This window comes from Pinus tabuliformis, chromosome 6 (assembly GCF_031772625.1).
Source record: "Pinus tabuliformis cultivar Carrire ecotype Pingquan chromosome 6, CPIR1, whole genome shotgun sequence".
NCBI classification, from domain to species: domain Eukaryota; kingdom Viridiplantae; phylum Streptophyta; class Pinopsida; order Pinales; family Pinaceae; genus Pinus; species Pinus tabuliformis.
Window position 1 is genome coordinate 1,500,203,200 of NC_142292.1, and position 72,089 is coordinate 1,500,275,288.

The 72,089-nt window shown below is 36.5% G+C and overlaps 1 non-coding gene and 1 pseudogene across 1 annotated transcript; both read right to left on the reverse strand.

Moving 5' to 3' along the window:
- Positions 1–27,365: 27,365 nt before the first annotated feature.
- Positions 27,366–49,470, reverse strand: LOC149264351 (uncharacterized; annotated as a pseudogene).
- On the reverse strand, positions 43,395–43,481 carry LOC149264352 (small nucleolar RNA U31b). The gene has a single exon (XR_016261427.1). It is a non-coding gene; the product is annotated as a small nucleolar RNA U31b (small nucleolar RNA).
- Positions 49,471–72,089: the final 22,619 nt, after the last annotated feature.

A 72,089-nucleotide genomic window follows, 5' to 3' on the forward strand; every position in this document is an offset into this window, starting at 1 on the left:
GAGACCCACATGTAAATCTAAAGAGTCATGTAAGTCAAATAGTCACAAGGGCTAGTTTTACCCTTGGCTATAAATACCCCTCATTTGTACATGCAAAAGAATTTTCACCATGGCTTTTCCCACATAGCATTAGCAATGTGTAATCTTTTATTTGAGGAGCGAGCAATGGCTCCAACGCCCCGCTATCACGGTTAGTGATGTAATGGTGTATGAATATGTCTTGGAACTTTGGCTTAATTCAAAAACATGTTAATAAGCCAACATGTTTTCACACATATATTTTAAAAGCATATCCATGAACCTTATTCAAAATATATTTATTAACTGCGATCCATTAAAAAAATACATTTTTTTACATAATTAATTTAACTCATTTCCAATATAGATTTATTTTTTAAATCTTTAAAAACTCATTAAAATAGCACAATAATAGTTTCAAGTAACTTATTCAAAATTATATACAATCCACCTTTTTGAAGTAATATGACCAACTTGATTCTCCTCGTAATCACCTTGATTTTAGTGACAATAGTTATTATTTCGAAACATATGCAATGCATCATAGAAATGACGACCGAATGGCTCTTTGTCGTAGAAGTCTATGTAAGTGACATTCTTGTAATGCTCCTAGACAAAACCACCCTGCCCATGATGAGATTAACATCACTCTTCATCAGATCCGGTGGACAAAATACTTTTGTTTGTAGTCGAACCAGAAATAAACGGCAGTATCTTTGTTATAAAGTCGTAGATACCTTGGATTATTGTGAAAATTTTCAATTTGCAGTGTAATGACGAATTACGATTATACTGTGGGTTGTAATGACGAATTTCGATTTTAGTGTGGGTTATAATGACAGATTTCGATTTACAAATGGATTAAGAGATTACAGCTTTGTTTTCTCAAGTTATAATCTTGAGTTTTTGGGAAATAGGGAAGGAAATAATACTGCTCGATACTTATAGTAAAAGTTTACAACAATATACAATATACAATAGAATTGCGGTTCTCTCAATTAAATTCACTAAATTCCTTTAGAATAGAAAAATAAATAGATTTAAAAATTCACTGAGAATTTTCTTGTAAAATCTTTATGTTATTTTTTATACAGGCATGTATAACTAAATTAACTGTTTTGAAATATATTCATAAAGTGCAAACTACGAACTAATTAAAGTAGAGCAAGAATTTTGAATCTGCAAATGAAATTTGAATATCTAATATTGAATTATAATATGGATTACAACAGGAGCTTTGAATCCACATATGAATTAAGGGATTTTGACGATTTTGTATTTACCAAATGTCAAAATCTCACTTTGGAAAAACTGGGGTCATATGAGTTTTCAAATAAAAAAAGAAATCGTGGGATTTTCAATGGCCATCATTGAAAATAAAACTTGGCATACTCGAAAATGGCCATTATTAAAAATATAACTCACATTTTCATCATGGCCATCATGCACGTCCATGAAACATTAATTTTGTCAGATATTGATGGGCATATTGCAAACAACAGTTTAATCCAAAAGTTCTCTTTACCAAAGAAAACTAGTAGTGGTAAGCAGGGTTTGAACTAATGAGGAATAATGAAATACAACCCAATTTCAAAACAAAAAATTATATTCTCAATCCCCATAAACAAATGAAATTCAACTAATAGGATTGAATAGGGTTTCAACTAAAATTAGGAATAATTGAACATGACCCCAATGGACAAGTGAACTCAAGCCATCAATAAAAAATAAAAAAATAAATAAGATTTTGACAACTTGAATGCAAAATATGTTGGAAAATCTAAGGAGTTGGTAGCTAAATGATTTCCGTTCTTAATAACATTATCTTGTGGTGATCCCATTATTATTATTAGTTCTTTCAATTTATCATTTCTTATCATGAAGACTAACTCCAAGCAACAAATAAAAGAGTACACAAGATGTAGGCACATCGTGAAGGCCAAACCCCACTCTTTGGGGAAAAATCGGTCAAAATTCTTCCTTCAATAGATTTAAGATGAGACGATCTAGACCCTTACAATATAGACCCAAGACATCCTCCATCAATTCATCCTTGTAAGTATGATAGCATCAAGTTCTTATGACTATGATAGCAATGAAACCATCTCACCGTGAGACCTTGTCACGTTGGCAGCACTAAAACCTTCTTTACTGCATCTAGACCTTGTAGTAACACCCAAACCATCTAGTAATAGCACAAAACTTTGGTTACCGAGATCATCCCTGTGCCTAATATGATCTTTATTGTGACACTAAAACATCCTCTCTGTAACCCAAATTGCTCACTATGATGTCACCGAAACTGTGAAAAGAACAAGCCTTCTCACTGTTGTTAGATTGAATCGTTCTCAGTGTATTTGCACCAAAATCTGGACTACCATACTATGATATCCAAACTGCAATTTCAGAGATAATCTCAATCTTTTTTTGAGATATATGCGAGCTTATTTTATGGGCTATGGAGCAAGGTATAGGCTAGTATATATAGTAGTTGTTCCATAATAAAAGAGCTGACATTACTTCATGAACATCAGTGTCTACATTTATGATGAGACCCACTTGAGTTCATTTAGATGTAGTTGAATTGATGATGATCTTATTCAAGTCAATAGAACGAGACTTGATGGAGGAGTATTTAACCATTAAACAAATTGAATGACCTATTATAGAGTTTTGTGAACCCAATGTTTCGGACTACCAAGTGAGTCCATCATCACGGGGTGCGTCAATAGATATTGACCATATTTTAATGATTTATCCAAGAGGAGCTCTGTTTAGGGTATATATAGGTTTTTAAAGAAAAGATATATGAAATTTGGTCAGCCATTATCTTATTAATTTTTTCTTCTATTATTATTATTATTATTATTTAATTCATTTATTAATTTGTTTAATTAATTAGTTAATTAATAAGATTGAAGGGATAAATTAATTCATTAATTTGTTTAAATGATTAATTAACTTATCTTATTAATTAGTTAAAAGAATAGATTAATTAACTAATTTTATTATTAATTATTAATTAGTATGTTTATTAATTATTAATTTATTATTTTGATTTATTAACTAATTAATTAATGAGATAAGGGGATAAATTAATTGATAAATTTTTATTATTTATTGATCTAATTATTATTCTTATTATTATTATTATTTTAATGTAAAATTAATTTTTAATTAATTTGCTTAAAAGATTCATTGATTTGTTTGATTAATTAATTAAAAAAATTGATTAATTTTATTATATTATTTATTAATATGTTTATTAATTTAGTTTTATGTAATTATTTCTTTGATTAATTGTTTATATATTTTATTTGATTAATTTATTTTATTGATTAATTAATTTAATTAATTAATTAATTAATTAATTGTTATTTAATAAATTAATTAATTGATGACTTAATTAATAAATTGATAACCTAATAATGAGTTATTTATTGATTTTTTAGGATTTCAAGTCAAGGTTTCCACGTGTTGCTTAGCTTTAATCCATCGTCCCGGTTCAGGTTATTCTTCCTTTTTTCTATTTCAATGGCTTCTTTGATTTTCGTTTTAAGATAGTAGTCTTCTCCTCTAACCAGTTTGACTTCTTCCATGTAGATGTCATGAGAGGAAGAATAAACATGTTCTGCTACGGCTGATTTTGAGGTCCTTTCTCTTCTTAAGTCAGCAGTGTGTTCTTTAATTCTAATATTAAGAGACCTACCCGTTTCACCTATTTATTCCTTACCACATGAGCAAAGGAATCACATAAACACCTTTTTGAAGGTTAGGGTTTATGGGATCCTTGACTGAGTTGACTAATTGTCTAATGGTGTTAACAGGGGTGAAGGCTACAATAATGTTATGTTTATTAAGAATTTTAGTAATTTTATCAATGGTGCCTTTTATATATGGAAGGGAGACCTTAGGAGTTGATAAATTTTGGTCTTTGATATCCTCGTTATTCTTGTTTAGGGATAGGTGCATGGCTTTCTTGATGGTATTTCTATTATAGCCATTTAGTTCAAACACTTTGTGAAGATGGTTGAGCTCATCATTTAAATGGTCAGGATCAGATATTCTGGCTGCCCTAGTGGTTAAGTTCTAATGATGCCAATCTTCTTCTTAGGGTGTTGATGGGAATTTGCATGAAGATATCGTTCTGTATGGGTTTTCTTTCTATAGACTTGGAAACCAAGGGACCCATCTCTTTTAGTTAGAAGGATATCAAGAAAGGGAAGCTGGTTGTTATTTTCAATTTCAATAGTGAATTTTATATGGTGAGAGAGACTATTTAAGTGATTGAGGAATAGGTCAAGTTTTTCTTTTCCATGACTCCACTTGGCAAATATGTCGTCTACAAACCTTTTCCATTCTTCAGGGGTGTATGAAAATTGGCAACAAGAAATTGCTAAAAATAGAAGTGCTAAAAATATCACTGCTAAAAATAGCAGTTTGGGCATCAGTGCTAGATTGGGCAATAGGGAATGAAAAATGTAAGTGCTAAAAATAGAAGTTCTATTTTTAGCAGTTTTGGTTGGATTCCTATTTTTACGCAGTCCCTGGTCTAAAATAGGAAGTAAAATTCAAATTCGGTCTTACTAGTAGTTTGAATATTAATTAATTAATTCTCCATGAGTTAATTAGTTAAGGAAAATCAAACTTGAAGTCTTTGTGAGAACATGCAATAATTTCTCCACTGATTGGGTTATGTGTCCTTGATTTGCTCCACTGATTGAGGAATTAAGAATGAGTTCTATATTGAGAGAATTAGTTGACTTAGTTTAACTTAGTCTGAGTATTCTCTCATGGATAACTGATGCATGGCAGTTCAGATAGAGACCTAGTTGAGATCAGAGAAGGGACAATGTACTATCAATTAGATGAGTATTTTTCCTATAAAAGAAGCTCATCCATGATGAGGATTTATCTCCTTTAGGTTTGTGTAGTTAGATCAGAGGTTAGTGAGTGTGTGAAGAGGCCAATTCACACAAGTGGCAGCACTAGACCCCAAGGAAAATTGCACGAAGAAATAGGACGCTTGGAGGGTAGAGGAGAAGGTTTGTGAGAAGACTGTCTATCAGCAGCAGAGGAATTGTACTGAGAGCTAGATAGCTTATGAGCTAAGCCTTTGTGTAATCCAGACTATATTTCCATTTGTATGATAACATAGAGATGGGGTTCTAGGTAGGTGCTTTCCCCGGGTAAATTCTTCTGTGTTATGTGTGATTGATTCCTTCTTATCAGTTATATGTGTTCTTATTGATGTTGCTCATTGTTGATTAAGCTTCCGCTAAATTGTTTGTAGAAGTAGATCAAGTGTTTTTATTTAGTACATTGCATTACCAGGTTGATCTACAGGTGGGAAAGTTCTACATGGTATCAGAGCTAGCTGATTTGTAGAAAAATTCTACAGACCCTACTAAAATTCAATTAAGAAAATAATATGTAACATTTTCTACCATCTCCTCATGCTCTAGATGTAGTAGAGACGTAGATATGCTTCTCAGAAGAAATATATTTGGGGCATATTCGCCCCAAATTTATTCTCGCTCATCCAAATTTTTTATGAAAAAAGTCAATGAATCTCCTTCCACCTTGAAATAGGAAGTCTTTGGCTAATAATAATGTATTTCTTTTAATTGGTTTGTTGTAAACAATGTCAATGGATAGGAAAGTCTGCCACCTTGTTACTTCCCATTGCATTTAGGAGAGAAATGGCATGGCTATCTCACCCCATGCACTCGCACATGTAAATTGTCTTCACATCCCTTTTCATTAAGATGACGTCTCTCATTCATATTGTGAACTGTTGACCCTTTTGTCATAGCTCAATGTTTTTCTGCAACTTCAATGGTGTTTACCAACCGTGGGTGGAATATTTTCACCGTGACACTTGCTTTGTGGACATTCTAGTGCATGGAGGTACTAGTCCCCTAGAGGTTGGCCTTCATGGTACACTCTATGACAACAATTCCAGCTTGGAGTTGGGAGATAATTATAGTCATAGTGAGCCCTTGGATTTTGGAATTTGTTGTAGCGGGATTCTAATGTAGAATGGGTGGTATTTGGAGAAGAATCATGTGTTTCCTATAGTAGCTCAATGCTTGGTGAGCTGACATTATGCTATAAATCTTTGTATTTCCAATCTTTGAAGAATTTTTAGCATGTTTATATTTGCATGGTGGAATTTGGTTTTCAGTTTGCAAATCATCTCGATGGTGAGGAAACTAATTGGCATGCCCAAGGTTTTATGGTTGATTGACCCTTCTTAGAGCTATCCTTTGTAAGCCCCTCCTTTTCCATTGTTAGCTAATACCATTCCTCGGCTAGCCTTGAAGTAAGCCATGAAGTTTCCTATGACTTTGTCCTAATTTGTTTCCATTTTCCTCACTGGTCTTCCCCTATTCAAAGGGTTTCTTTCATTGTGCTTACCTTTCCTTTGAGTGTTATGCCCCATCAGCGTAGGCACCTTCACCAATGGTTTGGAGGTCGAGGCCCTGAAGGAAGACCTTGGGCTCAAACACAAGTTCAAATAGCTATGGCTATCTTCCATTCCTCCACTCTGCCTAAAATCTAAGAGGAAATTCACAAGTTAGAAGCTTTAACCACTAATGATTACCAAGCCCACTCTGACTCTGAAATCTAAATTGAATTAGCTAGTCGTGTCCTTAACCCTAGCCATACCAGGGTAAGGCAGAGCTAATACCTCAATTTCATAAACTTCTGTTGGAAAATGAAGATGGTCCTTGATAGGGTAATTAAAGAAAAGTGTGAGGAAGAAAATGAAATCATAGCATGCCTTAATGAAATGTGACGAGTCTAATGCCACCACTGCTCTTTCTTAGCCAACTTCATTGCTCACATGGCACACATAGAAGGTCATCTACAATGCAGCCTCAAGCCTACAACTCCAACAGGCACAACTACTTAGGATTCAACACAGGTAACATCCTATGATGATTGATATTTATGTGACCTTTTGTCTTATGTTTTTTACGTTTAGTAAATTAGTTTCTTCTGTTATCAGGAAATATAGTGTCTATGCAGAGCTGCTAGTCCCACTCAGACAGGTAGCTATCTTAGAAACAAACAGATTAAAGTTACTTTCATTTTCCTTTATGAGAAGTAGATAGGTGAAGATAAAAGAATACCAAACTCGATCTTTCGCTTGGTTCTCTGCTTGTTCCTTCTCCCCTTTGATAGATCTTTGTCGTTCCTCCTTTGACCACTCCACTTCAAAGAGTACCTGTGTTGGGTCCCTATAATACTAGTGATTACCCCATTACTATTGTAGTTATACCCCTTATTTATATTGTTGTGCCCCTATTACCCCCATGTTCTTATTTCTGTGCCCCATAGAACCCCTCTATTGTTATTTTTGTGGCTTTATATTATTATTGTTAGGTCGGCTGGATTTTAGTGTGACTCCTTAGACTCCTATATATAGAAAGGAGGTTTTGTCATTTGTATCATCCAATAATTGTTCATTTATGTGATGTAAAGGAGGTTGCCCCCTCGAAGAGGCTAAATTATAAGGTGTTGATCTATCTTTTCTATCTTTTCTTGAGCTGGTTTCATAACATTTGGTATCAGAGCTTTGGATTCTAGGGTTTCGCTTCTCCAAACAGGTCATCGTGGCATATTTGCTATAACTTTTTTTCTATGACGTTTCAGAAGTCGTAAAAAGAACCCATTTGAGAAGAAATCACGCTGAACGTTGGGTTCAAATTTCAGAGCTTTTCGCGAGATATTTGTGGAGATATGATCTGAGGAAGCTGGTCTTTTTTGCAGAATCCAGAATTACATTCAAAACATGTGACCTAGGGAAAATCGTCATAACTTTCTCTCTAGGGATTGGATTGAAATTTCATAAGAAGGTACAGAAAGAGGATGGAATTTAGTTTCTTGTATTCATGTTTGAGATCCAAAGGTTGAAACAGTGACTCGTCGCACGTTGTACAAGTTCGCTCCACTGAATTAGTCTAGAAGCAAGTCACTGTGGGAGATTTCACATAACGCTTCCTTGGAAAATCAAATTTGGGTCAGAATTGTGGCATTGGAAAGAGGATGCAAAAGGCTACTACAGGTCATAATTTTAGAACTGGATGATCTGAAATTACAGAGATATATCAGATTCAATATCAGGCTTCTACAAAATGAAAAAAGGTGTGTAGTTTTTTTTTAATTTTTGCGTAAGCTTGGTTTAACAGAATTCAAAGGGCATAGTAAAGTATTATTATCGGTAACTGATGCCCCGAGGAAAGAAAATGCAAACACCTAGTAAGGAACCTGAAAGCTCTAGCATGACTCATGAAGAAGAGGAAGAAATGCTACATGATATATCAAAATTACAAGAACAAGTGCAACAAATGTCACGCTCACAAAAGCTAACAGAAGCTAAGATAAATGGCGTGGAATCTAAGATAAATGACGTGGAATCGAAGATAAATGGCGTGGAATCTAAGATAAAGGGCATGTAAGCTAAGATGGATGATTTGAAGACAGATTTGAAGAGAGACATGGCAGATTTGAAGATAGACATGGCAGATTTGAAGACAGATTTGACAAATTTTCTACAAGAAATACTTACTAATGGTGAAAAGGTTGTAAAGGAAACTCATGATGTGAAAAAAAGTAATGTTAATCATGATTCCATAGACTCTAATGTTGGATCGAAGACCCACCATATTCCAAAAATTGATATGAGGAAGTTTGATGGCAAGGATCCCGCCACATGGATATTACAGATGGAGCAGTTCTTTGATCTCAATAATGTGCAAAACACACAAAAGGTACGTATGGAAACTGTATATTTGGAACCAAATCAGTTTGTATGGTATCAATGGCTTTGCTCTCGTAAACAATTTATCACTTGGGCAATTTTTACGGAAGAATTGATAGCACATTATGAAGATACAAAAAGCAACACTTTTTTTAGCCAATTGATAAGTCTCAAACAAAAGGGTTCAATAATGGAGCACATTGAGGAGTTCCAAAAATTGAACATAAGGGTAAAAGATATTCCAGAGGAGCATAGGATTGATGTGTTCATAGGGTCTTTAAAGGATAATATCCAACATGATGTTCGCCTTTGGGAACCTGATTCATTAGAGAAGGCATTCAGGTTAGCAAGAAAAATGGAAAGCAAAATTATGGCAACTAGGAAGCATACCACTCACAACTATAAAGACGGAAGTGTTGTTGCCCCTAGTCTTCCACAACCTATAAGGTTGACACCACAACAATTGGAAGAAAAAAGAGCAAAAGGGCTTTGTTACAGTTGTGATAGCAAATACACTAAAGGTCATAAGTGTGCTGAGAAGAAATTATTCTACATAGATTGTGAAGAGGAAGAAGAAAAGGAGCAAGAAAGGTCAAAAGAAGAAGATATACTCCAGGAAAAAAGCCTAGATGAAGAACAAATAAATCCGACCATATCTTGTAATGCATTGGTGGGAATTACCACTCCTCAAACCATCAAGATAGAAGGACAAATCAAGAAGAAAAAGGTAATAGTGTTGATTGATTCAGGAAGCACCCACAATTTTATTCATTGTAGGGTAGCAAAAGAATTGAATTGCTTCCTATATCCAGCACCAGAGTGTCAAGTGATGATTGCAAATGGAGGAACAATAAATTGCTCTGGAAGGTGCCATAATATCAAGCTATCCATGGGAGAATATGTATTGACTAGCCCAATGCTTTCCATTCCAATGGGAGGTGCTGATGTTGTACTAGGAGTCCAATGGCTACAATCCTTGGGTACAATAGCTTTTAATTTTCAAGAACTTTTCATCAAATTTTCTACAGAAGGAAAGGAAGTTGAATTAAGGGGTATTGCAGGGAAACCAGGAAAGATAATCAGCTCTAATGGTATGACAAAGCTTCTAAAAAAGGAGCAAAGAGGTGTAATTGCACAATTATGTTCGCTAGATGTTTCCACATCGGAATCATCTATTTCTCCAGATCTCCAAAAAGTCATGGACAATCATTCCAAGGTATTTGAGACTCCCAAAGGTCTCCCACCTATGCGTGATCATGATCATGCTATTCATCTGATTCCAGGAAGTGTTCCTCCAAACATCAGGCCGTACAGATATCCCTATGTCCAAAAAAGTGAAATTGAACGTATGGTTGCAGAAATGCTAGAGGCTGGTATAATTCAACCAAGTCAAAGTTCTTTCTCTCCTCCAGTAGTATTGGTGCACAAGAAGGATGGATCATGGCGCATGTGTCCAGATTATAGGGAGCTCAACAAGCTCACTATTAAAGATAAGTTCCCCATTCCTGTCATTGATGAATTACTGGATGAATTGCATGGATCAATTTACTTCACCAAGTTGGATCTTCGTTCGGGATATCATCAAATCAGAATGAAGATTGAAGACATTCCAAAAACAGCATTTAGAACTCATGAGGGTCATTATGAATTTTTGGTCATGCCTTTTGGCCTTACCAATGCACCTTCAACATTTCAAGGTTTGATGAATTCAATTTTCAAACCATTCCTTAGAAAATTTGTGTTAGTATTTTTTGATGATATACTAATCTACATCAAGTCTTGGAAGGATCATGTTGAACATGTTGACAAGGTGCTTCAACTATTGGAGGAGAAACAATTATATGCAAAAAGATCCAAATGTTTCTTTGGAGTCCAGGAGGTGGAATATTTGGGTCATATTGTATCTCATGAAGGAGTTAAGGTAGACCCTAGCAAAATTAAAGCCATTAAGGAATGGAAAATCCCCACATCCATAAAGCATCTGCGAGGATTTCTTGGGTTGACAGGGTATTATCACAAGTTTGTTAAGAATTATGGGAGAATAGCAGCACCTCTAACAACATTATTGAAGAAAGATGCATTTTCATGGACTCTGGAAGCAACAAAGGCCTTTGAACATCTTAAAGAGGCAATGTGCCAAGCACCGGTCTTAGCTACACCGGACTTCACAAAAACCTTTATTGTGGAATGTGATGCTTCAGGAAATGGAATTGGTGTTGTTCTAATGCAAGATGAAAGACCCATTGCTTTTGAAAGTCGTCCAATCAAGGAAAAGTTTTTAAGAAAAGCTATTTATGAGAAGGAAATGTTGGCAATACTCCATGCACTTAAGAAATGGCGACCCTACCTAATGGGAAGACACTTCAAGGTAAAAACAGATCATGATAGCCTTAAATACTTTTTAGAACAAAGATTATCCTCTGAAGAGCAACAAAAGTGGGTCACAAAGATGTTGGGTTATGACTTTGAAATCATCTACAAAAAAGGGAAGCAAAATGTGGTGGCAGATGCACTCTCAAGAAAGGATGAGGATGTGGAAGCATTGTTGTGTGCCATTTCTATTATCCAACTAGATTGAATAAACAAAGCAAGGGAGGAATGGAAGAATGACGAAGAAGTGTGGGCACTTATTCAAAAGCTACAACAAGATTCCAGTACGTCTGATACATTTAGCTGGCAAAATGATTCGTTATGGTACAAAGATCGCTTATACCTCTGTAAGAATTCCCAGCTAAAACAAAAGATCCTTATGGAATTGCACACTTCTCCCTTAGGAGAGCACTCAGGATTTTTAAAAACTTACCACAGGGTTAAGAAGGGATGGCCTTAAATCAGATATTCAAAAGTTTGTGGCGGAATGTTTGGTTTGCCAACAAAAGAAAGTTGAAACAATTAAGACACCAGGTCTATTACAACCTTTATCCATTCCAAGCCAACGTTGGGAGGAGGTTTCAATGGATTTTATCACAGGTTTACCCAAGTCTAAGGGAAAGAGTGTCATCATGGTGGTAGTTGACAGACTTACCAAGTATGCACACTTTTGTGCATTATCACATCCATTAAAAGCCAATACAGTTTCTACTGCATTTATGGAAACAATTCAAAAGCTACATGGAAACCCAAAGATTATTGTAAGTGACAGAGATCCCATTTTCACTGGAAATTTTTGGACAGAATTATTTTCTTGTCTTGGTACTTAGTTAGCTCATAGCTCATCTTATCATCCTCAATCTGATGGGCAAACTGAGATAGTAAACAAATGTTTGGAAGGATATCTTTGTTGCTTTGTATCTGATAAACAGACACAATGGGTCAAATGGTTTCCTCTGGCTGAATGCTGGTATAACACTTCCTTCCATACAGCAACAAAAATGACCCCATTTATGGCACTTTATGGGTATCAACCACCATCCATCACATCATATTTAAGAGAAAATTCTAAGGTTCAGGCAGTGGAACATCACATCGAACATCAACAACAAGTCCTCCAACTCTTAAGGGATAACCTCGTGTTGGCACAAAATAGAATGAAACAACAGGCAGATCAACATCACAGTGAAAGAAGTTTTGATGTAGGTGATTGGGTATTCCTATGGCTACAACCATATAAGAAAATGTCCCTAAATCAAGCTAAGAAGGATAATAAATTATCACCAAAGTATTATGGTCCATACAAGGTGTTGCAAAAGATTGGCACTATGGCATACAAATTGGAGCTTCCTGCAGCTTCTCGATTTAACCCAGTTTTCCATGTTTCATGTTTAAAGAAGGTTATAGGCGACAAGCTCCCAGTTCAAACACTATTGCCAGAACTTGACGAGGAAGGAAAAATTATATTGGAACTGGAAGCAGTCACAGAAACAAGAACTCGACAGCTACGAAATCGATCAATTTCAGAGTATCTTATTAAGTGGAAGAACTTATCCGCTGAAGATTCCACATGGGAGGATGAGAATTTTATGCAGAAGTATCTAGAACTACTCAAGCGTTGAGGACAACACTTTTCTGAAGGAGAGGGGCATGTTGGGTCCCTATAATACTAGTGATTACCCCATTACTATTGTAGTTATACCCCTTATTTATATTGTTGTGCCCCTATTACCCCCATGTTGTTATTTCTGTGCCCCATAGAACCCCTCGGTTGTTATTTTTGTGGCTTTATATTATTATTGTTAGGTCGGCTGGATTATATTGTGACTCCTTAGACTCCTATATATAGAAAGGAGGTTTCGTCATTTGTATCATCCAAGAATTGTTCATTTATGTAATGTAAAGGAGGGTCCCCCCTCGAAGAGGCTGGATTCTAAGGCGTTGATCTATCTTTTCTATCTTTTCCTGAGTTGGTTTCATAACAACCTGTAAAGTCAAAGCAACATAATACCTTCAAAGTGCAGAGATCTATAGTCATAAACAATATAAGACTAGATATATATTGACCACATACATGCATATATTAGCAAACATACAAGAATGTGGAGGAAAACTTGAATAACTTTATTGATATAGAGATTAGAAGATAGGATTACAACCCATTGATCTGACGCAGCGTCATCCTCCCGGCATGAAAGCCCTTCTTCACCTCATGAAAAGCTTAGATCACCCAACACTATGATATTCCACTAGGAAACCAACAACACTTCCTTACAAGATACAATATTCCAGCCTCTAGATATCTGGGATGAGGGATCCATATATAGATGATTGCAGGGGGGTGAGTCATCTTCTAGGATTTTGATTAGTGTCTTCTCTTTGATAGTCCTTGATTCCACTTGGAGATTGATGATCTCTTACTCATCCCTGGGCGAATTCAGAGAGGAAAGTGTCACAGGAGAAGTTTCTGGAAGATTCCATGATCATCCACCTTGCAAATTATCTCTACCATTTGTCTACTCTCGCCCATCACACCCTACAAAAGGGCTTTCTAGTATGCATTGCACTTTTTACACTGAGAAGGTGAGATGCATCGCACCCTTAGCACTGGGCAATCTGTATGGTCTAGTTTTGACCAGTTCTGAGCAGTTTTCTGTGGAGAAGTTCTGGGAGATGATGTAATCAGCTGACCTTGTTCCTTTAGGGCATGAAACAACACTTTTAGGGACTCAGAAGCCCTTGTTTTATGGACATATGTGACTGGGTTTGTAGTGCCCAAATATGTCTATAACAGCTGCCCCTAAAGCATGAGGTTGAAAATCTTTTGATGTCGGGTGAAATGCTTTATCATGAGGATCCGAGGTTCTTTCGAATTGGAAGGCGACCTATAATAAGATACAATACAATGCATTATCTTCATAACATTTTCTTGATCTAGCTGAGGCGGGCATTCCCATGCTCAGCTTTATAAATTCATTTTCATGTACATAGGACAGACAACCGTCTATGTGGCAGACTGATGATTTTGGTAGAGCCATCATCCTTTGATTTGGATGATCATCTGTGCAGCAATGATGTACATTTTATGTCTTTATTTTCCTGAATATATTGCAGTCTGAATGGATGAAACTAGATCCGGGGTCTTCAAACGCGTCCAATCTTCGCCCGAAGTACAATTCGATCCACGTGAAAAATGTTCTGGAGTGGAACATGGAAAGACATTGCCTGATTACCAGCCAATGATGTAAGCTGTTAATAGGCATGAGAGGAATCAGTAATAATGATTATGACCCTCAAGGTACTATAGTATAATTTACATGGTGTGAAAAAGGGACTTGGCATCAAACACCACGCAAAATCTTTTGGTCGAAGGCCATTGATGTAAACGTGTCGCCGAAAGTGAGAAACTTGCCATTGAGGCATGCAAGCTTCAAAGTACTGAAAGGGTTGTTCCCAGGCCGACTTCTTGGATAATGAGTTGTCGTCGACAAGGAGTGACCCGTCATAGGAGGGCCTTAATGAATCCCACATCTACGACATGAAATGTAGCAAATGATTTTTTGGAGGTGAAATGATATGATGATACAGGGTTCAGGGTGGCAGTCATGAAAGAATGAAGCGTGAAGCTATTGCAACGGGTGAGACACAAGCTAGGTTGGTGAATTCTCTGATCGACTTCTCTTGAATATATCGGCGACACTGAAATGGATTGGTAGTGTTAACCCCAAAAATGGATGGTACGGTGGACCAGTGGTATGACCGGTGAACGGAGTAACCCAACCCGACTCAATCATGGTGATGGAGTGAAAGTGTCATGTTCAAGAGCGACTCGCTACCAATAACGTTTCTTCAAGTTTTCTTCCCAATTTTCCCCTGTCATTGCTGACCAGTACCTCTTTATTTTTATCAAGCTTGAGAAAGATAACATATGCTTTTTCTATAATTTGCCCTTTGGGGAAACCCGTTGCTATGTTTTAATGAGTCTAGCGACAATGAAACTCGTTCTTGTCTGCATGGACACGTTTGTCGCTATTGGTTTTAACGAGTTTAACGACAAAGATAACTCGGTCCTTTTTCAATTTTAAAGAGTCTGAAAAGGGACAGAAAGGAAACTCCAGTAATCCCTTTTCGTCATATAATCCCTTAAGTCCGAAAAAGTATAAAATAATACGAAAGGGATGAATTTTTGATAGTTTTAATGAGCCGAACAAGACAAGTGCTCGATCCTTTTGTGTAATAATCCTTGAGGTCCAAAAAGATTAAAATATAGAGGAGGGATAACACTCCCAGTAGCTTTAATGAGCTGGAGAGGCCAATTGCTCAGAAATCTTTTCATATTTTACGAGTCAGGTGAAAATATCTTAAAGGAGACTCGTCTTTGAGGAATGAGTGATATTTTCGGGTAGCTGCTGATTCGAGGTAAGGTTTCGAATTTCCCAATCACGATAGTGTCACAAGGATGGCTAACTGAATCACTCTTTGCAGCTATTCCTCAAAAGGGTAAACAATCAAATGGAGGCGTATGATCGGCTAAAACAGAGTGGAGGTGATGGAAAGAACATGACCAGGGCTCAGAAGTTGATGATAATGCATTCACAAAGGTTATTTACGAGAGGTTGGCTCATTTTTTAATGAGCTTAAACTCTGGGGGACCATTTGCTCATTACTTAGGTTTAATTTTTAACGAGCTTGAATTTCGCATAAAAACTGCTCGTGCCAGTTGTACAATAAGGATATCTCATCGAGAGGTTCAATTTTTAAGGAGCTTGCACCATTCGAAACTATGCTCCGCATCCTTTCATTATGCAAGCTAGGAACAACCAATCCTACAAGTTTAAAGGGTTTGAGGATCTAAAAATTAAGAAAATAAATGGTCGCTCTTCACTTGCATGCAAAAAGGTTTGCATGCCCCTAGGTATAGTGAAGTAGAGTTTCAAGGTTACCCTTCAATTTGAGACAAAATATTTGTTCTGTCAGGAAAAGCCTACCTTTTCCAGGTTACCCTTCAATTTGCAGACAAAACATTTGTTCTATCGGGAAAGGCCTACCTTCTAATGGAGGTATCTTATTCCAGTCTAATCACATTTTCCTAAATGGATGGGTCTATCAGACTAGTCATATATCCTCTGCGGAAACCTACCCTATACCTGAAGTTTTCCTACCAAAGCAGACCAAGGTGCATGCCCCCTAGGTTTCAGTCATGGCCACCGAATTACTCGTGTTATTCAGGCAGATGGACTGGAGATTGATGAGACATTCCTTGCATGAAAAGACTAGTTAGGGATGGTACTTGACTATTAGTTATGTGTGAGATGGGGAATGAGAGCTGGTCTACGAGCTGGACCATTCGGCCTTCATGTGAAAAACAAATTACTCGAAAGAGTGAGGAGACAATGGCTCCCATGCAATAAATATAGTCACGCCCAAGCAGTAGATTGTAATCTAAAGGTCCTTGGACTACCATTACATTCAGATATAAGGTTTTCCTTCTCAAAATTACAGGTAAATTCGGAAGGATCCCTAACGGTCGACTGGTTCCTTTGTCGAAGCCTGTCATATTTCTCATCTCAGGCATAAGCGATGGTGAACCAAGCATTTTCCAAGCAGTCAAGGAAACTCACAGAAGCCCCTTCATCTATGATAGTACCGACCATGACCATTCTTTAAGATTGTACAATGATTCGGAATGGTACATTAGATGGTAGACGAGGTCTGCCTAGTAGATTCCAATCGCAGGAAATGACTAGGTTTCTTGGAGGTGGGACCGAATAGACGGCCGGATATGACTCTGACGAACTTCCTTCCTGCGGTAAAGGAACGTGTAGATTGCCCCCATGTTCATCAGAGTCTGTGTTTACGAAAAGAATTTGAATAGTGTCATTCTCATTCTCTTCGGTCACTTTATCATCTGAAGACAGACCTTTCGGAGACAAGACCGGGTCGACTGCCACCTCTACCTTTTGACTTTCGTCTGGTGTGGACTCAGAGGGTTTATCTTCAATGATAGATGCTTCGACCGACCACAAGGGCGTGTCAGTGGGATTTTCAACTAGTGATGGACTCGGCAAGAGTTTCTTGTACCCAGGAGGAAGCCGTAGCGGTGAAGCAGGACGGTTTTCCAAGACTCTTTTAGCTTCATCCAAGAAGGGACAACGGTGGACAGCATGATTGCCTTCGCACAGTCTATAAGGGAACTTACATTTTCCTTTCTGTGCAGAGACTTCGTTTTCACTAGTTGATGGTGTGCTTTCAACATGAACGTCAGAGGTTGATGACGCCAGATTGTGCAAATGAGGAGACTAGTCCCTTAAGATCCGAGGGATGCAAGGACAATCTCTATGATAGTGGTCTCCTTTGCAAATGACACATGGAGATTTAGGCTTGGACGGTGCAGTCTGTGGATTTTCGCTAGACGATGCACGGTTGCCCCTTTTTGCCTTTGGCTCCTTCTTCTTCTTTTCTTTCTTCTTCTTCTCAGTTACTTGGTCTTTAGCTTCACCAGCTTTACCAAGTGAAGAGGAAGGAGGGGAGGGAGAAACAAGCGAAGCAGAAGGTTGGGGTGTAACTCTAGTATCATCTAGTTGCTGACTTGATTGCTCAAGAATCGCGGCGGTTTGAACGACAGAGGTCGAGAAAAGCCATATTGGCAAGCTGATTGTCAGTCCTGGGAGGGACAATGTGGCCATATGAGGTGCACCAACATCTCCCCAAGAGGAGAAAGGACTAGGATTTCCCCCAAGGGGAAATCCTTGGTTGGTGGACTTCATTTTTCTCAACCTAAGACCAATGAGGGAATAATGACGTTATTCTTATTAAAATAAATTTTAGATGCTTTGACACAACTTGCTTTTTCAATTTTTAAGAGTCGAGAAAAAGAAAAAGATGACTCTAGTCGCCTTCGATTTTTAATGAGCCTGAAGTGACAAGTGCTCAGATGGACCTTTTCGTTTAAGGAGTCTGAAAAGGATGAAAGAGACTACTTTGGAAGTCTAGACAGAGGGATTACCAAACCAGTCGCAAAACTGCAAAATACTTTTTACGGTACAACAGTCAATCTTCCCGAATGCTGTGTTCAGTGCATTTGAATCGATAGGGCGGAAGACATGGCTTCCCAAGGATAAGGGATATATCCTATTGTGGTCTTCCAATATATACTCGACGGTACGTGGGAGCACAAGTCCGTATTGGCACTTGTTGTCTCAAAGACGAGGAATCACCCAATCGACAATGAAAGCAATAGTTACTAGGCTTTATGACACCGGAATACGTCTCTAGCCTAGACTTCTAAATGTTGTGCGTTAGGTTCCAAAGGATTTTTATGTTCATTGAATTTATTATACAATTGATCTTTCTTAAGAAGTTTGCCTCTCATGTTCACTGCGTGATGTAGATATACAATTCCTAAATTGAAATCTAAGATGATAAACAATCATTTAGTATTCTTTTTGCAATGAAAATCCTAGCTACTAAGGAAAGAGAAGCGGAATTCTTTCAACAAAGAGTAGAGAGCACACACTAGATGCACTGTCCTAAATCAAAATCAACAAGCAGTCTAAATGCAAATGCACGTGCATGTATTTTTTTTCACTTTCTTAATGTGTGAATGACAAAAAGAATGCTAAGTACAAATTTGAATCGTTTCAAGCGACAGTACTAATGATTTTCTTTTCAAAAAATGAAAGGAAGATAATGACGACACTTTTTGATTTTGAATTGAAAACTGCTTTCGACTCTTGAAAAACTATTAATTCAAATCAAATACAAGAGTAACAATATAATCGACCATCAATAACAATAGGATTCTTTTCTTTGACTGAAAACGACACTTGCGACACTTCCAAATCAAAAGACGACAGCTTGATTACGCTACTTCTTTGTAAAGGAGAACTGTAAATGGCAAACAATACATAAAAACATTTACAGTTCTTTGTACTATGGAGGCTGAATCATGCAAAGGAAGGGAGTTTCCACAGAGGTATACTGATCACAGACAGAAAAACTCCTGAATAAAGCTGAAGAGAGTGAACAAAAAACCAAAATCTGGAAGCAGAAGAGGTCTTATCTGATCATCGCACCTGTAACATAGGGAAAGTGTGATGCATCTCACCTACTGCACATGGGAGGTGCGATGCATCCAGATTCCCAAGAGGAGAAGGTGCGATGGTCCAGGGACGAGACTTCAACTTGGTTCTGGGTCACAGTTTGCAGCTTAGTTCAGGGATTTAGGCCGAGCAAATGATAGTCAGTAAATGCAAATCACAGGGGCTGATCTAATGAGGCTACTTGAGCCACCACCAGGGCAATTAGGATGTTTGCAAATCAATTGTTCAGTTTATAAACAAAACCCGGAGATAGACTGAAGCAACATTGATCTACTTTGCACTTGCATAGCAAATGTAGTTCGAAGGCTAGCTGGCTTGACTTCAGGCTCCATCTGTAAGTTTATAAAGAAAACAAATATAGACAAGCAAACAAAGTAGTCGCTCCCCAACGGAGTTGCCATTTTGTTATCGGGAAATCTAGTGTCTATGTAGAGCTGCTAGTCCCACTAAGATGGGTAGCTATCTTTGAAACAAACAGATTAAAGTTACTTTCGTTTTCATTTATGAGAAGTAGATAGGAGAAGAGCGAAGAATACCAACCTCGATCTTTCGCTTGGTTCTCTGCTTGTTCCTTCTCTCCTTTGATAGATCTTTGCTGCTCCTCCTTTGACCACTCTGCTTCAAAGAGTACCTATAAAGTCAAAGCAACATAATACCTTCAAAGTGCAGAGATCTACAATCATAAACAATATAGGACCAGATATATATTGACCACATACATGCATATATTAGCAAACATACAAGAATGTGGAGGAAAACTTGAATAGCTTTATTGATATAGAGATTAGAAGAGAGGATTACAACCCATTGATTTGACCCAGCGTCATCCTCCCAGCACGAAAGGCCTTCTTCACCTCATGAAAAGCTTAGATCACCTAACACTATGATATTCCACCAAGAAACCAACAACACTTCCTTACAAGATACAATATTCCAGCCTTTGGATCTCTGGGATGAGGGATCCATATATAGATGATTGTAGGGGGGTGAGTCAGCTTCTGGGATTTTGATTAGTGTCTTCTCTCTGATAGTCCCTGATTCCACTTGGAGATTGATGGTCTCTTACTCATCCCTAGGCAAATTCAGAGAGGCAAGTGTCACAAGAAAAGTTTCTGGAAGATTCCATGATCATCCACCTTGCAAACTATCTCTGCCATTTGTCTACTCTCGCCCATCGCACCCTACAGAAGGGAATTCTAGTATGCATCGCACTTTTACACTGAGCAGGTGAGATGCATCACACCCTTAGCATTGGGCAATCTGTTTGGTCTAGTTTTGACCAGTTCTGAGCAGTTTTCTATGGAGAACTTCTGGGAGATTATGTAATCAGCGGACCTTGTTCCTTTAGGGCATGAAACAACACTTTTAGGGACTCAGAAGCCCTTGGTTAATGGACATATGTGATTGGGGTTGCATTGCCCAAATATGTCTATAACATCTTCTAGAAGATGTTTAGCCATCGATAACTAGAAATTGTAATTTTGTATTTTCTGGCATAGTGCATGTCAGAAAATTAGATGGAGGCTAGTAATATTTTTGGATGGTTTTGGATGATAAACTATAGATCTCATTATCCGTAGATCTAGTTTCCCTTGTGGCAAAACACAACTGTGTTCTTGTCTGACAATGAAGTTTGATTTTGTATGGAAGTTATTTTGAGACAATAGAAAATTTAGCATATATATATATATATATATATATCTATATATATATATATATATATATATATATATATATATATATATATATATATATATATATAATTGAACTTGATAATTATAGGATAAATATTGGATTAGACATATTAAATAATATATTTTATTCAAATTTTCCATATACTTTCATTTTCATCTTCACTTAATAGGTTAAACATATTATAATGATATGTTTTATCCTAGGAGTATTAGGTGATAATGGGATTTTTTTCCCCCTGAAGAAACTGTGTTTATTCTTTTTCTTGGGGCTTGGGGCATGCTTCCAACAACTAAGCTTAATTTTACACTCTCTTGCAAGGAGTCAAATTGAGTTCCTTATTGAATCCTTTCTCACAGATTATCTTGAGTGAGCCATTGTTAATAATCAATTACATTTTCTCAAGACCCTTTCCCTAGGAAACCAACTTGGCTTCAATTTCCCAAAAAATCATTGTGGAGCTTGCATAACTTTCCATAGTTATGTTTTACCATGTACCCAAAGCCCTAAACTTGAGAGATGATGAATTGACAAATTATGTAGTGTCCCGTTTATATCAAATAAGGAAATCTCATAGCAGGCAATGCCACGAGCTCATTATGGTCAAAAATTGTCATGCATGGATGGAAACATAATGCTACATGATGTAATCTTTGTACAGTAATGTTTAGACCATCAAAGTGTAGCTTCCACATCATAGGTTCCATCATGTGTTTTCCACATCATAGGTTCTATATGTGTTGAAGTCCTCTGTAGTAGGGAATGAAGTACACAGTATAGGCACATTTACTCCAAACTTGAAAGGATGACTTCATTTATGGATAAGTATATAGTGCCCCTCTCAAGGTTGATAGTATGAATTTTTGTGTTGCATTTCAATATTAGCTTCTTAACTAGTTTTGTTGGTCAATATTCCATTTTCTTGACAACATTATTCTTAGAGATACCTCTCATATGCCAATTTGAGGATGCATTGCACTATCTACAAATCAGAAAAAAAATAATGGATAACACAAGTCGCCTCTTCTCCTCACATATTAATCCAACATTGACAACAATTCCAATGATTAGTGGATGAAATAACCTACATGCAGATTAAGTTAGATAAGCTCTATCTTCCTATTTCGATGCATGAAAGGGAAAAGATTGTGATGGTGAGATATGTTGATTCAAGTAAAAAAAAAAAAAAAACAAAACAAAAACAGTTCCCGATTATGAAGGTCTTTTTAATCCTTTACGGAAAGACATTCCACTTCACTTCACTTCCGTTTAATTTTACAAATGTATAAGATTCCAAGGAATCGAGTTACGACAAGAAAGGGAAAGGATATGTTGATTCCGGTCACAAAAGAAAAGTAAAAGCGTTTCCATCTTTTTAATCCTTTATGGAAAGGCATTCCACTTCACTTCACTTCCGTTTAATTTTCCAAGTGTAAAAGATTAAAAAAAAAACAAAAATGAAAATTAAAGACACATAAATGAAAAACTTATATATTAGTTTTCAATGGGAAAAAAATAAAACGATGAATACTTTAATAACTTCAATTTTAACTATAAAATTAAGTTATTATGTTTTAATGGTTTATTTTTAGTTTTTACCTAATAACTTGTTCGAACAATAATTTTTTTACAACTTTCACTTATTTAAATAATGTTTTGTTTATTAGATAAGATAAAAGACATTTTAATTGACATAAAATAAATAATAATTGAATAATAAAAATAAAATATTTAAAAGTTAAATTATATTATAATGTTTATTTAAATTTAAATAACAATATAACTGGTTGATAAAGTTAAACTTATCTTAATGTTTGAAAAATATTTATATTTTTCAAAAAATTATAAAATAATATCCATTGAACTATAAAGTGAAAAAATATTTTAAAATTTAAAATAATTTTATAATACTTAAAATTTAATTTTTAAGTTTATAAAATTTTCAAATATATTATTAAAATCAAAATAACGGATTAAGAATTTATAATTAGTTTCGGTTGCGAAAAAAAAAATTAATTAATTTTTAAATTAAAAATATTTTGCTTATATTCAATAAAATATTTATTATTAAATTTATTTTTATTATTAATATTATTAAAAATGAATATGAACTAATACATATTAAATTATTATAAAAATAATTTAGAAGGGAAAAATGTTTTATAAGGTTTTGGATTCAAGGTTTATAATGATTTAAAATATTATTAACTAATTTAATTAATCAATGTAGTTCAGTGTTTATGTAAGAGCTTTATCCTAGGGTTTGCTCGCAGATCTATTTCTAAAGAATTTAAATGTAATAAGAGGCAATAGTTTACTTACTTACAAGACTTTTAAACAAATAAAATTTATCATTTACTTTTTAATCCTTATAACTTATGGTGAATATTTCATTCTAATAAAATTTACATGAGTAATCTATGAAAGAATATTTGTACCGAAGGCTGGTGGAGATGCCTTTGTCCTGCTGCTCCTGCTAAACACTCCTCTTGACGGACCCAACTAGATTTACTTCCCAGCCAATTAGTAAATAATCCCTAGTCCAAGAAACCTCCACAGGTTCCCTAGCCCTCCGAGCCCAAGTCCAACCAGATGTAGTGTGTGTATCCAAGATGAATGATCCAGACCAAGATGAACAATATCCCTCCTCTTAACAACTTAAGAAACCTCCACAGGTTCCTAAGGTCTCCAAAAATCACAACAAATCCAAAAATCGCAGCCAATCCCACAATCATAAGCAAGACCCAACTTCCCATTTTCTCCCTTCCCCTTTCCCTTTATACCCTCCCTCTCTTCTCCATCTCAACCACCTCTTATTAATGTCATTAACTTCTCATCCATACTTACAGTTGACTACTCTTCTTTCTAGTAAAGCTCGGAGTACATTTGGAAATGTGACATGAATATAAAATTGGAAATTTAATTGGAGAGGACCATGTCTTCTCCCAAGTAAATCTGAAAGTACATTTGGGAATGTGAGATGAATATATATATTGATAATTAAATGAAAAGGACTGTGTCTTCTCCCAAGTAAATGTGAGGGTACATTGGGGAATGTAAGATGTAATTAAATGGAGAGGACCATGTATTCTCCCTAGTAAATGTGAGGGTACATTGGGGAATGTGAGATGAATATATATATTGATAATGAGTTGGACAGGACCATGTCTTCTCCCAAATAAATGTGAGGATACATTGGGGAATGTGAGATGTAATTAAATGGAGAGGATCATGTCTTCTTCCTAGTAAATGTGAGGGTAAATTGGGGAATGTGAAATGAATACATATATTATTTGAAATAATGGAAGGAGACCATATCCTACCTAAGATTCAATTTGAGAAGGCAAGTTGTGAATTTGAATAATAGAAATCATGAATTTTATATTAGACCAATATTTCTCAAAATTTTCAGATAATGTAAACATTAATAAAATTTTCAGGATAAGATTTAAGTGGGGCATTACATACACCCCTCCTTCAAAGAAGTTCGTCTCAAAGTTAGAATGAAAAGATACAAGGAGTTCGAAAGCATAGCAAACTAGAGAGAGTTATAGCAGTAAAATTTGACAAGTCAGAGAATGACATTACTTTCCATCAAGAGTCTTCAACTGATCTATATCCTCTTATCCATCCCGACCTACTTCTGTTCCCACCCTATCCATCCTCTACTGCTTTATTAGTGGCAACGGCCATACTAACCACTAATAAAACCAACATGGTGGAAGTGTCGAATACATTGACCTAACTTCCCCAGCAGGCAACTGGAAATTGTCACCACACGTCTAGGGGAGTGTGTCCACCACTGCTCTCCCACGATTCCAAGTTTTGGAGGATACACGGTGGGAAATACCTCCACCCCTCCTTTAGAACTAGGGTCCACACCCTAATACAAACCACACTACAGAGCTGGTTGGACTTGTCATCGAATAATCCAGTTAGGTTGTCTTGCCACCTGTCATTTGCATTTTACTCATGTCATAAGAGTGCATATCAAGTAGATACCAAATGTAGTAAAATTATGTAAATTATACCTTTCTCATGTGATGTTTCATCATTCCCTCAATGGAAGAGTAGATTTCAGCTATCATATAGTTCTTTTCCCCCTGCGGGTTAGCTCTCGTTCATGCATTTATATAACAACAAGACATATAATCATCACATTATTAAGTCTAGTATCCATGTTCCAATCTAGGAATTCTCACTAGAATTAAATCATAAATTCACCAAGTCATTCATTTAAATAAATCATATCCACTTGAGCTATATATGAACCAAAATAATTTTTATAAGTTACGCACTAGATAATCCATCACTAAGTGAGTCACACATGTAGGCCATACATCAACCATTTCTATCATCAATATCAAATCTATCAATTGATTCATATAAGTAGTTTTATGTGTCAAACCAAATGCATCAATATTACATAATGTTCATAAATAAATAACATGGAACTGCAAAACAACTTGTATATGTTGTTCTATTATACTAACAGCTTGGACTATTATACTAACAGCTTGTATATGTTGTTCTGGAATTTTCCAGTGTGGGAAAAACTCGTGCTTTCTTTCACAAACTAATAACTAGCACACGATTGTGTACTTTTGGCATCTAATAACAAGGTGTGAGCATGGGAACTCAGGTACAACAATTCATATTTAAACCTACAAAAGATGAACAGGAAAATTACCATTGGTTCTATGCACTATCAAAGCAGATTTAGAGGGCTGCAAATTGATAAACATAGGCCTGTTTATTTTTGGCATTGGTGGTTAGTTTTGGTCTTGGCTTTCCACATCAAGAAGACCAAGCCTTGGAGCCAATACGCAGATCCTTTCATTGTCATGGTTATGATTAGTAGCGAAGAAGGTAATGCACTCAGAATTGCATCTAGATTCTAGAATACAGAATAAGATTTATTTATAAAAATATCTCTGGTGGTGAAATGAGTAGGCTATAAGTCCCTTGTTTACTCTCTTACCTTATAGTTTCTCCCACTTTGCTAGCAGAGTAAGAATTCATACATGCATCCAGCCCTGAGCCTTAAAAAATATAGGCTTCTGAATTGATGAGTGAAATTTCTAGAGTGACCCGAACATAAAATAACCAACTTGGGATCCAAAATGCCATCTCCTTTCTTTCAAGTCAGAACTTTGACCATTATTCAGTTCATCATTTCTAAAGCATCATCATATAGTACTCCACTAGAATAAAAAAACCACCCATTTTTGAAGAACCAAGATCATCGATATAAGTGTAAAGTATAAATCATGCAATTACAACTTTTCTAACTGTATTGAACAATATTAAGACTCTCAATGAGCATTTTGAAAATTGTCTCAAAAGGTCTTCAGGAATTTTATTAAATCTAGCCTATCTATTATCATCATTCACTTTAATCTACTTTATTCTACTAGTGTTCTCCTTAATGAAGCCATTGTGCAGGAGAAGAATAGTTTAATTTTAAAATTTAAAACACAATTTGATAGCCTTTGTCCTGACTAGTGCATTTGAACTCCTAACATACCTTCTTAATGATTACTGGAGGCACATTCTTTGAATTTGTCAACAAAGAAACTGATTAATTTATAATATGTATAACAAAGCAGTTTAATGTTCAACTTGTCTAATTTTACATTTGGCATTAGGTATATCTAAATAAATTGTAGTGCTTCTTTGGAGGATTATCATTTAAAGGCTCAAGAAGCTATGGGTTGCATACAAGAAAAAGTTGCCTCTCAAAACTATGAAATTACAAAATGCAATCAAACCATTGAGAAAACTCCAAGTACATTATTTTCTAACAAACTTTCCCATTAATTTAAGATTTTCACTTGGATGACTATATGTTTGAGCTGGGTTCAACTTTACCTTTGTTATCAGTCAAAACTTTGTATTTTCTATAAAAGGTTGAGTTGTTTTTGTACAAAATGAAAATATAATTGAAAGGTCAGGTTGAATCTCAAAATGAAACTTTACTTCTCGAATGATAGGTTTCCAACAAGAAGCCCTTGAAAATAAACTGTTTAGACAAGAAAGTGCAGCACTTCAGGCTAAGAAATAGTCTTTGCAAAAAAGGGTGAAGATATTTTTCTTTGTGTCAATTTCTAGGATTGGTTTTAGGAGCATGAAACCCAAACTAACTGACATGAATTTAGTGGAATAGGTAGAAGACTTGGAAACTAAATGTGCAATCTGATTATCTCTATATCTCCAATTGCCAGATATCCACGTAAGGACCTATAGCCTAACTGAATATCACTAATTATTAATAGAAGCATATTAGATTCTCTGTAGGATGCAATGGGATTATTGTATTACTTATTCATAACAAGATCACTTCTTGAAGGGTTGTTTTCATATAAGTAAGTTATCCCCGTAGGTGGTTATATGAGCAATTAACAGATATATAACTAGTGAATTGCAAGTTTCCTTAGACCTAGAAAATGATAACTAGCTACTAGATCCTTAAGTGATAATATATGACTTGCAATGTTGGAAATTCTTCTTCCCTAAACATTAGATCCAAGTTGTTTAATGGCTGCAAAATCTTGAACCCTTCCTAATATACCAACTCTGCCAGCTTTCCCATTGACTTCCTTTTTTAATCTTAAAAATGTATTTCAGGATTGAATTTATTCTTATCTAAAGATGTTTGAGAGGTATTTTGTTTTCAAATCAGTTTTTATTTCTAAGAGGCAATGCCCATGTCTTCTCTATAGTTCCATTAGTGACTTCTAATGTTTGATTGCTAATAATCATGGTTCTTTATTAGTCAAATCTTCATCTTTACTAGATAAAACATTTACTAATGATAGTCATCTGAACTTGAAACATAGGTTTCTGGATAGATCTAAGGCATTGACAATTATTAATAGGGTTAAACCCTTCAGATATTCCATGGCTCCAACATTCTCCAAATTTATCTACATATCCTATCTTTTCTAGAGGATTTGCAGGTTTTCATGGAAATACATCCTTTGTGTTATCAGTGCTTCAGGATATTAGACGTAATCAAGAATATTCAAAATTGTTATCCCTTGAACCATGTGACATAAAGATCCAGATGAAACTAGATCCTCTCCATTGACCCAATCATGATGAAGAACATCTAATGATTTGATTGAAATTGTACAAGATTTCTCTTCCACTTATGAAGAAAAATCTGTTTGTGTCAACTTCCAATGTTACTCCTTCAAAGCAATCATGCATGGCTACACATTCAACTCAAGTAAAAGGCATTATTTTTGACTTCTTGTCAACATAGTTATGAGACTTTGGGTATTCCATCAAAGAATCCTAAGAAGAGATACTAAAGAGGTGATCACTATAATTCCACCAGCAAGTTTCACTTGTTTTGTAAGTGGAATTGTTATGCCCATAGAAAGACTAGTCATCATCTATTGCTACCCTTGCTTTCCAATCAAGTACCAAATCAAGGATTTCTTTATCAATGTAATTTGTAATCTTTGTAACGTCTTAATCAACAAGGTCAAGTTCAACAACAATTTTGCAAGAAAAACTCATGGTTGTATCCTCTTCCACATCAATATGTACATATATATATATCTATATATATATATATATATATATATATATATATATATATATATATATATATATATCTATATATATATATATATATATATATATATATATATATATATATATATATATATATATATATATCTATATATATATATATATATGCAGATGCATCTTGCAAGATGTATTGAATATTGTAACATTAACATGGGTGAAAAAAATAGACTAGGGGCTAGTTGATAGAAGTAGAAAAGATAAATAGTCTTAAAATGCAATGTGCTAGTCAGGTTAGGATTTAGGATCTACTGGCAGGTTCATGGTTTACTAGTGCAATATAAAATTAATTACCCACAGTGAGTTGTTTTTCCCACAGCTTCTTCATTGCTTCGGCCTTTATACTTTGAAGTTAATGTTGCATTTGTTGTCTCAAGCATCATCAGGACTTTTCATGACAGCATGTGATGTATATATGGTGATGGAGAATTGGCACCTTTGTCTGTTATGTTCTTTTCACATCAAAGGTTTATACAAGCTTGAGTGGAGGTGTGCGTACACTCCCAGTGCTAGTTAAAGTTGTCTGCTATTTGAAGAATGTGCATTAGAGAAAGTGATTGACATACATTTAGGTTGTAAACTTACGTCTTATCTAGTGAAAATTTCAGTTGCATTGCACAGGTGGAGGGCACAACACCGAATAACTTTATACCTTATCCATTAAATGAAGCATGCAGAAGGGAAGTTTAAGTTCTATTTTAAATATTTTCTAAGTATGATGTTCTGTAAGTTTAAACCACAGTTAGCATTGAGTTATAGCAGGCTTCTAGACAGGACAAGAAGGTCACAGATTAGCCTAACTCTTATCAGTGAGTCAAAACATGCAAAGGAGTTATCCCAGCAAATGAGGATAAGATGGATCACAAGGTGAGTGAACAACATATGAGGATAGATATTCTGAGAATGTTTCAAATTAGACTTAATTTCAATCTGCCTATTTCAGCAGTTTCAAACCCATGCAGCTCATGGTCAATGGTAGTGCTATTCAAGGCAAAATGTGGTTGCTCCATCTGGAATGATGCTAAGTTTCTTATCCATATGCATGATGAGTATTTGGAGGAGGATTAGAAAGAAACTAGTACATGGGGTTTCTGATAGTATTAAAAATGTATCTAAGCATCACTCGAAACATGTTATCTTGGCCAAGATCCTAAAACCCAATGTGATATTCAATGTCAACTGACTCCAGTATCAATCATCATCAAATTACACTTCTTGTTTGCTCAGTCAATGGACCTACACTGCCACATCAATTCCAAAATAAAATCTGATATCCAGTTACAAAGAAATTAGAGTAACTTATCAGGATGGCAAACGCAAAACCACAACTAGCACAGAGGGTTTCTGATAGTGCTAAAAGTTTGTCTAACCATTGCTCCAAGAGTCCAAACATTTTATCTTGCACATGCTCCTGAAAGTTTTTAACCTATCCTAGGAAACTCGTCTTCATGAACCATCGATTTCACATGTTCCTATGACTTCAAACTCTATACAGAATTCATAGAAAACATAACTAGGGATGTTGCTTCATCAATGAATTCATTGTGGGGGACCAAGATAAAACATGATCATTACAAGAAGAAAAGAAGAAAATATTGGCTATAAAAACTGATGGGATAACATAATAATTCAGGATAATATCATAAACAAAATAGATGGACCATCAAAGCAGCTTCAACAAAACTCTTTGAGATGTAATCTAACACGTACCATCATACCTTCTATTTTCCATTGAAAGGAAATTCTATAACTGCAGATCTTTGGTAATCATATGGTCATTATCAATTGGTTTAATGATTTGCAGTGTTGTTACATTCACACACTGTTCCCCATCCTTGAGGAGGCTCTTTTGCTTAAACAATGTTTTAATCAGATTATTTGTCACCATATTTATAGGGAGGAAGACTCTCTCTCTCAAGTAGGTTCTTCATAGGCTCTGGGAGTCTGGAAAATCAGTAAATAGGTAGACAACACCTCCACTAGCTTCTATCATATAGAACCTTCATTGAAGGGCTACAGGTGGATGATTCAGCAACAACTCAAGAATGATAGTTTTTCCCCAGTTTCTTACAATTTTGTCAAGTTTTTTATAGCTATGTGATATGTAATATCTGGAGTATGTATGAATCTGTATTTTGATATATAGTCTTGATGAAGCTAAAAGCTATAATTTATTTTTTCTGTTCAGATGTTATCTCTTGTTGTTGTCGAAGAGATATGATGGACTCAGTGACTGTTTATGCTTATATCTCAGCATGCCATAAGCACACATGTATGTAATTTTGTTATATTTATGAAATTACACCTTTTTTTCAAAAAAAAAAAAAAAAACACATACAACCATACACCAATTTCAACATAACTTTTATAAAAATTCATGGTAAATTTGTTAAGAAAAACCAACATTAGGTATCTTAAAATATATGTACTAGGTTCAGTACCAACAATAGCTTGTCCTTAAGAAATGGTCAGCGTAAAATGATGAAAATGATTACTGAAGGCACCTAAAGTTTTATGCAACAATGAGTTGAAAGAGAATCACATAACCAAGTAAACGATGGTATTATTAGAGATCAATTATGCAAGGTCCAAGAAAAAGGTACTCACACGCAATCTTATCAGAACAGATGGACCAGACCAGAACCAACCCATCTAGACTAGTTCACTCCCCATGCAACAAGACCAATTGGCTGATTAAATCCCAAACGAAATTTCAGTCCTGTTCCATCCCAGAGCAAACCTTGTCCAATCCTCATGAACTAGTTGTTACCAGCTCTTCAACCAAGTTTTCCAGCCTATTCTAGCATAATTCTAGTCCAACCCTCAGGTAGTTCTGGTTCTAATACATTGCTCATATGTAATGAAAGTTGAAATGAACCAAGGGATGCACCAAGTCAAAGGAAGCCCAGAAAATAACTTATCCACAGTATATCAAGGAAAATATCAGAAATATAAGCTAAATTTGGAAAAAAATATAATAATAAAATATAATCAGTAAAAATCTGAAAATATCAGCAAAATATTGTAAAATAATGTCATTATCATGAATCATGATACACAAAGGCAATATTATCACTGTGTTGAAAATCTCGTGATGTTGCCAATAATTATCACAATAATGCAACAATTAAATATATGCAAGTGAGACTCTAAAGAATGTGTAAAGGCACTCATTGTTCTAGAATTATAGTTCCCCAAATTACACAGAGTAATGAAAAAAATTCTTGTAATATGTAGCCCTTCTTTATTTGAATTAGAAAATGATGCACCTGCAGCCAATGTTAAGATGAGGCAGTACTGTAACCACTTAAGGGGTTACTAACAGATAACGCACTATGAGATAAATTTCTTGATTACTTGATATATATGTTATAGCTAGTGTGACTAGTTGACTTCTTCAAAATTATGTAAGCCAATAGGATATAAATTTCTTGGCTTCTTGACATATATGTTATAGTGTGTCACCGGCACAGATTTCAAATACACTTATCCCAATAGGATATAAATTTCTTGGTTTCTTGACATATATGGTATAGATTGTGACCAACAAAGATTTCAAAGACACTTATCCCTTCCCCTGCAATTAGCTAATTTCAAAACCCTGATGTAAATTGTCAATAAAGAACAACATTTTCACAATGAATAATCCATGAGTTCATTGTGGATTTAGTGTATACTGCCACGAAGTCTATCACAAACAACAAATGTGTATGTTGAAACATCGATACTGTTTCTTAAATACAAACATTTCCAAAGTAAGCTTGGAAAAATCAACTATTGAATATGTCAATTATGCCACAAAAGCACCACTACATACAAGGAGGCAATGCATTTCCCGTGTATTGGGAATATATTTGTTTCAATTTAATATGTTTCTCAAATGTTTATGTGTGAATGTTTCTAAAGGCTCTCAAAACATATTTGTACAAATTGATTTTTAATGCCTTCCTCCTTGGAATTTGACTTGACATTTTTCAATATCAAAAGATATCCCTAACCACACAATGTACCATTAACCACTCTTTTGAGTCTCAAAAGATTAGTTCCTCAACCATGTAAGTTAACCTAAGAGAAAGCGGTCTATTCAAGTATATCGATTATGTCATGATATAGTCCATGCTTGGTATGATGTCAAAAGTCTTCACAGACAAACGCAAAAAATAAAACCATTTTGTTCTTGCAGTTCGAATATGAAGCTTAACTCTAATCAATACCAAACATTTGACAATGCCCACGTGAAATTAAATGAGCATGCTTAGAATTTTTATTTTTTTTATCAACAAAGGCCAATTTTTGGCTTTTGAGCATCTAACTGTTCTTCAGCGGTTTGCAGTATATGCCATTAAAATTTGTGCAAGCAAGTTAGAATTATGATACTAGACAATAGGCCTCGTCATTTAGAGGGACTTCCCTTTTTAACTCCTCCCACTATGATCAATTTTTATAAAGGGATTTATATTCTAAGGGCCAAAATAAGTGCCATTTGATTAGAGAACTAGGTCGAGTGGGTTTTAAGCGAACCAAGTCTCAGATATGAGGTCGAGTTTGAATAAGATAGACTATGTACATAGCATATAGCATATCCCTAGACCATCACTGAAAGTATTGTTTTAAATATTGGTCGTTAACAAGAAGAGAAAAAGTCTTCCCATCTAAATATTGAAGATGATATGTGTGATGGGTAAGCTTCTCTTGCACAATGTATGGCTTGATCCACAGGGTTTGGAACTCAGTATGTTTACCTTTGTCTTTGTGGGATTTATCCCACTTCAAGTCTAGGTCACTCACGCTGAATTCATTTTTCCCTACAAATTTTTTTTCAAACCATATCTTGATACGACTCTAGTGGAGAGAAAAAAAATATTTCTTTCTTTCTTCATGTAGCTTGAGAAGAGTGCTTATCCTACTCTAAACAAATAGGAATGACTTACCTAGAGATTCTTGCAAAAGTTGAAGGGCAAGTAAATATATGTTTGGTGGTAGAACAACTTATTTTACATATACCAAGAAGTAAGGAGATGTGTTCAGAGGAGGTTTAGGCATGAAATGGTCAAACCATGTCATAAACAATATAGGATCAGATATATATTGACCACACAAATGCATATATCATTAAACATACAAGAATGTGGAGAAAAACTTGAATAGCTTTATTAATATCAAGAATAGCAAAGAGGATTACAACCCATTGTTCTGACCCAACGTCATCCGCCCAGCATGAAAGCCCTTCTTCACCTCATGAAAAACTTAGATCACCCAACACTATGATATTGCACCAAGAAACCAACAACACTTCCTTACAAGATACAAGATTCCAGCCCTTTGGATCTCTGTGATGAGGGATCCATATATAGATGATTGTAGGGGGTGAGTCAGCTTCTGGGATTTTGATTAGTTTCTTCTCTCTGATAGTTCTTGATTCCACTTGGAGATTGATGGTCTCTTACTCATCCCTGGGTGAATTCAGAGAGGCAAGTGTCATAGGAGAAGTTTTTGGAAGATTCCATGATCATCCACCTTGCAAACTATCTCTGCTATTTGTCTACTCTCGCCCATCGCACCCTACAGAAGGGCTTTCCAGTATGCATCACACTTTTTGCATTGAGCAGGTGAGATGCATCGCAACCTCTGCACTGCGCAGTCTGTATGGTCCAGTTTTGACCAGTTCTGAGCAGTTGTTTGTGGAGAACTTCTGGGAGATGATGTAATCAGCTGACCTTGTTCCCTTAGGGCATGAAGCAACACTTTTAAGGACTTAGAAGCCCTTGGTTTGTGGACATATATGATTGGGGTCGCAGTGCCCAAAAATGTCTATAACACCTAACTCCTTTAATAACATGGTCTTAGTTTTATTGTCACGAAACGTGTCAAGGAAAATCCTTTTAAAACCCCTCCAATTCTGAAGTGAATTCACATGAAGACTATAATCCTAAAAAAATTATCTACTATATAAGGTACAATGAAAAAGTCTATATGAAACATCATCATAATGTACCTCGAGCATCTACAGATGTAGGTAGAAATTATCCAAATGTTTTTCTGCTTTGATCGACTTCTTAGGGTCATGTTTCATTAAAAACTTTTCCGGGTGTATTGGCATCTTATGTAAAATACCTAGAAGAGCAAGTGGGCCCTGAGACATCCAATCTAGATCTTGGTTTACCATGTTCTCGTCTTTGTTCTCTTCCTCCTCTTTATAATATGAGGAATGTTCTTCGAGACCGCCTACCCAGTGGAAAATGTCATCTGGAAGCACAATGTTATCCTTGTACCCTTGGCTGAAGGGTGGAAGTTGATCTATATGTTTTGTATCATTTACAAATTCTACTAACTCTTCAAGAGACGCAAAAACTAAATCTTCCACTGTAGAAACCACTATGCAGGTAGTTTTTGTTTCTTTTATCTTAAAAAAATGAGGAATATTTTGTGCTCTGGGAATTAATCTAATGGATTTTACAAACCATTGGGTTATAGGTTGAATTTCTTGGATCTATGCCGAGTTGAGAAGTTTCACCTATTTTAGGAATATGATTCAGATAGGTGTTAGGAATGTTTTTTCCTTGTTTGGAAGGAGAATGATGTGGGTGTGTGGCATTATCAACCATAAAAAACTGGCCAACCCTCCTTCTAGTGCCATAACTGTTGATAGTGTTCGACCTACCAACATTCAAAGGGGTCTCCCCAATATGCAATCCCAATTATACCTCGCACTATTTGGTCTAGGAGCCCCATCTGAAATATGGCTCGGTTATCTTCTACTTAAATATTTTCCTTGGCTTTAGCTGTGAGCAAGAGAGAGAGTCGCATATGTTCCTTCAAAAAGAAAGTAAGTATGGCTGGTGAATGTAAGTATGACAAAACCACCCTGCCCATGAGATTAACAACACCAGATGAGGTGGAAAAAATAATTTTGTTTGTAGTCGAACCAGAAATAAACGACCGTATCTTGTTATAAATTCGTAGGTGCCTTTAATTATACAGGTCACTCAAATTAGTCCACTTTTGACTATGGAAATTTTCAATTTGCTGTGTAATGACGAATTACGATTATACTGTGGGTTGTAATGATGAATTTCGATTTTACTGTGGGTTATAATGACAGATTTCGATTTACAAATGGATTAAGAGATTACAGTTTTGTTTTCTGAAGTTATAATCTTGAGTTTTTGGGAAATAGAGAAGGAAATAATACTGCTAGATACTTATAGTAAAAGTACACAACAATATATAATAGAATTGCGGTTCTTTTATTAAAAATATAACTCCACATTCTCATTATGGCCATCATGCACGTCCATGAAACATTATTTTCTCACGTATTGATGGGCATATTGCAGACAACACTTTAATTCAGAAGTTCTCTTTACTGAAGAAAACCAGTAGTGGTAAGCAGGATTTGAACTAATGAGGAATATTGAAATGCAACCCAATTTCAAAACAAAAAAGTATATTCTCAATCCCCATAAATAGATGAAATTGAACTAATAGGATTGAATAAGGTTTCAATTAAATTTAAGAATAATTTAACACGATGCACAAGTGAACTCAAGCCATCAAAACAGAAAATAAAGAAAATAAATCAGATTTTGACAACCTGAATTGGAAAATCCAAGGAGTTGGCAATTAAATGATTTTCGTTATTAATGACATTATCTTGTGGTGTTTTCATTATTATTATTAGTTCTTTCAATTTATCATTTCTTATCATGAAGACTAATGCCAAGCAACAAATAAAATAGTACACAAGATGTAGGCACCTTCGGAGGGGAAAGCCCCACCCTTTGGGGAAAACTCGGTCAAAATTCTTCATTCAATACATTCAAAATAAGACGATCAATACCCTTACAATATAGACCTAAGACATCCTCCGTCAAGTCATCCTTGTAATTGTGATAGCACGAGTCCTTATCACTATGCTAGCAACGAAATCATCTAACTGTGAGACCTGGTCACTTTGGCACCACCAAAACCTTATTTACTGCATCTAGACCTTGTCCTTGTAGCAACACTGAAACCATTTAGTAATAGCACTAAATTGTGCTTACCATCCCTCTTCCTAATATGAGCTTTATTGTGACACTAAAACATCCTCTCTCTAACCTGAACTGCTCACTAAGATGTCACTGAAACTGTCAAAAGAACAAGCCTTCTCACTCTTGTCACATTGAATCCTTCTTAATGTATTTGCACCAAAATCTACACTACTTTATTTGAACTGTAATTTCAAAGATAATCCGAACCTTTTCTTGAGATATATACGAGCTTCTTTTATGGGCTATGGAGCGAGGTATAGGCTAGTATATATAGTAGTTTGTCCATAATAAAAGAGTTGAAATTACTTCATGAACAACAATGTCTATATTTATGATGATGCAAATTTGAGTTCAGTTAGATGGAGCTGACTTGATGATGATTTTATTGAAGTCAGTAGAAGGAGACTTTATGGAGGAATATTTAACCAATAAAAAAATTGACTTTGACCCATATAAATAATCATAAAGCCTACAATGGAGGATTGACCTATACCAATTGACCTAAGCATGAAATCCATGCTTTAGTAAGTCAATTAAATCAATAATAACAATTATTTTTTCTTTCTTTTGACAAGTACATTACAAGATGACTCAAATACAATTAATGAAGACTGAACCTAGTTACATTTTCCAACAAAATCTACTCCTTCAAAAACGTTTATTAATGCAAAAATAATATGAAGCAAGTGAACCCATTCCCTCTTTATAAGTGCAACAACCTAGCATCAACACACGATTAGTCACTAAAAAATTCTTTCTGATAATGTTTGAGCTATAACAATTCACATCTAAACCAGAAGGATCAATTTTGCAATAGAAGGGTAGAAGTCGTGAGTTGCACTAGGGCCTCAAATAGATATTTGTGGTGGATATTTTCAGCCTAGAAACCCTGAGATTGGTGCATGACATTGTTATCATCACTCGCCTAAAAAACATAAGCATATAATCAGATAAAGGATCACCAAAACTAACATAAATTAAAAGTTCTCTAAGACGGTTGATATATACAAGGGATCAATGTTGAGAAATGGCACCAAAAAATTCTACTTTAAGTTGTCCTTGAATTACATTGAGAATTAAAATCTAATTTTATTCTCATAGTATTCATGTATATGTTCTCCCCAAATTTTAGGGGTCCAGGATGAGTTTATTTGAGTTCTACTTAGATAGCTCAATTTAACTGAGTTATGGTCAGTTAACCTAGTTCTCATTATTTGTGGAACTAGTAGAGGATTAGTAGTGAGTTGGTTCACTAGTGCATCCTCAGGTTCTATTCTAGCTAACTGAAGATTCCCTCATGAGAAACTCATGCATGTTAGTTCATAGGAAGATTCAGTTGAGACTAGACTGCATAGACAGTGTACTATCAATTTTATTATTTTCCGAGTTGTACAGATCATGCATGCAATCAATTATGGGCCAAAGTTTGGATTGCATAGTTTTTGAAGAATGATTTCCAAATTAAATATGGGTTGAACCTATTGGGAATTATGCAAGGAAATAGGAGCTCAACAAGCAACAAAAATTGGCTAAGTTTTGGTCAGTGTGGGCTTGTGAGGCAGAAAGTTTATCATACTTGTGGGAAATTGTTCTTATGAGAACAAGCTTTGTATTATCACTCATATTTCTGATTAATGCAATAGATATTCGGGGTTTTGAGTAGTGGATTTCCCCAAAGAAACAATTGTGTTATGTTCCATTGATGTTCTTCCTCTTGTTGACTTTGTTTTCATCGATCATTGGTTTCTGTTGTTTGAGAGTAGAGTAGATTCTTGTTTCACGTTTTAGGAAATTACATGAGCTATGAATCTACAGGAAAATCTACATGGCATCAGAGCATGATTTGTATAAAAATCTACATGGTATCGGAGCTAAATACAGTATATTAAAGGAGATTTCAAAGTTTTGAGTTTTGGGTTACAGAAGAAATTCGAATTTGTAATACATACCTCAGGATTGACAGATGGCATTCTATAGTTTGTGGCTCAAGTATGCCTTCAACGGTAGTTCAATTATATAGAATTGAAGGAAATAATGGAGGTTATCTTGGAGGATAATGGCTTGAAGGAATTTTTTGATCAACACATTCCTAAGCCAGCAACATTGGATGCACACAATCTAGCCAAATGGTAGAAGTGTGTGGCGATGGCGAGGCAGATAATCCGCGAGGGAGTTCGAGACCACATTGTCTCAAGTCTCCATGGGAAGGAAACTCTGTATGCTATGTGGAAAGAATTGACAGGCCTATTCCATAACAACAGTGACCATAGGAAGTTGGCACTGAAAGACAAACTTCGAAAAATCAATATGGAGAAAGGTGAGACCAATCCAAAATACTTGACCAAGTCAACTCACTATCATGATGAGCTTGGAAGTGTTGGAATAACCATTGATGAGGATGATATGGTGAGCCTAGATCTCCTAGGCCTTCCCAAGAGTTGGAATAGCTATTAGGAACTTGTCAATGGGAGGGAGAAGCTACCATATTGGTAACGACTGTGGTCAACTTTGATGCAAGAGGAGATCAGAAGGAACACCAGAGACGGTTCCTCATCAAAGACTGATGATGAGGAAAATTATGCCTTAGCTAGTAAGGCAACGAAAGGGAAAGCGTAGGCATCCCATTCCAAATCGGATTATTTCTATGGATGTAAGAAGAAAGACATGATGAAAGTTAAGTGCTTTCATTGTCACAACCTGAGCCATTTTGCTACAAATTGTGTGCTCAAGAATTCCAAGAAGAAGTCCTAAAGAGGAGCAGCAGGTGAGGCTTTGGCCTTTCAATTTGAATTGGACTTTACTCTCATTGCATGCATGGTGGCATCAATAATGGGTAGTGTATGTTATCTTGACAATGGAGCTTCATTCCGCATGACTGGTGACAAGGAGTTCTTCATTGACCTGGAGGAGAAAGATCTCCAGATGCATATTAAGATGGGTGATGAAGGGAGGTATAATGCTAATTGATTAGGCAGTTACTTTCCAAAGGGAGTAGGGTGCTTTTCTCACCTTGAGGGATGTTATGTATGTGCCCGAGTTGAAGAAGAACTTAGTATCAGTCTCCATGCTTGAGGTTAGAGGCTATGATGTGATTTTATTGAAAAGGAAGGTGTTCCTTCCACACATATCCACAGGGAAAGTAAAGAAGATAGGGATCCAAGTTAAGAATCTCTATAAGCTAGAGGTAGATGATTGTGCTGCTTTGAGCATGAAAGAAAAGAAGGTGCAAAGCCAAGACATTGGTGAGTTGTGTGAGAGGCGATTGGGCCACTTGCATCATGGGGCTTTGAAAATCATGCAACAAATCTCTACTTGTCTTCCGAAAGGTACGCTAGAGCAAGTTGATACATGCAAGGGGTGTACTTTGGGAAAATACACCAAGGCTTCTTTTCATGAAAAAGACAATTGAGCAGAGGTGATTCGGGAGTGACTCCATTCAAATGTGTGTGGACCATTCTTGACAGCATCCGCAACCAAACATAGGTATTATGTTATATTTGTTGACAATTTTTCTCCTAAATGCTGGATATTTTTCATGCAGAAGAAGGATCAAACTTTCACAAAGTTTTGTGAATTTAAAGAATTGGACGAGAAAGAGTCTGGCACGAAGGCTAAAGCTCTAAGGATTGATAATGGTGGTGAGTATGTCTGAAATGAGTTTAATAACTTCTGTGCAACAAAAGGGATTAAATGGGAGAGGCACCTCATAACTCACAACATAATGGGGTGGCTGAGAGGAAGAAAAAAATCATTTTAGGGTCAGTACAGGTGATGTTTCATGATCAGGGTCTACCACTACACTTGTGGGTTGAGGCATGCAACACATCAGTTTATTTGCAGAATCATACCCCACATCGAATACTGGTATGACGACACTAGAGGATGCTTATTCCGGTAAGAGTCCAGATGTTGGTAACTTCACGATTTTTGGGCCATCAGTATATTTCCATGTGACCAAAGATGCATGGAAGAAGCTTGAGCCAACAACAAAGTTGGGGATATTTGTGGGGTACACTGATACACCTCACAACTATTGGGTGTACTTGTCGACCAGTAGGATGACAGTCATTCGCAACAATGTCATATTCGATGAGGAGAAGGCCATGTGAGTTTCCATTGAGAGGGAGCTTGAGGAGCCTCAGATTGATGTAGTGTAGCCACATGCAGAGGATCCGAGAGTGAAGGCAACAATTGAGGCAGAGTCTTCCAAATATGGGAGAAATTGCACCAGATAAGCTTACAGGTCATTGCATGGTGCACAGGAGAATGTAGGAGCACCCACATTTGAGCGCAGGGAGAGGAGGTCACTTAAGAGGTCCACTTGATACATGGCTCTTATGACCAGATGTATTGAGACAAATCCATATTCCTTTGAGTAGGAAGTACAAAAACCGGTTTAGGTTGATGCCATGGAGGAGGATTATGACTCCATAGTTGGTAATAGTGTTTGGGATGTGGTCCCAAGACCATACCATAGCACAAGTTAGTGGTGAGCTCCCGATTTCTTTACAAGGTAAATCAAGCTGCAGATGGTAGTGTGGAGAAGCATAAGGCCAGGTTTGTGGCCCGTGGATTTTCATAGGTAGAGGGGATTGACTATGATGGGACCTTTTTTCATGTTGCAAGGTACTCATCGATCAGATCTATATTGGCACTATCAGCGCACATGGGTTGGAATATACATCAGATGGATGTAAAGACAACCTTAATTAATGGCACGATTGAGGAAGAGGTGTACATAGGACAGCGTGAAGGTTTTGATACCTTCGACCATGAGTCACATGTGTGCTAGCTCAAGAGGGTGTTATATGGGATGAATTATGCACCCCATGCTTGGTACACCAGGATCGATAACCACTTGACCAGGTTGGGCTTCCCGAAGAGTGAAGCGGATGCGAACCTGTACCACATAGTGGTGGAAAGTAAATTGTTGATCATTATGTTATATGTCGACGGATTGATTTTGATAGGTGATGATTAGCTAATCAAGTCTTGCAAGAAAGACCTTGCAAGAGAGTTTTCCATGAAGTTCATGAGGCTCATGCATTACTTTTCGGGCATGGAAGTATGGGAGGGTGATGGGGAATTGTTTATGTCTCATGGAAAGCATGCCAACGAGATACCGAAGAGGTTCAGCATGGAGATAAACAAACCCATGGAGACTCTTCTAGAAGGTAACTTGCGGAAGGAGTATGCTACTTTAGGGGAAGTCGTAGAAGCTATTGTTTATAGGTAGCTTGTGGGTTCAATCGTTTATTTAGTGAACACATGACTGGATATGTTCTACGTAATTAACCAATTTAGTCAAGCAATGGTTATGCCTACCAACTTGTATTGGAAGGTGACAAAGCATGTGTTGAGAGATATGTCAAGGGCACTACTCAGTATGGATTGTGGTATAAACAAAGAGAGGGAGTGAAGTTTCAAGGCTTCATTGATGCAGATTGGGCAGGGAGTCCATCTGACAGGAAAAGCACACTAGGATGGATCTTTAGTATTAGGTAAGGGACAGTTTCTTGGTACAATAGGAAACAAAGATTGGTTGCACTTAGTTCGGCAGACAAAGAGTACATGGGTACAATTTCAGCAACATGTGAGGCCATCTGGATGAGGAAGATTCTATTTGGTTTGTTTGGTCATCAGATGGATCCAACTGTGATTTACCACGATAATCACAATTGTATAAAACTCTTCAAAAATCCTATTTTTCATGATCATTCCAAGCATATTGATATCTAATATCATCATCTTTGATATTGTGTATTGAGGTTGAATATTTTGTTGGAGTACATTCCCACAGAGGAGAAAGACGCTGAGATTTTGATAAAGCCATTGTCAATATGTAAATTCGAGTTTCACGGAGACACGATCAAGGTAGATGATAATCTCTTTCTTGTTGAGAGGGAGTGTTGAGAAATGGCAGCAAGAGATTGTAGTTTAATTTGTCCTTGAATTAAACTGAGAACTAAAATTGAATTCTATTCTCATATCAGCTTGTAAGTACTTAATTAAGCCTAATTGACTTAATTGTCTTAGGAATTTTAAGTTGGAAGTATTTTTGTAGTCGTGTATATGTTATCCTTAAATTTTAGGGATCCAGAATGAGTTTATTTGAGTTGTAATTAGATAACTCAGTTTGACTGAGTTATGGCTAGTTAAACTAGTTTTAGCTATTTGTGGAACTAGTAGAGGATTAATATTGAGTTGGTGCATCCCCAAGTGCTAGTCTATCTAACTGAAGATTCCCTCATGAGAAACTCATACATGTCAGTTCGGGAAAGACCCATTTGAGACTAGATTGCAGGGACAATGTACTATTAATTGTAAGATTTTTTGAGTTGTATCCAATCATGCATGCAATCAGTTATGGACCTAAGTTTGAATTGTGTAGTTTTGGAAGCATGATTTCCCAATTAAATATGGGTTTATCTTCTTGGGAAATACACAAGGAAATAGGGGCTCAGCAGGAAGGAGAAATTGGCTAAGTGTTAGTTAGTGCGGGCTTGTGAGGTAGAGAGTTGATCAAAATGGTGCGGAATTATTCTTGTGACAACAAGCTTTGTATTATCACTTATATTTCTGATTAATGCAATAGATAGTGAGGGTTTGAGTAGTGGCCTTCCCTGAAGAAACAATTGTGTTATGTGCCATTGATGTTCTTCCTCTTACTGATTATTGTTTTCATCGATCATTGGTTTCTGTTGTTTGAGAGTAGAGTAGATTATTGTCTTGTGTTTTAGGAAATTACATGACCTGTGAATCTATAGGAAAATCTACATGGCGTTAGAGCATGATTTGTAGAAAAATATAAAATCAAAATGTAAAATTGTTAATCATCACACAACACAAAATAAGTGCTACTTATACTTGGGCGACTATTAATCCATCATCACATTCCACATACAGTACAAAAGAATATATGTGCAGCTTCAACTAAAAGATGGTGATTAATTGAAATAATCATATTCAATCATGGACTAACATGTTTTCTTCATCTTCAGTTGCACCACGATAATAGCAATATAAAACATTCACAACCAAAAAAGCCTCAAAACACAAAATTACAAGATAGAATATCAACCCCAGCAATCATACATACAAAAGTGAGTCAGTTGTAGGTTTAGACAACAAACCAATAAATGTGAGCATTCAACTAGTAACAATAGAAGCACAAAGCTAATTTATGTCACAAGAACTGCTAATCTTTCAATGTTGGCCTCGTCTATGAGATGCCTTATCATTGCTTTCGATCCGACATCATATACCAAAGGAGACCTACAAAATGCATCTTTGGTATTCCAGATTACATGTCCGCCATCAACCAAGAGTGTTTATGTCCTTTCAATTTCCTCTTCTGCCATGTTACCGACAGAGAGAGGGATCGAACCTACTAAAATTCAATTAAGAAAATAAGATGTAACATTTTCTGCCATCTCCTCATGCTCGAGAGGCAGTAGAGACGTAGATATCCATGTGAGACAAAATATATTTGTGGAATATTAACCCTAGATTTATTCTTGCTCATCCAATTTGTTTTATAAAAAATGTCAATGATCCACCCTCCACTTTGAAATGGGAAGCCTTTGGCTAATAATAATATATTTCTTTTATTTCTTTTAATTGGGTTGTTGTAAACAATGTCAATGGATAGAAAATTCCACCACCTTGTTACTTCCCATCGCATTTAGGAGAGAAATGGCATGGCTATCTCACCCCATGCACTCACACATGTAAATCATCTTCACATCCCTTTGCATTAAGATGACATCTCTCATTCAGATTGTGAGCTCTTGACCCTTTTGTCATGGCTCCATGTTTTTTCTACAACTTTAGTGGCGTTTACCAACCATGGGTGGGATATTTCCACCACGTCGCTAGCTTTGTGGACATTCTAGTGCATGGAGGTACTAGTCCCCCAGAGGTTGGCCTTCATGGTACACTCTATGACAACAATTCCAGCTTGGAGTTGGGAGGTAATTGTAGTCATAGCGAGCCCTTGGATTTTGGAAGTGGTCGCAGTGGGGGTCTAATTGAGAATGGGCAGTATCTGGAGAAGAAGCATGTCTTTCCTACAGTAGCTCAATGCCTGGTGGGCTGACATTTATGCAATAAATATTTGTATTTCCAATCTTTGAAGAATTTTTACCCTCTTTATATTTGCATGGTGGAATTTTGTTTTCGATTTGCAAAGCATCTCAGTGGTGAGGAAACTAATTGGCATGCCCAATGTTTTATGGCTGATTGACCCTTCTTAGAGCTATCATTTGTAAGCCCCTCCTTTCCCATTGTTAGCTAATACCATCCCTAGGCTAGCCTTGAAGCAAACCATGAATTTTCTTATGACTTTGTCCTAGTTTCTTTCCATTTTCCTCACTGGTCTTCCCCTCTACAAGGGGTTTCTTTCACTGGGCTTACCTTTCCTTTGAGTTTTATGCCCCGTCAGCATAAGCACCCTCGCCAATGGTTTAGAGGTCGAGGTCGTCAGGGGAGGTCTTGGGCTCAAACACAGGTTCAAATAGCTATGTCTATTTTCCATTCCTCCACATTGCCTAAAATCCAAGAGGAAATTCACAAGTTATAAGCTTTAACCACTAATTATTACCAAGCCCTCTTCAACTTTGAAATCCAAATTGAATTAGCTAGTTGTGTCCCTAACCCTGGCCATACTAAGGTAAGGCAGAGTTAATACCTCAATTCCATCAAATTCTATTGGAAAATGAAGAAGCTCCTGGATAGGGTACTTAAAGAAAAGTGCGAGGAAGAAAATGAAATCATAGCATGCCTTAATGAAATGTGACGAGTCTAATGCCACCACTACTCTTTCGTAGCCAACTTAAGTGCTCACATGGCACACATAGAAGATCATCTACAATGTGGCCTCAAGCCTCCAGCTCCAATAGGCATAACCACCTAGGATTCGACCCAAGTAACATCCTATGATGATTGATATTTGCTTGACCTTTTGGCTTATGTTTTTTACTTTTAGTAAATTAGTTTCTTCTAGAAGATGTTTAGCCAGCTATAACTGGAAATTGTTATTTTGTATTTCTGTCCTAGTGTATGTCAGAAAATTAGATGGAGGCTAGTAATATTTTTTGATGATAAACTATAGATCTCATTATCTGTAGCCCTAGTTTCCCTTGTGGCAAACCACATCCGTGTTCTTGTCTCACAATGAAGTCTAATTGAGTTCCTTATTGAATCCTTTCTCATAGATTATCTTGAGTGAGCCATTGTTGATAATAAATTACATTTACTCAAGACCCTTTCCCTAGGAAACCAACATCGCTTCAATTTCCCAATAAGTAATTGGGGAGCTTGCATAACTTTCCATAGTTATGTTTTACCATGTACCCAAAACCCTAAACTTGAGAGATGATGAATTGAAAAATTAGGAAGTGTTTTGTTTAAATCAAATCAAGAAATCTCACAGCAGGCAATGCCATGAGCTCATTATGGTCAACACTTGTCATGCATGGATGGCAACATAATGCTACATGATGTAATCTTGGTACAATAATGTTTAGACTCTCAAAGGGTAGCTTCCACATCATAGGTTCTATCATGTGTTTTCCACATCATAGGTTCTATATGTGTTCAAGTTCTCTATAGTAGGGAATGAAGTACACAATATAGGCACATTCACTCCAAACTTGTAAGGATGACTTCATTTATGGATAAGTAGATGGTGCCCCTCTCAAGGTTGATAGTATGAATTTTTGTGGTGCATTTCAATATCACCTTCCTAACTAGTTTTGTTGGTCAATATTTCATTTTCTTGACAACATTATTCTCAGAGATCCCTCTCATATGCCAATTTGAGCTAGATGATTTGAGGATGCATTGCACTATCTACAAGTTAGAAAAAACAATTGACAACACAAGTGGCCTCTTCTCCTCACATATTAATCCAACATTAACAACAATTCCAATGGTTAGTGGATGAAACTCTAACCCTTCTGATACGATCTCGTCTCCCTAATGGTGAAACCTTTCGTTTCGTGGAAAGAGTAGTAAGTGGTGCATGCATTGACTGCAATTGTGTGATGTGCATCCTTATCTTATTAACGTCCTCCAGCTGTACAGTGTTTCATGATGAAACCCATGGTTCCTTCGTCTAGAGGTTTCATGACGAAGCCCATGGTTTCTTCGTCTAACATTTGCATGAACATTAAAATTATGAATATATGTTTAACAATTTAAACCATATTTATTGGTTTCAAAAGCGTTGGCCAAAAAATTCTCTTATGTAATTTCTAGCAAAAAAAACTTTGTTTGATTTATTATGGATTACAAGAATTTGAATATAGAAAAGAAAAACAACCACTTAAGTACATTTTATATAAATATTCAATACCGTTTATATAAAAAATCAATGCGTAAATTAATTTATTAAATACACAATCAAGAAATCACATGCATTTATGCTGGTCAGCGTCGTGAACTTTGTTGTCAACCATGAAGTGATAGAATCTCTTTTTATATTTTTAAGTATGTTGGAGCGTTAGTACACAATCCGTCAATTCGTTATTTTATTTTGATTAATTTTTCTGAACTTTAAAGATTAAGCAACAGATTCTTTATATTTTTGTGAAATTTCAAATTTCAAATAATTTTTTTTTAATATTATATATAAATAAATAAAACATAAAAAAACATTTCAATATTTCAAACACAATATTTGAAATATTCTTAATAATTATTATCATTTTCAATAAAAAGTTATTTTTAATTTAGAAATATCATGTTAAATAAAAACACATTAAATTTTTATTTATTTTTTAATAATATTAAAAAACTAATATAAATATAAGTGAATGAGAATTTATTAAAAAAATATACTATAAAAGTAAATAAGAATTTATTAAAAATATATATTAGTTTATATTTAATTTAATATCTAATAAATAAAAAGCTCGCAGAGGTGTGGTTTTGTGGCCAACGAACGATTTGTTAAGTCGTTCGTGTGGTTGTGCAGGTCACGAGTTCGAGTCCCATCTTACTCGAGGGCCATTCTTGCATGCTGGGTGGTTCCTCCTAGAGATTATAGTGGTAGCCAGTGGGATTCCTCCTAGAGGTTATAATGGCAGTCGGTGGGATTTGACTCCGTGTAAAGTGAGAACGATACCACCGCCCTTGCTAATTCCGCTAGTACACAAAAAAAATATCTAATAAATAAAATTATAATAATTTCTTTTAAATTGACATATAATAATTAAATTAAAATTCTTTGTAATTTTCTATTATATTCACCATAAATAATTCAAGATTTGCTATTTTATTCATTATAAATTAGTTAAGTGAGTTAATTTCGTCTAGAAAAGAATATAACAAATTGATTAATAATCCAAACCCAAAAGCATATGAAAAGAGAAAAATATATCTATTTATAAGCTATCAACAAATTATTTCACTGCTTTTATATCCCCTTCCTCCGAGATAACAAGGCATTTAGGCTCTTTAGCCACACTTATACTACAGTTGTGTTGTGCCAAAATTCTTATCTAAGAGAGGGAAGCTATCTCCATAACAATGCTTCTGATATGCTCTAATGTATGTGCCAAAATTCTTATTTCAAAGAGGGAAACTATCTCGATAACAATGCTTTTGACAATGTAGGGAGAGGAACTATATTTACAGCATGGCCATGGATGGGATGATTTATATTATCAATTGTTTTGTGCCAAAATTCTTATTTGAAAGAGGGAAGCTATCTCGATAACAATGCTTCTGACATGCTCTAATGTATGTGCCAAAATTCTTATTTGCCAAAATTCTTATTTGAGAGAGGGAAACTATCTCGATAACAATGCTTCTGACATGCTCTAATGCAAGGAGAGGAACTATATTTACAATATTTACAGCATGGCTATGGATGGGATGATTTCTTTTTTCAGAAGAAAAAGCTGAGATATATTTATATTGAGTCAATATAAAACTACATTGGAAACATAGGACTTGAAAAGATCAAGTTGAGAGGGAAAAAATCAGACAGATTTACAGTGCTTACACATGACTCAAAAAATGCAGAAAAGGGTTGATTGAACATATACAAAAATCATTTAGGCCAGATAACCATAGCAGGAGCAAATCTGTGGACGAGAATTTAAGCCTGATTCCCAGATAAAGCATCATAACTTGAGCGAATACAATGCACAATGTCTGAGAGAGGAGACTTTGAATCTCGAAAAATTTTATGGTTCCGCCACTTCCAAGCATACCAAATCGTGATGACAAGGAGGGGACGCCTTGATTCACATTGAGAGCTCCACCAAAGAAAGGCTGCATGAACAGAAGCAAAGAAGTTGTGAGGAAAATCAAAATAAATGGCGAGATCATACCAGATTTTCTGAAAGGAGTTGCACTGGAAAAACATGTGTAGGTTGGACTCTTCTTCTGACTCGCACATCGAGCATCTGCTGGGGCCATGCCAATTCCTCTTCCTTAGATTGTCCCAAGCCAGATTTCGGTTATAGAAGACCAGCCAGGCAAAGAAAGTCATTCTGGGAGGGCAGCAAGTTTTCCAAAGAACAACCGGGAAGATGGGAGGAGGAGGCAAAGCCTTTGAGCGGATGAAATCAGAATATAAATCTTTTACTCTGGGAGCTGCCGAAGAGTTGGAGAAGGACCATATTAAATGATCAGAGGTGCCTGCACGAACAATTCCACAAACCTGAAGAGAGGCTTTGATATGATTCCAAGAAGGATGGAGAGCAGCCGGGAGTCCAATAGCTTGAGCATCCTTCCAAACAGGAGAGGGGCCGTTCCAATCTAAAATGAGCTTATCCCACGTGAAGACGCCCATGCGGTGAAAGAAAAATATCAGATCTTCTGGGAATTGAAAGTTTCCAGAGCAAGCAATGTGATCCAAGCCAATGAAGATCATGTTTCCAGAATGCATGCTCCATCTGAAATTTGACAGAAAGAAACTTTCGACTTTCCTGAAGCTGTGCCAAATTGCTGATCCTGCTTTCGACTTTACATGGAAGTGTATAATGCATAAAGATGATTTATATTATCTACGTAGAAGTGTATAATGCATTAAGTTAGTTTATGCAGATTTTAGATTTTGGTATTCACTAAAATTAATGGTTTTAGGTTTTTGTTAATTTAGTCTATATTTAAAGCATTAGTTTGGATGGGTGATCATATGATATATGTTGGAAGTGTATAATGCATTAATTTAATTTATTTGTATAAGTGTAGTGTATAATATATTGAGTTAATTTTGGTATATAAGTGTATAATGTATTAAGTTAATTTATATATATTTTAGATTTTGGTATTTAAGAGTAAAGTATTGTTTTATGTTTTCACTAATAGATCAAATTTGAAATAATTTATTTATTTATTTTGATAAATGCAATGAATCTACCATTAATATAAAAATATTCTACATTATAAAACTTTAATATATATTACTCAACATTTACAATTTAAAAAATGGATATCACTATGTGGAAACATGGATATCACTATGTGGAAACAGGGCACATAGGCTTCTATGAACCTAAAGTGGATGCAATGAATCTACAGTTACTATGAGAATTCCATGCATTATAAAAATTTAAGATATATGGCTCAAAATTTACGATGTCAAGGATGGATATTCTGAGACAGGACAAGTAGGCTTCTATGCACTAGTGTAGTATTTATATATCGGAATGTGAAGAATGGGTATAAATTTTAGGAGGCCCTAAGGATAAATTAACTACTCTCTAAAGTGATTATGCTATGAGTTATTATTTATTGCTATAGCCCTTCTGTGTCAGAAATGTATACCTTTCAATGATCTGTGGCACATTTTCAGATGATATTATCACCACCGGTATTTCCTTCAAACCCTTTGTTTCCTGCCAAAAAATGACCGTAGAGATAACAAGAAAATAGGGTTGAAACCTTTCACAGTATTTGTCTACAACAACCGCTCAATTATATTCCAGTCGATAACACAATCATCAACAACCAAAATGTGAGTTTCGCAACCAGCGAACGCCCCTGCTTCCTCAAACACATCACCGCGTTGACTGGTCAAACGTAGAAATGCCCTCCACACTGTTTTCCTCAAAGGACTTTTTCCTTTCTGCTGCTACTTCCATGTCAATCCAGCTACAATTTATAGCACATGATCTGTTATCTGCCTGCCCTTCAGGAAGAAATTAAGCCACTTTACCAGAAAGCACAATATCTTGGGCCTACGGACTGGAATCGAACAGTCGACCTACGAAGATGACATAGACTGCTCTTAGTGCAAAGCTAGGCAGTCTATTGGAGTTCGCAAAGCTAAAATCTGTGCAAGATACCATCATATAAAGCGCAAGGGCAAGGAGAAGGGGAAGGGCAGGATTCTTTTCTGAAAGGCCAAAAGAACCCAATCCACCACAATAGTGACCAAACATATCCGCAAGAGGCCACTCCATTCAAGATATCACTGGCTCATCATTACAGAAATTCTCTTTTCCCCCGAAACTACAAAACTAAAAGATTTCCCACAGATATTTTCAGCAAAGCAGGCCCGGCCCCAAAGGAATCATACCAAATATTTCCAAGATCTCTGTGAGGTCGCCATCAAAGCCTCGCACGAAAGGGAAATCTAGTCATAGGTTATTCTTAAATTAGCAGCAAATCTGCGAAGTAAAAAAGTTTTGATACTAGGAGGAATATGATGTCTCGAAGCAGACCGAAGGCAACACTCAAGGGGAGACCAATGGTAAAAAAATAGGAGATATAATAGATGAATAAGAGAACCTCATTAACAATATACATTTTAGTTAAACAGTCTACGTAGAGAGATCCGATTTGGGATCATCTCATTACCATTCCCAGTCAAAACAAGTCAACATACACAGAGTGGGGATAATCTCATTATATTTGGCGAAACATGAGTCAACATTATTTTTACGGAAGGTGTTATGTGCATGGGTGAGGTTAAGTGGATTGCAAATTTTTTGACCGCGTCCAGTATGAATTTATTGAAATCACAAATTTGATGGCTAACATTTGCACAATCTAAATGCCCTAGAAGTTTTTGAGGGTGTTGAATCCATATATACAATCAAAAAACCAGTTTAAATTGAACAAATGAAAATTTCACCTTCATTTCTTCTGCAAAATTCCAGTACCAAAAAACTACTAAAAACAACTCATTTTCTTTATATATAATATATTATTATTATTATTATTTTAACAGATTTAAATCTTTATATATAATATATTATTATTATTATTATTTTAACAGATTTAAATTAATATATGGTACATTTTTTTCTACTACTTTAATCTCCCAAACTTTCTTGCCCACCATCGAAAAATTTGAAAAAGATACTGAATAAAAAATTGAAAATATAACTCCATAAAAATTGAATCCACCTGAAAATATAACCTAATAAAAATTGAATCCCCCCTTCACACGGATAGGTATGTCATTAGTTGAGTTTGACGAGATTAAGTAGATTGCAAATTTTTTGACCGCACCCATGTCCTTCCAAATTCCCAGATGCCCAATAGAAGAATCCTACCGAGACGTGCGTGAATAAAGTGATATGCATGGACTCCAATGAAGGCATGGTGTAAAATTTCAATAAAAGCCACAATTTCAAATTTAAGTAAATAAAAATAAAATTTGTATATGTTATCACATCTAATACGAGATTAGAAATATCTCTGTCTAGCTATATAATATAATGTGTAATCATATATAATAAATCTTAAATTTAATTTTAGAGAGTGTGGAAATGATTACTTTGTTTTTAAAAATCGAATTATAAATATTTTATTATAATTCTTAAATATATTTTAATTTCAAAATATTTTATATATTTTAAAAAATTAATTAAAATATTTTAAAAAATATCAATATTTTTTTTGAGAAGTTCGAAATTTAAATATTTTTTTAATGAAAATGGGATTTAAAATTTAATTTCAACAATTTTTTTAGATTGCCATTTATTCAAATTATTTTAACTATAATTTTATTTACTAACTATTAACATCATTAATTAGTATTACTTTTTTTATGTGGCTTATTGAGATTGGTGACTGCTACGTCTTGTTGACTCATCCATTGAGCTTGACCTCAAGAGTGTTGAAATAATTGAACCCGTGATCTCTCAATAGCAAAGATGTTTTAACGACACTTAAGAATTGTGGTTAACCACACTCAATGGAACTATAGCAAATATGTTTTAACGACACTTAAGAATTGGGGTTAACCACACTCAATGGAACAGGTAATTACATTGTATTATTTCCTACCAATTAATTTTTTTTACCACTTCTAATTAACCTCTTCTGATACCATATATTATCTACTATAACATCCCTCGGTAAACCTCATGTAAAAAGTACATAGGCTCAGAATTTTTTTCACAATTCATTAGCATCTAACATTCCAAATCACTTAATCCATATTCCTTAACTAGCCATTAAATAAAATCATTGTCATTACAAAGAATAACTTTAGAAATGGAATAACAAGTCATATAACATAATAACCATTGTTGCAACATATTAACATAAAGCTCCTTGTTGTAACTTTACATCATTATCATCATTCATTTAAGTAGGCTAGTTGGTCACATATTTGATGATGTAAGTGTCAACATCATTGAAGGAAGAAACACCATTTGAATGACATAATAGGCAAACACATCAATGGATGCTAATATTCCTTATTAAACGTTTCACGAGGGTGTTCACCTCTCACTCAATGGTTGTAAGGGAGTCCATCCTTTGACCATTGTTAAAAATTTTACAAAGAAATATCATCTTAAATTCAAGCATAACAAGCTAAAGGCAATCACAGCAATCATGATATCATTTACACTTTACCACACAATTCCTTGAATATTATGTATTCTCTTGTTCCCTAAAGTGGATCATCCTACAGTTCACAGTTCCACAAGCTGCATGGACCGTTAGTTCATTTCATGTCATAATGTCAAATATAATTCATCGTGCACATAAGACACAATCCTTTATTGCAATTACTACCATCATAAAATTGTGACATCATGATTATATAAAATCTTTATCAAACCCAAATAACAAAACTTTACTAATTATGCTCCAAACATCTGTTCATGTGCGTAACTAAAACATATACAAAGTATCAATACATGCTTTTTTTATTGACACTGTACATGCATTAATTAAAAACCCGTAACTATCAAAACATGTTTTTTTATCTTTACATATTTATGATTATGACATCTCTTTCCATCCAAATCTCACATGCATAAAGTAAAATACATAAATATTATCAAGGCATAGTTATTTATCCCTACTTCACATGTATCATGAGAAAGGGAAAATAGTTACATTCTACTTCTACCCAAAGAAAACAGTAATATTTAAAAGAATCTCCATGTTTATCACCATATCTTCACACAAGAGGAGGGAAATGTTTCCAAAGGTAAACACCACACTAACTATTATTTCTTTGCACAAGACATATTATTTTCCAAAAGAACAACCAACACAACTACTCATATTTTAAAGGAACTAGCACATTACTTATTATCATTGCGCATGTAAATTCATATTTAGTTTCCAAAGGAAATTAGCCTAACAACTATTATCTTGACACATGTAACCACATACTATTTCTCAATAAATCTAACATAATAGTCATTATTGTTGTGTGTACCCACACAGTCTTTTCAAGAAAACTAGCATGGGTTCTTATCCTTGTATACACATGATTCATATGAAACTCTTAAGAAAATAACATTGATTCTTAACACTTCACGCACAACATTTGTGTGCAATTTTTTAAGAAAATAATCTTAACTCTTATCATTTCATGCAAAAGTATTCATATGCTTTTCTTTCTGCAATATTACCATAGTTAATTTACCTTATACGATCGATTCTTTTCCAAGAGAATATTGTGGCTAATGTTTTTATGCAAACAATATTTATGTGAATTCTTTTGTACATATAAATACATATTTATTTTTCAAGAAATCTAGAAAAACAACTATTCTTTTTGTTCATGCCATACATATATCTCTTCTATGAAAAATCTAAATAGTGATTTCTTTTCTATATGTAAACACATTCCCTTTACCAAGAAAACTAATGCAATAGTTATTGTTTATGTTCTTATGAATACATGTTCTTTTTCAACGAAAATAACTATTGTCTGTGAGAAAAATAAACACAAATTCCTTTTAAAGAAATAGAAAAGTAATCACATATCCTTTTCCAAGAATTGACATAGTTACTTATCTTTTTACCATAACTAAGTACAAAAACAACTTGTTCTTTTTCAAAAAAACCACAATAACTAACCATTCTTTAAAAAAAAATGTAGTTACTTATCTCTCTCTACTATTTCAATTTGCATTGGTCACTTAAGCCCACGATCTCAAAGCTCATCGAGGTAAAGTCGATCTTGGCCTTGCAACTTTCCATCGTAATATTGGTCTTGGATCTTGGCCATGATGTAAGGCATCAAAATTTTAAAGCTATGCATGATGATAAAGATCCAAACACAAGAAAATCTTATGAGGATATTCATCGTCATCGTCAAGTTTCTTCGAGATAGTGTAAACATAACCACAATGGGTCAAATACAAACACATCTATCGAGAGAGAAAAATTGAGCCCTCACACTCAAGTCCCCCCTAAAAGATAAAACCAACCTCAATTAACTTTTATTTATGATTTTTTTCTCAGAACAACCAAGAGAGAATCCTTCCCCTTCAAAATGAAGAATTTTATTTCCAGGAAATACCAATAAGAAAAAACAATAATGTTTTATCAATAATCATAAACATTTTACAACTAGAAAATGCTTAATTTTTACTTTCAATCATTTAGCCATTGTTCACTTTCATAAAAACAAAACAAAGTCTCTATACCAACTTATTGTTACTTGTCAAATACTCCTAGAAATCATGGTCACTTCACGCAATAATGTTAGTTATTGGTGATTTTTTTATTTTTGGCAAGCACTCTAAGAGTGGTTTATCAACCCAATAACAAGCATCTTGGGTGGTTAACAACCTCCATTGCAAGCACCTCGTAGTGTATGACCAAAAAATCCAACATAATCACATTAATCACAACATTTTCAATCAAAAGATATTCACAATATCATAGTGCCTCTGCAAGTATTCATAGAGCGCCTAACTCTCTAATCCATGAAATGATCAAATTTTTCATAACTGCAGAAAGTGCATATTGTCTTATCCCCTACTAAAGACATCCATAAGGCTAGTAATACAATAGAGGAACTACACTTCTTATATTTCCTTCTCCAACGCTAGGCTCCTTTCCTATCAGGATGTATAGAAAATTATTACGCAATCATACAAACAAATTATTTTTAACACATCACTGATCTGACTAATTAACTTGGTTTTTTATGAAAGCAACGATAGGAAAAAGAATGCTCCCCTCAACCAATGAGAAGTAGTTTCCACTAACTAGATTGAGTCAATTTCACAGTTAGGATAATTCCTTGATAGAGACCAGACTAGGTCCAACATAGGATTCCTCTTGGCAACGTCATACCTATTCCTCCAACAACGTCTTGTCTTGAGAAAATTATAATTCAATAGCTCATTTTTTGGGCCTCCTCGAACAAGCTCCAAAACCAACAAGGTAATACCCTTCTGCAAACCTTTTTCCCTTACTTAGATCATGTAATACCCCTCTGCTTCTGTAGTAATGCTTTCTTTACTTAGATTGAATTATGTTAGTTTGATGGAGGGAAAGGCCATGAATTGGTTAAGATGGAAATGAACACTTAAGTGGTTATGATGTAATAGATAAATTTTATTGATAAATGAAAAGTTGGAACTACTTGAGAATGACCCACTAGAGTTAAGGGATTGTTGTAAAAAAGTGTAAAAAGTCTTAATGATGAATGAGGTTGAGATAAATGTTCCATAAGTCAGACCCCTAGATAAGATTTAGTGAGACCGGAGGTAAAGATCCATTAAATTGCTTATCTGAATAAAAACGCTAAGTATGGAGTAGAATAGAGAACCGCAGTAGAGAAATGCAGACTTTAAAGAAAACAAAAAAAAGAGGAAAAAGGAAAAAGCCTAGGCTTGTGGGTTGGTGTTGAAGCCCCGAAAATCGGGTCGACAAGAAGGGGGATACCCACCCGGTCCGGACCTTGGTTGGCAGCTCCTTATCTGTTTGGTATAGCGGGTCCGACTGGGGATAATGGGACCAATTTCCCAATTTAAGGGTGTGTGTGTGTGCAGAGTTGGATGATGCTGATCTAAGAGTACTTAAAGCTAATTTAATTCAAACTTTTAAACTAACTCTATGCTATTGTAATCTAATGAGAAACAACACATCTAATCTACGCTAACCCGGGGTTTATTTCTTCTATTATGTGATCTAAAGAGATTTCAAACAATAACTGGTAATAAAGATCATTCAGCTATCATAAGAATAGAAATCAATTAAGATAAACCACTTTGCATAAAAAGTTAGGCAAAACAGTTGTGAACAGCATATCGCATAATAAGTTATTCATATATTAGACATAAATAAATGGCTCCACCGTACATAAGTGCCAAATGGTAACTCACACATTCATGCAGTAACATATAAACAACTAAAAACTGTATATCACTTTAAGAATATAAACAGAAACGGTCAAGAGATAAAAGTACCATTTATGACTGGTTCCACTCATAAACTTCAAGCAACAATGATTTATCTCTCCTTGCTCTAACATCTACTAAGAGTACAGAAGTGCAACATCAGTAGCAGATATTAAATGCAAACATTAATAAACCTTTATCCATCCATTCATCAAAACCCCCTCCGAGGGTGCAAAAGTGCATGTTTTGAGGACAAGTATTTTGACAAATTTCTGGACCCTTCTCCTAATGCCTGAGAAGGGTTTAAATACTGCTAACTAATTAACTTAATTACATAAATTTAGGATACGGTTTTAAATGACTGCCCTTCTGCTAAAGCAAAACTATTTCTAAAAATTGAATCTACTTCCTGACCATTTCTGTATTTGCTCCTTAGTGCTGCAAGCATGCAACATTCGCCTGGGAAGAGTCGGCTGGTCACCTTCTGCTTTCGTTTGAGCTACGAAATAGAAATAACACGTGCTGGCACCACTTTCTGGTAAACTAGAAGATATTTTCGAGAATCTTCCTCTGGCTGGGTGTATTCACTGCGTGTATACTTGGTAATAACCCAAATTTCTCTCAAACTGATTCTGCTTTTGCTATTTCGGTTTCCCGGCCTTGCGAATGACTGAACAAGTTAGGGAATTTGCTCTCTGAACAATTTTCTTAGCGATGCGCAATTAGCACTAGTCGAAAACTGCCTCCGTTCTTTGTTCCGGGCTTTTCTGGTGCGTTTTCCTTCTTTAGCGTCTTTTTTCCTTTACCGGGCATAAGCTTCAGGATCTTTTGTAAACATGCTGCTTTTGTGCGCTTTTGACTCTGAGCGTTGGATGGCCTATTGACATCAGCATCTGTTGAGTGATACTCTGGAATCTATGGTCCTGTTGCATGCGGCATCCGTTTATGAAGGCATCTCTTCTCTGTTCTCCGAGCATTGATGCTTTCCCCTTTTCCTTAGATGTTTCCTGCACATTGCTTTATGTTATTTCCTGTCTTACAGTTTACGCAAAGGAAAAGAGTAATGATAATAAAGATTGACATGAAAGCTTTAAGCTCTTATGAATGTATAAAATCATGACACCCATAACGAACCGACTCTTCGAAAAACACAAAACTGTCATTCTTGAATACTTTGGCGTACATTCATTAATTTCTTTTAAGGCGCGCACCCAATTTTGGTTTAGGGACAGCTTTCCTTGAATATTGCGCCGAGGAAAATTTGTGATGGGTGATTTCTGTGACTTGCATCGTAGCATCGCGGATCGCGTCGTCAAGATGTGTCATCGCAGAAATTCATGATCGCATTTATCGCAAATCGCATTCATCGCAGATCGCAGCATCGCAGATCGCAGATCGCGCTTAGTCATTCAATCATTGTGTGCTGCTTACGCGATGTTGCGATATGCGATGTCGCATATCGGCCGTCGGAGATTTCTTAAGATTTTTCATTTAAGAGCGCTTCATAATGTATGCGATGCGATGAATTTCGCGTCGCTTTTTCGCAATTTATTATGCTCATAAGAAAATGTTTTATTCTCTTCTCACGATGCGATACAGTTTTAAGGAGTTGAATACAAAAATTTTCATAAAATGTTTTTTTTGGATTTTTTATTAAGGGTCCCCATTTGCTTGGTGTTATTGCTAATACCAAACAAAGAGGGGGGTTGTTGGTGGCCACAACAATGGCGATTCACTGGGAAGAACCAGTTATCTCTGCTTTTCTATTGAATTTTAACTTCCAAAGCAGAAAAATTTTCATAAGTCTAAATTTTGTTATGGACAGATAGAGTACATTATGCCTTATCCTATCAATGATATTTTGTTTCAACCTTTTTCTATTCCAATTGTTTGCTTCCTCAGGCTTTGTCCTTGTATTTACATCAGCCATTACTTGGTCTTTTAAAGATAAAATAAGGTCTTCTCTGTGTGCTGGCTTTTAAAATATGCTCATTTGTCGTAGGTAGAGCCTCTACTGCCAGCAGGCGTCCATAGCCTCGACAGGGTTACCTGTTATCGAACAATGATCCTTTATCATGCTTAAGGCTATTTACAACTTTTCAGAGAAAAACCCATTTTGACACTTTTTTCCTTTTTTATTCTCTAAAGAACAATGTCTTGGTTTGGTGGCCAAATTATGACACAGTCATTCACTTGATTTACACTTTTTTTGAACAAGCTGGCTCGTGATGAGACCCCTTGTCTTTTAATTGCAACAATCTTCAGTCGTTGCCCTGTTTTGGTGGATAGTATTGGCAAAGTCAGCAAGTTATAATATCTGTGATCATGATAAGCCGGCTCGTGATGAGACCTCTTATTCTTTGAGATATAGTGTTTTCTCGGATTGATCCTCTGAATGCTGCGATTTTCTTTAGCAGGGAGGAAATCATTGTTTTTCCTTAAGGAAGCTTTGGACGACAATAATAGAGTTTGAAAACAGCAGTTTTACAGAGAATCTTTATTTTATTATTGATACCTTTCATTGTGCTGATATAAAACAATTTTTTGCCAAAGGTTGCTTTCATCAAATTTTTTGATGTTGAAACTAGTATCATATCTAGTTTAAAGTAACTCTATCTGTCAATAATAAAGATCAGATTTTTCGAAAAATTTTACTATTTGTACAAGCGAAAAAAAATTCAAAATCTGATAGAGAATTGGTGTCTTTTTCGTGAACCCCTGTAGTAACCATCTACAACTGGTTTTATTTATAAGGAAGAAAAGAAAAACTAGAACTATCCTACAAAATAGAAGAATAATCTTCTATTGAAAATATATTTTAAGGATCTGTCCATTAACAGGCAAAGAATCCCTTCTACTTGCTAAATCCTGCAACACAAACGTTGATGGGCCTATGACTTCTACAATCTGAAAAGGACCAAGCCACATCTTCTGAAATTTTGTATGTTTGCCCTTTTCTTCATGAGCCTTATCCCATTTCAAAACTAGATCTCCCATCTGAAAAAAATTTCTGGTCATTATGCTTGAATCAAAAGAGGATTTTATTAGCGCTTGGTGATGAGCATGGGTTTTCTTAGCTTGTTCTCATCGTTCTTCTAATTTAATTATTTCCATTTGTCTTAATTGTAAGGAGGAAGTAGATACTTCATCGATGTATTGTACTAAAGACAAGGAGGGGATCACTAAGTGAGTTGGGAGAACCACTTCCTTCCCATAAACTAAATTAAAGGGAGAAGTGCCGATTGAAGCTTTCTTCGTTATTCTATCTGCCCATAAAGCATTTACCAAAGTTTTGTGCCAATTCTTTTGGTTCTGGTCAACTGTTCTTTTAATAATCCTGATTAGGTTTTTATTTGTTGACTCAGCCAATCCATTACCTTGCGGATAGTAGTTGGCCGAATATTTCAGTTTGAACCCTCTTTTAAGTGCAAACTTAGTCATTGCATTCCCAGAAAAGTATGAGGCATTATCAAACATTAAACCCATTGGCAATCCAAACCTAGTGATTATAAATTGATCTATGAATTCAATGATGTTTTCAGAATTAGCTGTCTTGAGAGGAATTGCTTCTATCCATTTAGTAAAATAATCTGTTGCCATGAGGATGTATCTATGCTGCTTAGAAGAGTGAGGAACGATCTCACCTATTATGTCCAAGCCCCACTGACTGAATGGTTGCTCGATGTTTACCGGCTGTAGTGGCATGGACGGTTTCTTTTGTCTTCGTGCAGTAGTTTGGCAGACTTGACATTTCCTCACGTAACTGTGTGAGTCTTTGAACAGCATGGGCCAATAATATCCTGCACGTAAGATTTTATGTGCAGTAGCATCTCCAGCATAGTGTCCGCCTGCTGGTCCATCGTGGAGTTCCTGCAAAACCTTTTCGGCTTCAGTTTTCTCAAGACACCTAAGAAGAACAGAATCGTAATTCTTTTTGAACAGAACATCATTTATGAGCTGATATTGTTTAGCTTTCAATCTCAGAGCTCTTTTCTTAGTGTGATCCAGGTGTGATGGAGCATACCCGTTCTTAAGATAATAAATGGTGTCAGCATATAATGATTCTGCATCGTTTAGGCTTACCTCATACATTTGTACCTCTTCAGATGAATTTTAAGGAATTTGCGATGCTCCAGCCGACATTTTGCAGAAGCCTTGACCTCTTACAATGCTTGCTGGTTTGATCTCAAGGTCGTATTCTTGTAAAGCAGTGATCCAATTTGCTCTTTTTTCACCCACATCCTTCTGTACTAGAAGATTTCTTACCGCTGGAAACGGTACTATGAACTTAGTATGGGTTTTAAGTAAGAAAGGTCTGAAATATTTGACCGCTTTGAAAACAGCATATGCCTGTTTCTCCACGTCTGAATAGTTGAGTTCAGCACCTTGTAAATTCGAGCTAAAAAATGCGATTGGAGCTTCCGCTTTCTCTTGATTTGCTTGAGTTAGAATCGCGGCATATGATTTCTTTGAGGCAAATGTGTATAAGATAAAAGATTCTGAAAAATTCGGGGTTGCTAAAGATGGAGCGTTAATGATAGCTTGTTTGATCAGGTTGAATGCTTCATGCTCATCTTGATCCCATTCAAAATTTGAATTCTTTTTAATCATGGTTTGCAAAGGAGAAACAATTCGTGAAAAATCTGGGACAAATCTCTTCACAAAATTGATTTGACCAAGGAAAGATTGCATGGTTTTTTTATTATGAGGTAGGGATATTTCAGAAATTTCTTTGATTCTGTCAGGCTCAATGCGAATACCAGATTTTGACACTATGAATCCTAGAAGTTTTCCTTCACTTAATGCGAAAAAAGATTTCTTTGGGTTAAGTGAAATCCCATACCTTAAACATCGTTGAAAGATTTGTTTCAAGTCTTTGAGATGGTCGCTTCACTTCTTGGAGTACACTGTTATATCATCCAAATAAATTACTACATATTTATTGACTAAACCCTTGAATGCGATGTCCATGGCTCTCTGAAATGTAGCGCCAGCATTGATCAAACCAAATGGCATCTTCCGATATGCGTATGTGCCCCATTTAGTTCGGAATGTGGTTTTTAGCTGATCATCGGGATGTACCAGCACTTGATTGTATCCTGAAAATCCATCCAAAAAAGACATTAGTTCTGAGCCTGCTACTACCTGTAATATCTGCTCCATAGTTGGGAGGGGAAAATTGTCTTTTTGACAGGCTTTGTTAAGATTCCGAAAATCGATGCAGATTCTAATATCTCCGTTTTTCTTTCTAACGGGTACCATATTGGAGACCCATTTGGAATGCCTGACGGGGAAAATTATTCTGGCTTTTAATAACTTATTTAGCTCAGTTTTTATTTGATTTTCTAAATTGGGGTGGATTTTCCTGAGTTTCTGTTGGATAGGTTTTTCGTTGTCAATCATAGGGATAGTATGTTGAATGATAGAAGTGTCGTATGTCTTCAGCTCATCGTAATTCCAGGCAAAAACATTTTTGTATTGTCTCAAAAGACGAATATATGCTAGTTTTTCTTTAGGGGCTAGGCTGTGGCCTAGATTAACGTTTTGTGGTTTATCATTGGTTCCTAGGTTTACTAATTCGTAGTTCAGAGTTGAACTATAGAGCTTAGAATTGGTAGACCTTTTAAACCGACTTTTCAAATCGTATAAGTCTTCCAACTTAACCAACGATTTAGGTATAGCATTATCAGTGCTATCTTGTTGTATTTGTCGATCGTGATGGTCTTCATCAATTATTTGATTGGAGTAGGATCCTTCAGAAGTGAGGAAATTTACAATATCAGGATCGTCATTGAATACTCTCCAATTTGTAATGTTGTCAGGGATGGACAGTCTAAAGATTAATTCTATTGAGAATCTATCTGGACTAAAATCTTCGGAGGGAATAAGTCTAGAGGCTACGTTAGCTAAAAGGTCTGCGCTCGCGTTTTGGAGTCTTGGGATTGACGAAATATTGAATGCTATGAAATGCTCAGTCAGATCTTGTACTAAAGATTGATAGTGTTTCAAATGACCTGATAGGCAATGTATGGTGTTACGTACCTGTTTGACGACAATCTCAGAGTCTCCGAAGACTTGAAGATACTTGGCGTTCAACCCGATTGCTTTGTATAGGCCTTGCACCAAGGCCTCATATTCCGCTGTATTGTTTGTGCAATCGAATTCAAGTCTGCACGTAAGCATGGTCTTATTTCCTTTTGGACTAATCAGAACGCATCCTGCTCCTGCTCCTTCGTTAGATTTAGAGCCATCAAAATATAATTTCCAAAACAAAGATGTATTTACAGGTTTATCTACAAAATTAACACACTTTGAATTATCAGTTTGGGAAAAATTTTCGACTTGGGACAAAACTGAATTTTCTAAGTAAGGTGATGTATGAGCATTGAAATTGCCGAGGAAAGAATCTACCCAGTAATTGCCTATGATACTGCTGTTATATGCCATTGCTTCATTTTCTCCCTCCAATTCCATTACTATGTACTTCTGGTGTAACTCTCATTCAACCTTTATTTGATTCGGTTTACCATTGTAGGGTAACCACATGTGCGACCAGTTGGTTGAGAAGTATCCATGGAGTTTTTCGGACCAATCCCTGCTAAGAATCAAGCCATAGAATTCTGGGATATCAGATACTAGAATGTCAATAACCTGACATACCTTCGGGTTCACTAATCACTTCGACTTGAGATCGATCAAGCTGAACTATGCGCACTGTGGATTTTTGTGGTTGAACATTAAACTTGGCACATATTGATCTGGGTAAAATATTCGTTGAAGCACCAGAATCTACCAAACAATTGTGCACATTTTTATTGAAAATTTCATAAGTGAGAAGAAAAGTGGGAGTGTGAGACCTTGATCTTACTCCAGTCAAGGCGATGTCATTTGGATCAATCTTATTGATCCTGTTGGTTGGAGGTCTTCCCATGTTGTGGGAAGCTACAACTGTAGGCAAAGATGTAGTAGGCACGGCATGTAATTCTTTCATCATTATCTTCTGTTGATGTTTCAATTTGCTCAATTCATAAAGAGTGATATTAGCCCTAGTCTTTTTCATGTCATCAATAATATTGTATTCCATTTCATCCGACACTATCAGTGTTCTTGATGGAGGTGTTTGATCTGGTTGGACTGGGCTAGATTGAGTCGCTTTAGTGTTCGTTTTCTTTGTTGCGACTTTATCTTTTGCTGCAGGGCTTGCGCCCTTCTGCTTAGGGGTAATTTGGGGAGGATCAAGTTGATTTTTGCTTCGTGTGCTAACCGGAAATGCTTCTTGATCTTCTTCTTGTGGGAGGATGAAATCCCACATTCCTTGTAGTTCCACAACTTCTTCGTCATCAGTCTGCCTTTCAGTGGTACTCTCTTCTTCTTCCTTTTCTTCGGATTCGACATTTGAGATAGCGTTGGGTGGTTTCACATCCATTGAAGGGCCTCTTTTAAAAGATCTGTAGGGCTTTTTTGAAGAAGTTTCTGCTACTTGTTTTTTTATGTCAATCATCTCATTGGACATGGTCTTTAATACTTTTTGCAATCCTTCCAAATCGAAAGGGTATTTCGTTTGTTTCTTCTTGGAGTCTTCCTTGAAGGTGACTTTTTTAGATTTGCGTTCCTCTATCGCGGATCTCTTTTCCAGGGCTACTACGCGTTTCTCTACTGCTATCACCTCTGTCAGGTTTTCAACTAAGGTTGTTTTATTTGCCCTATCCACGAAGATTGCTAAGTTTGATGGTAAGGCCGTAATATACCATTCACATCGTACTTCTTCGCTGGGTTGGGAAGCAGTGGGAATTTTGTTGAGGATTTTATTGAACCATAAATTGAAATCTTTGATGGGTTCTCTAGCCTCGACTTTAAGATTGGATAGGTCATTGATTAACGTTGCCATTGATTTTTCATCACCAAACTTGGTAAGGAATTGACTTTGAAAAATGTCCCAACTTGTGATAGACCTGGAGGGTAATGAAAAGTACCATGACTCGGCTATTCCTTGCATTGTATAGGGAAAAAGCCGGACAACAGCATCCTCGTTGGTAAGTCCGTTGAGATTGACAGAAAGCATGAAATTGTTAATGTGCTCTTCAGCTAGCATGCCTACTTCTGGATTGAATTTGGGTAGCCATTTCTCAGGATGGGCCGGTATTTGGCTCAGGGGTGGAGGCATTAAAACTGCCCCAAGATTGTTCCATGGAGACTGGGCCATCGTTGAGCTGCTAGTAAATGAAAGTGCAGAGGATGATCCCTGAGGCTGGGAAGATGAGGATATTATGATCTTAGATGATGGAAGAATAGGGGTTGTGGAAGATGGATGTGTGGTTTGGAATGAAGATGTGGGTGGCTGACTTCGCGGTGAGGGAGTTGAAATGGACGATGTAGATGAAAGAGTCTCACTGTCAGACTCTTGTGGTGTTTTCCTTGCTCTTTTCCTGGTGGGGAGAAGGAATTCAGTTGGCTGGATGCCAAATTTTTCACTCTTTAATCTGGTCAGGGGATGAGCAGGATTGTACTACGAAGTCACGCTGCTTTGAGATTTATCAGACCTCTGTGTAGAAATAGAAAATCCCTAGAGTTTGCGAATCAGAGTTTGAACTTCAGGGGGTTCAATGGTAGATTGGTCTGAAATATTAGGGTATGTAGTAGTGGTTAATACTCGAGAGACTTCTGACTCTGGATTTAAACGTACTGGGGAAGTCGGGGGAGTTGATGAGGGCGATTTACTCTCAGAATGGTATTTAGATTTTGATTTAGGTGCCATTCATAGTTCGGGCCCTCCTTCTAGCGCCAAATATGTTGAAGCCCCTAAAATCGGGTCGACAACAAGGGGGATACCCACCCGGTCCGGACCTTGGTTGGCAGCTCCTTATCCGTTTGGTATAGCGGGTCCGACTGGGGATAATGAGACCAGTTTCCCAATTTAAGGGTGTGTGTGTGTGCAGAGTTGGATGATGCTGATCTAAGAGTACTTAAAGCTAATTTAATTCAAACTTTTAAATTAACTCTATGCTATTGTAATCTAATGAGAAACAACACATCTAATCTATGCTAACCTGAGGTGTATTTCTTCTATTATGCGATCTATAGATATTTCAAACAATAACTGGTAATAAAGATCATTCAGCTATCATAAGAATAGAAATCAATTAAGATAAACCACTTTGCATAAAAAGTTAGGCAAAACAGTTGTGAATAGCATATCGCATAATAAGTTATTCATATATCAAACATAAATAAATGGCTCCACCCTACAGAAGTGCCAAATGGTAACTCACACATTAATGCAGTAACATATAAACAACTAAAAACTGTATATCACTTTAAGAATATAAACAGAAACGGTCAAGAGATAAAAGTACCATTTATGACTGGTTCCACTCATAAGCTTCAAGCAACAATGATTTATCTCTCCTTGCTCTAACATCTACTAAGAGTACAGAAGTGCAACATCAGTAGTAGATATCAAATGCAAACATTAATAAACCTTGATCCATCCATTCATCAAAACCCCCTCCGAGGGTGCAAAAGTGCATGTTCTGAGGACAAGTTTTTTGACAAATTTCTGGACCCTTCTCCTAATGCCTGAGAAGGGTTTAAATACTGCTAACTAATTAACTTAATTACATAAATTTAGGATACGGTTTTAAATGACCGCCCTTCTGCTAAAGCAAAACTATTTCTAAAAATTGAATCTACTTCCTAACCGTTTCTGTATTTGCTCCTTAGTGCTGCAAGCATGCAACATTCGCCTGGGAAGAGTTGGCTGGTCGCCTTCTGCTTTCGTTTGAGCTATGAAATAGAAATAACACGCGCTAGCACCACTTTCTGGTAAACTAGAAGATATTTTTGAGAATATTCCTCTGGCTAGGTGTATTCACTGCGTGTATACTTGGTAATAACCCAAATTTCTCTCAAACTAATTTTGCTTTTGCTATTTCGGTTTTCCGGCCTTGCGAATGACTGAACAAGTTAGGGACTTTGCTCTCTGAACAATTTTCTTAGCGATGCGCAATTAGCGCTAGTCGAAAACTGCCTCCGTTATTTGTTCTAGGCTTTTCTGGTGCGTTTTCCTTCTTTAGCGTCTTTTTTCCTTTACCGGGCATAAGCTTCAGGATCTTTTGTAAACATGCTGCTTTTGTGCACTTTTGACTCTGAGCATTGGATGGCCTATTGACATCAGCATCTGTTGAGTGATACTCTGGAATCTGTGGTCCTGTTGCATGCGGCATCCGTTTATGAAGGCATCTCTTCTCTGTTCTCTGAGAATTGATGCTTTCCCCTTTTCCTTAGATGTTTCCTGCACATTGTTTTATGTTATTTCCTGTCTTACAGTTTACGCAAAGGAAAAGAGTAATGATAATAAAGATTGACATGAAAGCTTTAAGCTCTTATGAATGTATAAAATCATGACACCCATAGCGAACTGACTCTTTGAAAAACAAAAAACTGTCCTTCTTGAATACTTTGGCGTACATTCATTAATTTCTTTTAAGGTGCATGCCCAATTTTGGTTTACGGACAGCTTTCCTTGAATACTGCGCCGAGGAAAATTTGTGATGGGTGATTTCTGCGACTCGCATCGCGGATCGCGTTGTTAAGATGTGTCATCGCAGAAATTCATGATCGCATTTATCGCAAATCACATTCATCGCAGATCGCAGCATCGCAGATCGTGCTTAGTCATTCAATCATTGTGTGCTGCTGACGCGATGTTGCGATATGCGGCGTCGCATATCGGCCGTCGGAGATTTCTTAAGATTTTTCATTTAAGAGCACTTCATAATGTATGCGATGCGATGAATTTCGCGTCGCTTCTTTGCAGTTTATTATGCTCATAAGAAAATGTTTTATTCTCTTCTCCCGATGCGATACAGTTTTAAGGAGTTGAATACAAAATTTTTCATAAAATGTTTTTTTTGGATTTTTTATTAAGGGTCCCAATTTGCTTGGTGTTATTGCTAATACCAAACAAAGAGGGGGCTTGTTGGTGGCTGGTGGGCTCCAGTATTGTCGCAATAATGCTACAACTCCTGGAGCTTCCTTCTTTAATTTTATCAACCCGGTAGTTCGTAACAAACTTGGAAGCGACGGTGCTGTATGCACAAGTACTAGCTCTTGTCGCAGCTGTCACTTGGTCAGCTGGCACAAGTCCGCTAGGGGCTCAAGCCAACTTCTATGAGCTCTCAGAAGAAGCTTTTTAACTGATGGATGGAAGCTAACTCAAAGGAAGCTAATCTATTTGCAAAAAGGAACTGAAAGCCAACAAGAAACACAAACCCTAGCAAACCCTAATTCTACCAGCTAGTCTTACTGATGTAGAGATGGGGATGCAAACTACTGAAAGCGATGCCATTACTTCTACGAAGGTGAAATGCAGGTGTTTAGACTACTTTGATCTGAAGAGAACATATTTTTGTATTTTTGTTCAAGTTGTTGGAATTATTATGCATGTGCTTCTAACTGGATCTTTGCTGTGCAGGGGTAGACCAAGGGGGAAATGCTTGGAAGAGGTCAGGAAGGCTTAGAGGGGGTCTAAGGAGTCCCTAACATCCTTTCAGGGAGTTTCACAAAGTTTTGATGCCAAGAAACCGTGTTTATGAGCTTCTACAGGAAGTCTGCAGGGGTTCTACAGGATGTTCAGAATTTCTATAGGAAGTTCAGTAATTCCTACAGGATGTTCTACAATCGGATTTTTGGGTGATGGATGAGTGGAAGAGGCTGCATGGGTGGATAGGAAGGTAGGAGAGGGGTTTGTAATGCCTTAGTGATAGAGAGATGAGATGAAGAGGGGGTGTGCAAAGCTAGGTTGTCTTAAAGAGGGCAGAGGGAATGGAAGGCTGAAGAAGGCAAAATAACGAGGGTGATAGAATAGTTGAGGGACAAGGGGTCTAATTGGGAGATGAGTAGTCAGCCTGGGCACGGCTTAGAAGGACAAGAGAGTGAGGGAGTAGCGCTGCACAGTGTAAACGAAACAAATCATCCACGTCCTGCACATAACCGAAATATTATTAACCTATCCTAACTATTTAATAAAACCAATGAACAACAACGTTATTTCTAAGGAGAATCGTGCATGGTACTGAAACAAAGAAATATTTCAAGAGATCTGAACGCATGGACACTTCTACAACCGAAAATATTACAGCACAGAGTGCATGAACGTGTAAACCAATGGTTTTGGTGGGCAGCACTGTCTGCAATTCCAGCCCCTAGAAAGAGGTGAAAATGAGTGTGCAAGCAACCCTTTTATGGAACCTTTATCAACTCTAATCTCTTCAATTTATTCTAAACAGCTAAAGCAACTCTATCTTCTACCAATGACCTACTTAACCATACCAAGAAATCTGATTCAACAACTGTGTTTCAAATGCATGTAGATAAAAACCATAATGCTGAAAGAAAGATAACAATACAAAGGAAGGAGGCCTTAGGCTCTCAGGTTGGGCCCAACCCCGAGAGCTATGGCTCCTTTAAGAACTCGGAACTGAACTCAAATTTGCCTGCTTTCCATTAAAAGATAATAATCATAAGTCAAATAACATGCCAAAAATGGCTACAAAAGAGCAAAACAGAGCTAGCAGCTCGTAATCCAAAATGTGCAACAAGGTTTCAAAAGTCCTCTTCGAAGGCTAAATCCCTCTCATTTATACATCTCGAGGCCTCAAGTTGGCCTCCTAAATCAGTGGGGCTTGGCTGACCAAACTAAGAGTGAACTGCTGCTTCCTCAAAATCCGTTTGGCTGTCTTTAAATACGGTTGTGGTGGCTGCTGGAGCTCGAAGTTGGGGGTGAAGATCCCGAGGAAGGTCATTTAATGCTGTGGACAACCCTCCTATGAATCCTCAACCCCATCTTGGCTGTCTCCTAGCCCTCATCTGCGTGGTTTTGCTCCATTAAATGTCAAAAAACCTTAAATAAGCACGTGTTAGCCACCTAGGAATATTGACTGCCCTCATTCATACAAATGACATAAATATACTAAAAAATGATGCATAAGTTATGAAAAATGAAGGATTGAGGAGAGGTAGTTAGGCCAAATGAGCCCAAAATGTTACCAAATTTGGGGCTCATCATCACCCCCCAGCTAAAATGATTGCTCATCCTTAAGCAACTAATCCAGCTCCTCGTCCTTCATTTCTTTCACTGCCACCCTCACATCCCAGGCCTCTGAAGTGGTCTCCTACTCACTGGCATGGAACCCAGCCTTCCTTTCCACCTCTTCCCACTGTTTTTTCTCTTCTTTTTCTGTGCTACCTTCCATCAATCCTAACAGCAGAGGTGGGCTTAGTTTGAGGCCAATCCAGCTGGCTTGCAGGTTTTGTATGGACTTTTTGTAGAGGGGCACCCATGCTAGAGCTTCCCTCATTCGAGTTGGAGTATGGTATTCTCTGATTTTAAGGCTGTGGGACAATGTGTTCCATCGACGAGTGCAAGCATGAACACAGTTGACCCCTAATAGTCGCTCCATATCCTCGAAATGTGCTATGGCCTGTGCCTGCTGATCCATGTATTTCAATAAAGTTTGAGGGTTGGTGGCTAAGTGTTGGTGGGCCGATATCAACGTAGTGGGATCCCCTGGCTCTACTCTGATCAGCAGTGGCTCATGTAATTCTCAGTCCATGACCTCCTTGACTTCTGCTGCCCTCTTCTCTTCATGGTTCAACCATGAGGTAAATGCCATCAATTGCATATCCCCTACAACTGTGTTGGGATCCCATGTAGTCACGTTAGGAAGGGCCAAATTATGGAGATAGAACTCCGAGAGTTTGGCCTTATCCTCTGATGAACTGCCATTACATAATGCTATGAACTGCTGGGGGTCTTGGAGCTGGGAGATACCCCTCTGTGCCAATGCATTTATCTGAAATTGCAACCACTTGTCTCGTAGGTACAGGCCATAGGATTTGGCCGGCTGTCTGCATTGGAGAGCATCCATGGCCCAACTGGCCATGCAAGCCAGTTGTGCCTCTTTTTGCTGCAACTGCTGTTTGAGAGCTTGTATCTCGATTTGTGCTTGCAGTTCCCCTTCCTGTAGATGCGAGGTTTGCTCCCCAAGACCAACTTGCAGTCCTTCTCTGCCTTGATGTTCTGCTGTAGTGTCCCCCTGAGGATGTGCCCTTTTCCTTCTTCAGCTCCTGTAGCTGCAGTCTAAGTTTTTTGTTCTCTTCCTATAGGAACACCTGCTGGCAGTTTGCCACATGTTTAGCCATAGCTAATTCCTTTCTTGCCTCCTTGAGTTGTTCGTCCAAGGGGCCTATGTCTGCCACACCTTTTGATTTAGCTATTTTCATCCACGTGTGGGTTCGTACCCTTTCTTCCTCCAATGCAAAGAAAAGTGGCACAGTGAATTTCTGTGGTATAATTTTTCCAGCTTCTAAGAAGTTATAATATGAGCTCAAACTTGGCTGGGGACTAGGCTCCAGAATATTCTCTTTTTCTTCTTCCCTTGGTGGCTCTACTTCGTCTTCCCGAGGTGGTGATGAGGGTGCATCTCCCTCCATCCTCTCTGTCTCCTTAAGCCGGGCCAAGGTTTCCTGTAGAGCAGCCTCAGCATCCTGTAGCCGGGCTTTTGAAGCCAACCGGTCCATCCTCTCCTTCCAAGTAGTCGTCTTCGGGCTCCCCCTCTCATAAGTGACTGATATCTTTGAGGGGGACCTCTCCCTTGGCGAGGTAGGAGTATCTTCTATAGTAATTGGGCTGCTGGATGGAGGTTGGGGCTTGCCCGTTTTGATTCTCACACTTCTCCTAGCTTTGAAATATAGAGGGGCCTCCCTCTTTCTCTTTTCCTTTGGCTTAGGAGGTGTACTGAGGGTGGCCAGCACGGCTGCTACCTCCCTTGCAAGAATTTCCGCTGACTTCTCTTTTGGTTTTCCTTTCTCAGGGCTTCCTGTAGAAGGCCCTTTATCAGCTGATTTCTGGCTTCCTGTAGAAGCCGTTTTTGGT